The sequence below is a fragment of the Musca autumnalis genome, unplaced genomic scaffold (genome assembly GCF_047663935.1).
Source record: "Musca autumnalis isolate F117 unplaced genomic scaffold, ASM4766393v1 scaffold_1, whole genome shotgun sequence".
Taxonomy (NCBI): domain Eukaryota; kingdom Metazoa; phylum Arthropoda; class Insecta; order Diptera; family Muscidae; genus Musca; species Musca autumnalis.
In genome coordinates, this window is record NW_027411644.1 from 114,084,001 (window position 1) to 114,156,089 (window position 72,089).

The following is a 72,089-nucleotide window of genomic DNA, read 5'->3' on the forward strand; positions in this document are numbered from 1 at the left end:
CGCTTTTCCATTTCTCTCTTTTTCTTGCGGAAAAGACGTTTCTCTTCTCTCCTTTTCTCCCGATATCTCTCTCGTGCGCTACGCGTTGCTACACGCAGAAAAATTTATGTTAGAAATATGTTTGGATCCAAACAAATATATGTTTGGGACCGGTTGCAAACAAATATATGTTTAGATCCAAACATAATATGTTTGGGTCCAAACAAATATATGTTTGCAACATTTTGTAACATATCTCAATTTGATATGTTTGGGTAAAACATACTTTTTATGTTAGAACATTTTTTTCATGGGTGGAGAGAGGATGTTTGTCAACGAGAGTAATAACAGTGCTCTCGCGGCTGTGGAATGCTGCTTTATAATAAAGAGTTGTGTGTATTGTATAATTGAAGACGTAGAAGCGAAGAAGGGGGCTTTGGTGGCATGTATGCGTCAAACTCGTGTGTTTCTTGTTTTGTTGTTGTTAACCAACGAAGAAGAAAAGAAGAAATGATATGAATTATATTTGTTTCTTTCTTCAGTGTTTTAGTTGCCTTTGTAGAGTCAAGACGGTAAAGTGAGTGAATAAATCAGTGCTTTGTGTTTTCTTAAAGAAATTGTGGTTTTTAGTAAATTAAATGCCCAATACATTTTATAATTGAATCGGAAAGTTGAATGGAATTATTTTATTGGACAAGGAAGAAATCGCATTTAATATTGGTAATTACATACTTATGTATATTTGGAATATGGCATATCCATATTTATTTATTACATTACATAATCATTTGATTCTAGATGCCGATTCCCCGCTGATGATTTCAACTAAGAGGACAATTTGTTTTATTTCACAACTAAGGAGAAGCGTTCAACTTCGTTTCTATATATTTTTCCTTTTTAAAAGTGTGACTACAAATTATTTTAATCAGTTTTTCTTTTATTAAAGTGTGTTATGTATTTCTTTGGAATTTTGTATGTACCTATGTGTTTGTTGTTCTTTTGCCTTTTAATAAAAAAACCACAACATTTGTGTGTATACTATAGAGATAGCCAGTGAGCTCTTACTGAGAGCAAGTGAGCACACATTTTAAAGTGTTTTACATTGAATTTTACGCTCCCTTGCTCTCAGTAAGCGCCCACTGGTGCATGTGTTTGTTTTTTTTGTGTCTTTTGGGTTTGTATTTTTTTGCACCCAATCATATAAAATGTTTGCACCCAAACATAAAATTGTTTCCACCCAAACATATCTTTGTTTGCACCCAAACATATATATCTTTGCACCCAAACATAAATATCTTTGCACCCAAACATATATATGTTTGCACCCAAACATATATTTGTTTCCACACCCAAACATATATTATGTTTGGGACTGTTGCAAACATATATATGTTTGCTGCAAAATATGTTTGGGACATATGTTAGAGAGGCCGATTTTTTTTTGCGTGTACTGATTGTAAAGTAGCTCTATATGCCGCATTTTTATCTTCGGTAGCAGCACGACACTCCTGGTCATACCATGAATTCCTTTGTGGAGGTCTCTGGAATCCAAGTATGGATTTTGCGGCTGTTTGCATGGAGTGGGCAATATTTTGCCATTGTGTTGTTATGTTATCGGGACAAGGAGTGCTCGCGTTAAGCAATTGGGCTAGTTGAGTGGAATATGCTGTGGCTATCTGTTGTGTTTGCAGCCTATCGATGTCCTACTTCCGCGTTGTGTCTGTTCGTGCTTTATTTGCAACGTTTAGACGGGTACGTACCTTTGCTGCAACAAGATAATCAATGTTTGCGCCTCGGAACGATCGTACATCCAACACGCTGGATGAATGTCTTCCATCTATCACAACATGATCAATTTGATTACTTGTTCTTTGATCTGGGGACAGCCAGGTGCCCTTATGAATATCGAGATGCTTAAATCTGGTACTGCTAACTACCATGTTTTTGCAGCTGCAAAGTCTATCAGCCTCATACCATTGTCAGATGTTTCACTGTGGAGACTGAATTTCCCGACTGTTGGGCCAAAGATATTCTCCTTTCCAATTTTGGCATTAAAATCGCCTAGAATGATTTTAATGTCATGGGCAGGGCAACGGTCATATGTTTCTTCTAAGCGCTCGTAAAATATATCTTTGGTCTGTTCGTCCTTTTCTTCAGTGGGAGCATGAGCGCAAATAAAGCTGATGTTGAAGAATTTAGCTTTTATTCGAATTGCAGCAAGTCTTTCATTCACTGGGGTGAAGCTGGATACCAGATGTTTTAGTCTCCGACTAACTACGAATCCGCAACCAAACTCATGCTTTACGTCATGGCAGCTATAATACATTGCGTCACCTTTAGGTGTTGTTGTGACGCCTTTCCCAATCCATCGTATTTCCTGTATGGCAGTAATATCGGCCTTGTACTTTTCAAGTACGTCTGCCAATGCGAAGACTGCACCTTCTCTATAAAGAGTGCGAACATTCCAGGTGCAGATTCGCAGATCATGGTCCTTAAAACGTTTGCGGGGTTCGTCAACTTTAGAGGGGTTTGTTTTTCTTTTCTTTCGTTTTTTCACAGTAGGCTGTTTTTTTCTAGGGGAGGGTTACTAACCCGACGCCCAAACCCAAGTTTTTAACGTTCTTATGGGTGAACGCGCGGCACATGTTAGCTCACTACCTTTAACGGGTGTTAAAGGCAGTTCCCCAGGTGACACCACGGGGAGGTCAGTGTCCACTTGAGATGAAAGAGGGACCAAGATAAATCCTGGGCTTTGCCATGTTAAAACCGGTCAGGACCGTTCCTTGGTATCTTCCATCCCCTACGTGTGGTGACCACTACAACCTTCAAATGTCAAATTACAGTTAGTTCGATTAAAAATTGTAGCTAAAATTGCCAAATTACTGAAAATCGGCAGGTACCGTTATATGGGAGCTATATCCGAACATGGACCTATGTTTGTGTGTGACCACTCAGAACTTCAAATGTCAAATAACTGCTAGTTCGGTTTAATATTGTAGCTAAAATCATCAAACTACCGAAAACCGGGAGGTACCGTTATATGGTGGCTTTATCAATACATCGACCTTTCTTGAAAATTTTTGGTGGAGAGGTGTGGTGACCACTAAGAATTTGAAATGTCAAATGTTCAAATTACAGATAATTCGGTTAAAACTTGTAGGTAAAATTCTCAAAATACCGAAAATCGGGAGGTACCGTTATATATATATATATATATATATATATATATATATATATAATTTTTTCGAATATAAGTTTTTTGGTCACTAAGAACCCTAAATATCAAATTATAGCTAAGTCTGTCTAGAAATGTGACTTAAAACGTCAAAATACCAGAAATTGGGCGGTAACGTTATATGGGGGCTATTCCAAAACATGGACCTATGTCCACTAGTTTTGTTATATAAGTTTATTGACACCTAAGAACCCTAAATGTCAATTAGCTATAAATTGACATTTAGGGTCTAAAAATGTTGCTAAAAACGTCAAAATACCGTATATCGGGGGGTACCGTTATATGGGGGCTATTCCAAAACTTGGACCTATGTCCACAAGTTTTGTTATATAAGTTTACTAGCTGAACCCGGTGCGCTTCGCTACCCCGACCAAGATAAAATATAGTGGAATGCTATACTTATATTGAAATTATTCTTTAAAATACTTTAATGCATAAATATAGCGGATATGAAGGCTTTCCCTACACATTCAGTTCCGAGTATGGAGCTTATGTAAGATTCCTGCTAAATCCTTTCCTACTATAACTACACCGAAGTGGGTGACATTTGCAAACGTCATATCGTATCATAACGTTAAATTAGGAATAACGTTAAGATTGAGAACGTTTTTCCAATGGCATATATCAAGCTGTTGTGACACCTTAAATTACTATTAGGGTAACTTCCGCTTGCATTGACAATTTGTAATCCAATAATAATAATGAGGATACGGACATGTCTTAAGTAAATATAGGTTACTGTTTACCCTTCGCCCATCCCACCTAAGAAGTCTCTCAGATATATGATATTTAATAATTTTAGCATTGATTTTCTGCAACTAAAAGTACACGCATACTATAATGATGACTTCTACTGACTTCAAAGACACTTCCTTAAATAATGAATCAGAGATTCAATATTTTATTATTATTCCTTATCTCTACTCATGAGATATTTTTTAACAAAAGGTTGACCTGAAATCTGAACGTTTTTTTTCGAACATTTTTTAGTCCAAATTCTGCACACAATTTACAAATCTCGTCCGATTTCAATATAATGTATATAGTCCCAATTCCTTCACACTTAAAATCTTCATTGAAATTGGACATTCGTAGCGTGTTGGTGCATCAGGTGCCTCAAATTGGTAAAAATTTTATATGGGAGCTACATTCAAATCTGGACCGATTTCGATATATTTTGGCACATTTATTTGTAGGCAAAATTCCGTAACAAATTCCAAAATTTATTCCAATTGGGCATATATTGCATGTTTGGTGCGTCAAATAGATTAAAAGTCTTATATTCAATAAAATATAGCTTTTTTAAGAACGACTTTTTGCCGTAATGACGAAATGAAAGAAATAACTGCTTTTTTACACCGCTATTTGGTGTTTTCGATATTTGTAGAATATACAAAAAATGTATGACCCTATTTCACATATTTTTAATCTGCATAAAATGACAATTCGATGTCCCTCAGTCTGCCCGTATGTAGAAAAGTAGACGAAGCTCTCAAAATTTTTGATGGAGTTTTTAATGCAATTTATACAGATCCTAAGATTTGGGACGGGTCTGCCAGAGGAACGAAGTCTTTTAAAATCCGCCAGAAACCGAAGGCTTTCGATAATTGAATAAAATGTATTTAAATAATTTAACCAATTAGTTAAGTTAATTATAGTAACACGAAATTGTAATTGTATAATCGGGAACATCCGAATACAAATTGGCAGATGAAGAAGAAAAGGCGATTTTGTTATGGAAGATGATTTTGTCGGTCGTTGTTTTAAAATATACTCCATAGAACAATACCATATTTTCGGTATTTTGAAGGTTCGGAAATTAGATGTATACCACCATATTGTAGAAAATTGTTGGTATAGTCCCATAGTGTCCGTAAAACAATACCTACATATTTTCGATATTTTGTTGGTGTCAGGCACATCGTACAATAAAAGCGTGTGCAATTTTTATTTTGGTCTTCGGTCGAGGTACAAATATAGAACGACACCGCCCGAAAGCGGTATTTTTGGAGTTGAGTATCAATCACTGCGCTGTGGGTATTCTTGATGACCTATATACCATTAATTGCGGTAATTTCGAATTTTCAGACTCGTGGTACCGGAATATGAACACAACCGCATAAAAGATGTTTTGTCGTTACTTACGGTTACAAAATTAACATCGGAATGTATTTGCTTTCCCAAATAATAATAAAAAAAAAACAACAAAAAAATTTAAAATTGAATATAAAAATTTTAAGACAATCGCGAAGCAAAACAATTGTAAATGGTCGAATTTTTTATCCACGTACGAACGACTTTTGAGTTTTATATAATAGAAGTCGCGGCATTGAAATACTCGTATGATAGAACATGTAGCAACCCCATAATAAGCTTTTGTCGTTACTTACGGTCACAAAATTAACATCGAAATATATTCACTTTCGGAAATGTAGGCATTTTCTTACTAAACCATTAATAATAATTGCCTCTATCGAAACCACTAATAATCGTTGACAATTTGTATCTTTTTAATTTCCTTTAAATAATTTCAATGCAAATTAAATTGATTGTCGTAAATAAAACATTTTAAAACCTTCAAATATTGATAAAACTAAAACATAAAATGTCACAACTTGTGCATATTAGGAAAAGTCAGAAAATTTTGACGCTACATGAACGATTTTTTGGTACATAGATTGAGGAAAAATTCCCATTCTCAAATCTGTTCGAGATACTAATTTTGGATATTGCGCGCAAAAGTTCTGGCCGTTACAATTCAGATTATTAGAAAAATCTTATAAAAAAGCTAGTTATTATTTAGAGAAACATTTTTAATTTATGGCTTCCTACATACTATATGTTTACTGAGGTCCCATAACTTTAGTGAAAAAGTTGTAAATTTTCGCGGAAATTAGGAAATAATTCAAAACAATTGGTAGTTTTCAACTTGTTTTAAATTCAAGTTGTTTATGCATCCGAAAAATATATAAAAATATGTACGTAATCTAAACATCGCGAAGATTCAAATGAAAATGAAAACTATACAAATCCGTTTAGTGGTTTGCATATTATAGTAAAAATAAAAAAAATATATTGAGGAAATTTATAAAATTTTTGTAAGAGAAAATATTTATTAAAATTTATTTTGTGAGTTAGTTGAAGAAAATGCAGTAAAAATAGGTCGGAGTTATTCTTCTGTTTTAGAAAAATTTCACGCAAAAAATCAAATTTTTTATTATATTCACTTCTCGAATACACGCTAACATCTAACGGAAGATCAAGTTTAAATAGATTTTGGCTTCTTTTAAATGGGGTATAATCTTGAAATAAAACTTTATCGGGTAATGTTCATTTTGAAATGCGTGTGAATCGCGAAATCCTCAAAATAGCTTAATGCGCATGTGGTTTACCAATACACCGAATTCTTCTCTTTTAAGTTGTACACATTTGCCAGGATTTACTTTGGCCGCTAAAATATAGCATCGCCTGCAGCGTAGTGTCCAAAAAACGGTATAACGCTTATAATTTGCACAAAGTGCATACACTTTTTATGCGCATCCGATGTCACTATCATCCAATAAAAAAATACATCGATCTAAACCTATTTCGATCAAATCCATCAAGAACAGTGGATGTAGCATCACACACTATTTTTGTGATAAATCGGATACAGCTCCCATGCCACTTAATTTTTTAAACCGCTGTTTTCCCAAAAAACGCCTGTGATGTGTCATTGAAAAGGAAACGATCCACAGAAGACGCGACTAAATCCGCGATATTTTCAAAAACATTTTACGCACATATTTCGGTTTTTGCAGTTGCTGTTTTCGCCGTTCTAGTGGATGGATTTTCACGATTTATGATTTATATGATTCGGACCGTCAAAAAACTAAAATATCTTGGGGTCCCAGCACAATCAAATGTATATTGTAAATACTGTACCCCAAAAACAGGATCCTTTGGCAGTGGATTACTCTGATGCTGTCTGCGCTACATGGTCAATATACATATCAAATTATGCATAAGGGGGATGCAGTGGAAATTATGAAATGTGATACATTTTTTCATTTTTATTCTTCTACTTTTACTTTTGACAGATATCCGTTATTTAAACGGTTTAACCGTCAATCGAATAACAACCTAAAAAACTCGTTTGCTTCAACGTGTTTTTACCATTTACGTGTTTTTATTCATTCATAGCTTCTGCGAAAATTTACTATTTAGCCACATTTTTGAGCGTTGATTAAAAACACTTCGTTTGATGCAACTATGGTCATATTTCGTGGAACACTGCAATATTTCGCGAATTATAACAGTGCAAACCTTGGCTTCATCAGTGTTAAATTTTTTTGACTTTCATATACACTTTTCACTAAAATTTTGAAAAGGTGGAAATAAGCAAGTCGACAACAAAAGTCTCCAACAAAATGTGAGGAAACTATACCAAAACGTAGATTTATGTCCACAAGTTTTGTTATATAAGATTATTGACACTTAAGAACCCTAAATGTCAAACTATAGCTACATCGGTCTGAAAATGTAGCTAAAAACGTCAAAATACCGTATATCGGGGGTACCGTTATATGGGGGCTATACCAAAACGTGGACCGATATAGCCCATCATCGAACTTGACCTGCCTGCAAACAAAAAACTCCATTTTTGTGGTTGCTAGAGTGATTACCACAGACGGACGGACGGACATGCACAGATCGACTCAGAATTTTACCCTGATCAAGAATATGTATATATTCTTTATAGGGTCGCAAATGAGTATTTCAATGCGTTACAAACGGAAAAACAAACTTTATATACCCTCCATACTATGGTGGAGGGTATAAACAAATCATGAAATCCAGTGGATTTCGGAGCATTAGTATAAACCAGCTATAAGAATACTATATTCTACAACAAATTGATGTACATACAGTCAACCAAAAAAGTCTACATACACCCCATAAATCTCGAGTTTTAAAGGTAAGGAAGCATTTTTATGAAAATCCAAGTACATAGTTCTATTTTATATCCCTAATAAACAATATTACATACAACAAAAATATATTCCATAATACGAATAACGGTATATTCTATAAAAATTAAAAAAATACTAGGGAAAAAGTGTACATACACCCAATGAAATATTGAGATTACCGTAAAATTTATGGAATAAGCAATACAAATTTTACATTTTATTGCTTTATCGAATGTCTCTGGTTGTCTATGATATATTTTAGGCAAAATAGGAACATATTTGTGCTTTAATTGACGTTATTTAAGGTCAGACTTCGCGTATAGCTCTTTAAGGCGGACCCTTGCAGATATCTTTGAGTTTTTCAGTCTGGTAGTTTATGAAACCCCAGGAAATACAGTAGGACTAATTATTTTTAGATCCTAGAGAACTTTGAAGTTGTTCTTATGGATAATATATGCTCCTGAGCTTCGCTAAATATGCGAATTCCTGAGTTTTTTCATTATATTTATAGTTTTCACAGCATTCCAAGGGTCAAATTACAAGCAAGAACCTTGGAATTACCTTGTAATACATTTTTGGACCTTAACTCAATCAGAAATGTACAACATTATTCTACAAACCCGCTCTAAAGTTTCCAAAGTATCAAAATAAAAGCACCACTAAAGAATGCATGGAATTTGTATGAAATTTACAGTGTTAACTAGTATGCTCTCGTTTATGATCGTTAGGGTCACTTGAAGCCCTATAAATATCGGATGCTTTTACATTGCTTATTCAATGGATGCTCGAGGATTGTACCAGACCTTATTACAAGGTAATTCGATGGCTTCAGCATGTAATTTGCCCCTTGGAATGTTGCGAAAACTATAAAATTTATGAGAAACCTCAAGAATTCGTATATTTAGCGAAGCTCAGGAGCATATATTATCCACAAGAAAAACTTCATAGCGCTCTTGGATCCCAAAATTGCTAGTCCCACTGTATTTTCTGGGGTTTCATAAACTACTAGTCTGAAAAACTCAAAGAAATCTACAAGGGTCCGCCTTAACGAGCTATACGCGAAGTCTGACATTAAATAACGGCAATTAATCCACAAATATGTTCCTATTTTGTCTAAAATATATCATAGACAACCAGAGACATTCGATAAAGTAATAAACTGTAAAATTTGTATTGCTTATTCCATAAATTTTACGGTAATCTTAATATGTATTTCATTGGGTGTATGTACACTTTTTCCCTATTATTTTTTTAATTTTTATAGAATTTACCGTTATTTGTATTATGGAATATATTTCTGTTGTATGTATTATTGTTTATTAGGGATATGAGATAGAACTATGTACTTGGGTTTTCATAAAAATGCTTCCTTACTCTTAAAACCCGAGATTTATAGGGTGTATGTAGACTTTTTTGGTTGACTGTATGTACATAGATAAATTGTAATGACGTGATTCAAATATTACATTTATGTACATATGTATGTATATGATAAGTAAATATTTGTTCCAATACCACCTGCCACACGCCCCTTCAAACAATCACAAATAATAAAAACAATAGTTTATTTTTCCTTATCTCTCGCTCTCTCTCTCTTTAATTGACAATTCACTGAATAAACAATTTCATGTAATTAAGGTACAATTGTAATATTTTTTGATTTGACCATTGCAACCAACTGCTTGGCACCTGCACCATTAGCTTCTTCATAGTAAGGCAGTGTTTGCATACTTTTCAGCCAATCTGATAATTTGGGAAACTTGGATTGATCGATATCGGCAAAAGCTACCAAAGAAGTGACCGATGTTAAAATACTAAAGTCAGCTATTGTCAAATGGTCACCAGCCATGTATTTGTTATCCTTGAGGAATGATTCCAGAAAACCAAAACTCTCCACTATGGCATCGATTTGATGTTGAGGCACCTGTGTTTGATTTCTAAAGAACAGGGGACCGGTAATGTTACGCAAACCTCCTTGAAACAAGACACCAGCTTCGAAATACATGCGCTGATCAACAACAGCTCTTTTAAGCAAATCTTTTGGATACAGCGAATCATCTTTGCCATATTTGCCAACTAAGTACGCCATAATGGCATGTGAATCCCATATAAAGTGTCCATCCTCTTCCAGAGTTGGTACAGTATGTTGGGGATTCTTTTTCAAATATTCCTCCGACAAATGTTCTTTAGCCAACAAATTGACGACTTTATATTCGTAGGGCAAATTCAATGCTTTCAACGTAAGCAAACAAGCACGTACCGGTGGACTTGGATCTAAACCGTATAAAACAAGTTTTCCCATTGTTGTTTGCGATTATTTTATAGTTTTGCTTTCGAACTCCGTTGCCAGTAGTGATCGCTTTGGACGGTTGAAAACAACTAACTAATTGAAATGCTAATAGATTAAATTTCAACAACTTGATAACTGCTGTCTGTCTGTGTGAGATTAATTGTTGCTAATGTAGCGTTTATTTTTATTTAGCAAAATCTCAATCAAAGTGGAATTATGAAATAATATAATATGTTGGAGTGACATGGCTACGTACATATTTACTCAAAGAGTGACTCATCTCAAAAAATCAAGTTTCGAGAAAAACTCGTTTATGGTTGTCGATTGATATTTAACATTCCAACTTAAAAAAATTATTACACAAAAAATAAAATAACTACTTGGACCATATTTTATAAAGAGCTAGCCAGATATCAGGGTTAAATTCCGTGCAAGACCAATCAAGATTTGAAGAACTTTAGTACTTAAGAAACTCAAAAAACTTTATTGTTGATTTATTCCAAACACCTCGTTGAGTTTTAGAGATATATACATGGAAATTTGACACAAGATAAGAAAGTATCAGTCAGCTGTGCCGACAGAGATATATCCTCAGCCTCGGACCTAAAGAAGCACAGTGCTTCTGACGTCTATAAGGGTTTTTTGAGTTTTTGGGCCTATCTCTCAGGAAGTACGGATTTGCCCCCGAAAATACTTTACCGTCTTAGCTATGGCCGCAAATACAACATGTTGCCAAACATTTAAAAACGATCCCAGGTGAGTCTTTAACGCGCACTCTTTCCAAAATTTATGTGGGAGGTACTCGAAAGTGTCGTCCGATGTAGTCAATATTAGGCCATAATTCAAGGCTGTAGGAAATAATACGTTTGGACCAAATCGGTTTCTCCCTTCAACAGTTTGTTTAGTTGGTGCCGGCAGGCTTTTTTGAGATTTTGGGCCACTATCTCAGGAAGTATGGAAATGCCTCCGCAAAAAATGCGCCGACGTAACAGAGCCCCCAAGACGAACTTTTTGGAAAAAATTCAAAATGATCCGAGACGAACTGTTAAACTACACTTCACCCAAATTTTGTGTGGGAGGTACCCGATGGAGTGCACCGATATAATCCATATTCGAACCCAATCCATTTTAGAGAAAATTTTTGAACTTTTGTGGGGGAGGTACCGGAAGGAGTTCCCGTCATCGAACTTAAACTAAGTTTGGACAAAATATAACTAATGCAAAATTTTGGGACCCGATCGGTTGCTTCGTTCATGAGTTATCGCATGCACCAGACAGCCAGACAGACGGACATGGCTAAATCGACTTAGAATTAAGTACTACAACAAATACAAATCAACAACAACCACATTGGAATTTGATTTTGTTTGTAACGTTAGTGTCAAAGACAAATGTAAACAAAATAAAGAAATGTCTATAAATTATTGGAATTTAAAAAACTAATATTTTTTTCACATTTGATTGCATATTTTGGAAAACATGAATGAAAACTAGATAGATTTTCAATTTGAATGTTTCCATATCAGTCCAATAAATGCATAATTTCTCGCAGAGAGTAGAATTCTTGCAAAAATTTTTGGGGTCGCTGGTAATTCATTGAAAAAGTATAAGCTGCTTCAATCTTTTGTTTTTGAAATCAAAATAGCACACGTTTATTAGGGCTTTATTATTTTCAAGTTTAACAAAATACCACGCATATTAACAAATATTGTACCGCCTCTATAAGCGGTGTTTTAGTGTACGGCACGTGGTTTGGACTTGGAGGAGGTTACATGCCATTTATATAAAGAAGTCTTTATGGGAAATAGTTTTTTTTCTGATGAATATATTTTTCTTTAAAAATATATATCCCTAATATACATCGAACATAGAAATAAATATAAAAAATGTCGTATGGAATTTGACACTAACATTACAGCCCAGTTCAGTCAGCTGGTTATTGCTGTTACCTTTTCTAGTTCTACCATGTCTGAATGCTTTATATCTACATTTTGATTCAAATTTGTTCTATTCTAGTAGATTCCTGAGAACTTTTTTAGAACGACCCTATTATTCAATATTTTTTTGACATGTAAGCTATGTTCCTTTACTTTTTTAATGGCAAGAGTGGTAAAAGAGAAAAGTGTCAATATTGCTCAAAATTGCTCTCTCATGAACATTTTTACCAGAAAAGTAAAGGAACAATGGTAGATCTGGCAGCAATGTCAAAAAGAAACATACAAAAATCAATTTTCGTCTTTTATTTCACAGTTTTTAATGTAGTTTTGTCAGCGTTCGACTTTTTCTTCGCTTTTCGTCCATTTTCTTCTTCATTGTGAAATAATCGTCAAACAAAAGTCGAAAAATCAGTTCTGCCATTTTTTACCTGCAGAAATTTTGCTGGTAGCCTGTGGTAGAAGAGAAAGCCATTATCGTTCTCTCTCCTCTCTCACTCTCTTAAAAATTGCTTCCAGTTTTGCCACTTTTCGGGGATAAGGAACGCTTTGCAGGTTAAAAATGGTAACAAATGTTAAAAATGGTAACCTCAGGTAAGTAAAGGAACACAGATGTAATTTTCAATAATTGTTTTTGTAAATTTGTTAGTTGTTGTAATTCATGCATGTTGCATCTACCTTATATAAATGTGCCTTGGTATGGTCCCTGCAAGGAACAACTATCGCAGAACTATCGCAGAGTGTGCCGCCACTTCTTGAAAGTCAATTCGGCGAAGCTTCTAGAAAATCATTTCCGCGATAGTTCTTGGAATTAATAAAAAACTTAGCCCCAGTTTCTGTATGTCGAAAGAAGAATGTGTGCGAATGAAACACGCCCGAACTTTAGTTTTCGAAATAATTTTACCTTTGCTTTTGCTTCAAAACAAAAAACAAATTTGAAAAACACACAAGAATTTGGTCGTGTTTCTTTCGCACACATTCTTCTTTCGACATACAGAAACAGGCTGTAATTTTTTTATTTTCACTGTTCGATAACACAAAAGTTTGTAAAAATGTTTACAAACTTTTAGAAAATGCTGTTCGATAACAAACTTGTTCAGTAAAAAAGAGAAATGAGAAGTAGTTGCAAGAACTTGTAAGTCCCGATCCACACTAGAAAAAATTGCATGAAATTATGCGTCTCTAGATCGACCTCCATTGTAGAGTAAAATCATAAAATTGCTGTAGTGGGGAATTCGATTGAAGAACACCTAATTTCATGAAATTTTTATACCCTCAGCCTTTAGGCTAAGGAGGGTATATACACTTTGATACGATGAAAATGTGCCTCATCGAAATAATGGTTTTAGACCCCAAGTATGTTTGGACGAAATGTGTTTCAGACAATTCGGAGTCGATCTAGCCATGTCCGTCCGTCTGTCTGTCTGTCTGTCTGTCCTGCTGGCTGGAGCGCACGATAACTCTCGAACGGATAAACCGATTCGGTTCAAATTTTGGCTTTCGTAATATTTTGCCCAAACTTAGTTTAAGTTCGAAGATGAGCTACATCGGTCCATTGCTTCCGGTACCTCCCCCACAAAAGTTCGAAAATGTTCGGAAAGTTTGTGCGCACGATAACTCTTCAAGGGAGTGACCGAGTTGGTCCATACTTTGTATAGCTTAAACCTTCTACCAGAGTTATATGAGGTTTCAATATTGTCTCAAGAGGTCCACTCCTTCGGGTACCTCCCACACAAAATTTCGGAAAAGTTCAGTTTAGGGCCATCTCTCGAATCGCTTTGATTTTTGTTTTAGCAACTAGTATTCACTGCCCTCCATACGACTGTACAAGTTTCATCAGGGGCAAGTCCATACTTCCTGAGAAAATAGCCTGAAAGTTGCAAAAAACACCTATGACACCATGTGAGGTGGTTGGAGCGCAAGATAACTCTCGAACGGATCTGCCGATTCTGTCCAAAATTTGGCCTTAGTAATATTTTGTCCAAACATAAATTAAGTTCGAAGATAAGCCATATCGGTCCATTCCTTCAGGTACCTCCCCCACAAAAGTTGAAAAATGTTCGGAAAAATTGTTCGTACGGTAACTCTTGAAGGTAGTGTTCGAATTGGTCCATACTTTACACATCCTAATATATCTACCAGATATAGATCAGGTTCAAATATGAATTATATTTGTCTACTCCATCCGGTACCCCCCACACAAAATTTCGGATAAGTTCACTTTAAGACCTGATATCGAATCACTTTAATTTTTGTTGAAGCAACTTGCATTCGCTGCCTCAATTACGATGGTAAAAGTTTTTACAGGGGCAACTCCACACTTCTTCAGCAAACAGTCCGAAGACTGTAAAAACCCCCTATGGCACCATATGTTGTGGCTGGAGATCCACTTCCATAACGGTCAATGTCGATCCATTCCTTTTAGTATCTCTTCCGCAAAACTTTTGATCTTTAATCCTAATCAAAATTTTTGTCTGTTCAAACGCTCAACATTTTTAAAACCCCCTAAATACATACGTATTTTGGACAAAAAAATGGTTTCAATATACACAGGCTGAGGGTATATCTCTGTCGGCAAAGCCGACTGATACTTTTTTACTTGTTTTAATGAAATTCACGCTAGTGTGGACCGGGACTAAATACTTTTTACTTACATAGTTATCGAACAGACCTATTTTACTTTTGTCTTTCCAAAAAGTGTGGATATATTTAAGTAGCCGATGTGTGTGAGATATGTTTGCCCCATATTTTTTGACTCACATTTATTGCATTCTGGGAGATACATATGTAATTTCTGGCAATTTGTCTTTTAATTAAAAACTAGTAAACTGTAATTGTCTAAAATAGTCGTAATTATCTCGAATTTCATATTTAAGCTAAAATGACATCACTGCAAATATAAACATGTATGTGTGTGATTACTTTTTGTTTTCGTTAATTTGTTGGTTGGAATGTTGATTTAAATACTTATATAAAGCCCTAATGCGAAAACAGACTACACAGGTTGCTGAAATACAATATTTACACTCGGATCTCGATCACGTGATGGGCATTACACATATTTGATTTTCCCGGAAAATGGAGCAACCGTGTTTAAATATAGTTCTTCTCACATTTTAATTAAGTGATACATGTTTTTGTTAATATTTATGTATATATGAACACAATTAATAATAGCCTTTACGTGCCAGAGTCTTTCAGTTTTTCCACTTTTTACTCGAACAGTGTAGGAGCAACTCGGAACTCTTACCATTTTTTGCAATTTTTACTATTTTAAAAAATAAAGGAACCGAACAAATATTGTTTATATTTCCCACTGGGTATTGCGTATTCTAGAGTACTTAGTGCTCAATAAATAATTATTTTTTGCACGAACACTCGAAGTAATATAGCAAATATTAATTATATATGTATATGTATGTATTGTCATGTACACAGTAGGTACAATAGATTTATGAAGCTACTAGGGGACCCGGCGAACTTCGTCTCGCAGTTTGTTAGGTACAGAACTTTATGGCTTTAGTTCAAACCTATAATACTATTATTGCTATCACCTTGTTCAATGGCAAATATTTGTTTTGAACTGTTTAGGACGATCTTCGAAGCAGATACACATTAGACAATTGTACATTCGGCAATTGTCAGTTTGACGAAGAGAGAAGATACTGAGAGGCAAAGTGTTTCTATTTTCCTCGACTCTCTCTTCTATAAACTGACAATAGCCGCGAAGAAAATTATGTAACTCTAAATCGGGACTAATATATATTTTTTAAGCAAATAACACGTTTTGCGATGTAAATAAAAATATTTGGTAGCGCAGTTGAAGCAAAGTAATATCATAACGCCCTACTCGTTTCATAATCTATGGTTTTCTACAATTCTTGTTTCCACCACTGAACACGATATTTCACTAAAGCAATTGAATATGAATTTGAATTTAATGCTGAATATAGTGCTTATTTAAATTTGCGTTTTAATCAATTAACCCATTTTAACCTATTTACCCATTTCGATCCGATTGTTATCAGGTAACCACCTTCGTCTGTTTTTATACCCTCCACCATAGTATGGAGGGTATATTTAGTTTGTTTTTTGTTTGTAACTCATCGAACTAATCATTTGCACATATATTCTTGATCAGGATAAAATTCTAAGACGATCTAGCCATGACCGTCTGTCTGTCCGTCTATTGTAATCACTCTAGCGTTCGCAATAATTGAGCTAGAGCGCTATATTTTTACACTCGAGCGTCTTTTTTTCCATAGACAGGGCAAGTTCGAAGATGGGATATATCGGAACACTTTTTGGTATAGCCCCGTATATAACGCTATCTTCCGATTTTCGATATTTTGGGGATTTTAACTACATTTTTTGACCGAACTACCTGTAATTTCACGTTTGGGGTTCCCAGTGGTCACAAAACATCTCCACTAAAAACCGTCAACATAGGTCCATGTTTTGGTATAGCCTCCATATAACGGTACCCCCCGATTATCGGTGTTTTGAGGATATTAGCTAAATTTTTTAACCGAACTACCTGTAATTTGACAGTTGAGGTTCCTAGTAATCACAAAACATCTCCACCAAAAACTGTCAACATAGGTCCATGTTTTGGTAGAGCCCCTATATAAAAGTACCTCCCGATTTTCTGTATTTTGTAGATTTTAATTACATTTCTTGGCCGAACTATCTGTAATTTCAGGTTTGGGGTTCTTTGTGGTTCTCAAAGTATATCCACTAAAAACAGTCAAGGTCCATGTTTTGGTATAGCCCCCATATAGCGGTACCTCCCGATTTTTGGTATTTTGAGTATTTTAGCTAAAATTTTTGATCGAACTACCTGTAATTTGACCGTTGAGGTTTCTAGTAATCACAAAATATCTCCACCAAAAACTGTCAACATAGGTCCATGGTTAGGCATAACCCTCTATATAAGTGTACCTCCCGATTTTCACTTTGATATAGCCCCATATAAGGTTCCTTACAGATTGAATAAATTTTTTAGGTTTTTTACCTTATTTAGGTATCAGAGGTCACAAAATATCTTCGTCTAAAATTGTGGACAGGAAAGAATATAATTATTCCGCTTTAGTTCAGAATATTTTATGGTGAAGGGTATAAAAAGGTATACTTACTTCTCTATTTAATGTGATCTCCTGAATTTTACTTGCACTGCAAATTCGGTATTAGATGCAATGGCTCTGGTAACATGGACAGAGCTATTCTATTAGTTGCCGTTCTTTGTGTGTTTCGGATGCTTGAAGTCTTGTCACACTAACACGTGACTGTTGTCGATTACTTGGTCAACCTATATTTAATTTCGACGTAAATAACATAGTCAAATTAATATCACAAACTTATTAACGATTAATAAGTATTTACCTACTTATGTCGCCGATAAAGAATATTTGTCAGATAATTCGACCAAAAAACTCCAGTACCTCCGATTTCTTGTTTTTTCCAATTTTGAATATCATACTTTTTTCGAATGACATACATACAGTGTACCAACAGTACCAATGTACATATGTATGTTTGTATGTATTTGGCCGTTTGTAATTGCCTTTTTTGTATCATGACAGAATCTTAACAGTATCAAAATATATCTGGTACAGCTTAAATATTATACCGCATACATCGGAACTTTATCTTTCGAAGATGTTTTTACCTACGGTTTAAAAGTATACATATATGCCACAACTTCACTTCCAATGAAATAACCTCGGAGCTCTTGATGTTTCAATTAACCCACCAATTTTGTGGATTTGTACCTTTTTCCTCAAAACTGTGGAAACCATATTTGGCATTATCATCTTAGTCTTTTCAATGGGTATCTGACCGAACCCACCATTAATCTTTACAAACTCTAAACTAAGCCCTGTTAAAAATTTTTCGCTGTTAATTTCCTAAAAAGACGCTTGAAAATAAATGTAAATCGATTTGATTGTGAATAAAAAATTCTATACAAAAATTGACAAATGCGTACAATGGACCCTCACAGTAGGTTCAAATACAATTTTCGCCAAAAACTGTCCAAATAAGTGCCAAGATTTACTCCAAACGCGAAGCTCGATAGAAATTTGTGGAAAAATTGACTTTATTGAAAAAATATTTTTGCAAATTTTTCGGAAATTTTCGCGATTTTTTTAGGTTTTATCCTTTTCTGCCATGAGACCATTCCGAATTGGTGCGAATTGTCAAAATCTGTTCAGCCGTTCCTGAGTTATAAGCGTAGTAACTAACATCATCCTTTTTTATATACAGCCCTAGAAATTATTATATGGTACAGCCATGATTATCTTTAAACTTATAGTTAAGGACTATTATCCAGATGTTATTTATTTACGATAGTAGTGGTTAGTGTGCTTGTTCATACCTATGACTGCCGACCTTGTGTGTCTTATATACATATCCGTAATATTATTCAAATTAATTTTTCTTTGGAAATAATTATATGGTACAGGGAAAAATTTTAAAGTTATAATTTCACTACAAAGGACCTGAACAAAATTATTGACATAAAATGTATTTAGGATTAAGTACAATAAAGAAACATGAAATTTAGGAATAATTGGAATGGTTCTCATTGGGTTCTGTCCCGGGCTGCAGCCCTGGGAAACAATAAAATCGTGGAAACTGATTTATAGACAGAAATCATGTAATCTAAAAAAGCTATATCATGATTTTTTACTTTTCTTACAATTTTAAATCAGATCTGTCCAATAGAACCAACTACTTTCAATATAAATGATGAAACTCATCCCCCACAAGGTGTTTGTAAACTGCCTGACGACTACAATTTGGGTCTGGATCATATTAGTGACCAGCAAAAACTTATGTAATCAAACGGTGCACTCTTTTTGCAACTTTTAATTGTAGAAAATAAACAAATGATAAAATAAAAATTAAAAATGGCACATTATAGTAATGTTAAATACTAAAATAATAGAAGAATTCCCTGAAAACATCAATGCGCAAAACATTACAGTTGCTTACTCAGTTGTTCGATACGTACCCTATTGTAGGTTCTAGAAACGGGTATAAATCATCTAAATTTCTCGTGTTATGTCCCTTTAAATGATATTACACCGTAATATTGTGCATATGCATCTGTCTAACAGGTACATGTGTTTTATTATGCTTCGGCACAATAAACTTCAAATTTTTAAATTTTTTGAAATCGTCTGTTAGTTATCTATCATTTAAAGTTGAAAAATCTACATATTGTTTGATTACGTAACGTTTTGTAGGTCACTTATTTGGTCCTGACCCAAATTATAGCCGCCAGGCAGATTATAAACTACTAATTTGGATGTATTACACAATTGATATTGAACATATTTATTTCTGTTATTTAGTTTCAATTGAAATGTTTGTAAAAATGTACAAAAATCTTGGTTAAACCTTGCAGTATAACAAAATTTCGGCCTATATGCCAATATGCAATTGTCATCTGGTTTCCAGGGTCATATTAAGAGACGGAATGATATACATACAAGCCATTCTGATTGTACTTAAAGTTCATGCAACTGCGTTCACATAATCCAAAATTAATTTTATGTCAATATCTGTACTTAATTTTTGTATTAAAATAAGAACATAAATATTTTGCATTGTACCATATAAACATTTCTCAAGAAAAGTCTTTAAAAAAATATTGTTATTAAAATAACGGTATATGTATAAATGCCACAAGTTGAACAGTTATAGGTTATAATAAGCACCTAATACACTAAAAACATAAATTACAAAAATCCCGGTTATGTACATTTTTAAGAAAAATTTGGACATATTTATATTTGTACCATATAATTATTTCTAGGGCTGTATATAGATTCTACTCTAAGTGACGAATGCTTATTTTTAAATTTTAGTAAATTAAATTTGTCCCAATTTACATTAGGAGAGTTTACTTGCGGCAATTGTCAGTTTGTGGGTGAGAGAGGGTGTTGAGAGGCAAAGGGTTACCATATACCTCACCTCTCTCTCCATCAAACTGACAATTGCCGCAAGTAAACTCGCCTAATGTAAATTGGGACTTTCCCATACAATTTTTTTATATGGATGCAATTTGGCATTGAATCCAATGCCCTTTTGATAAAGAGACTGCACATATACGGTTTACTATGTGCTACTTAAAAAGTTCAGCTCATATTTACATACAGCGTACTCCAAAATATACTAAAAAATATGTACATAAAACAAAATTGTAAAAAATTTGAAATTTTCATTTTGAATAGTTTTATAAATATAATTTTTAATATAAAAGCAAATGGTGTTAGTTACAACGCTTATAACTAAAGAAGGGCTGAACTGTTTTTTACAATTCGCGTGAATTTGGAAAATGTATATACAGATACTTTATGTGACATTTTTTGTTTCTGTTTTGGCAATATTTGAAATTTATAAAAATATATTTTGTTTACATTTTATTTTCTTTGAAATTATTAGCGGTGTCATGTACAATCACTTTTTGGAGAATTATTTGGGAACCTAAATACATTTCGGTGTTCATGATATATTTTGTAACCGTGAGTATGGACAAAAATGCCTTTTATGTGGTTGTGATACATACATATCGTCACCATAAATGCCCGAGGACGTAACCCACAAAACCAAACAAAACATTAAATGAAAAGCTGTTTTATAGAATATCAATCTTATGAGAGCGAGTATTTGGAGTATTATCAATCATGTATGAATGGGAGTGAGTAATGAAACTAAAAGCGCGAAAACGCATGGTTTTGGGTTCCGTCATTACAACAAAATCTGCAATGTTATCCTTTTTCTGAAATTCCATTTATTGAGTAGGATCGTTATTTTTGAACGTAAAATCTTAAAATTTTGCCAGATCATGTATTTTAGCTTTATGTATCAGTTTCTATCAAAAAAACGAATTTCGATTTTTATGTGGTTACGTCTTCGGCCATTTATGGAGACGATATCCCAGCAAAATTAAATGGAAGTGGTTCCATGTGAAATCATGATTTTACTGGTTCTTTTGCATGAGTTCAAATGAAGTCGTGAAAGATCCGATATTTTACATCGAATTATCATGAGTTCGACTGGGGTCGTGAAAGATCCGATCCTTTTCATTGAATTTTCATGAGTGCAATTGAAGTCGTGAAAGATCCGATCTTTCTCATCGAATTTTCAATGCAAATGGAGGGGTGAAAGATCCAATCTTTGTCATAATATTGTCATGAGTTTAAATAAATTGATACCTACCCGTACAATAATTGATCAAATAATCATGTTTACTTGCAAAAGTAATTGTTAAAATGAAAATAAAAGTCAGAAGAAAGTGACCGATAGTGGCAAAATTTGCATATTTTTATTAAAAAAGACTATGTAATTTGTTATAAAGCAAAAAGAAAAATATATTTTGTGTTTGGAAATCTGTTTAATTTTGTGGAATTAAAAATAAGTATAAAAGTGACCCGGTCTATAAATCATGAGCTGTACCCGCCTACCGACACCGATGCATGATGTTTGTACAACAACCAACACCGATAATTAAAACGTATCGAGCTGCAACTATTGCTTTGGCTGGGCCATGTCAAGAGGATGAATAAAGCCACCGGCATATGAATACAAGCCATTTAACGACAAAACTCCAATGGAAATACCAAGTTGAATATGATGTCACAAAACATGGCATCCAAAATTGGAGAAGCATAGCAGAAGATCGGTGCGTGACATGAACAGTGCAAAATGCCATGATAATGAACTGGTGCACAATGCCATGACAATGAACTGGTACAAAATGCCATGACAATGAACTGGTGCAAAATGCCATGACAGCATGAAAATGAACTGGTGCACAATGCCATGACAATGAACTGGTGCAAAATGCCATGACAATGTACTGGTGCAAGATGCCATGACAATGAACTGGTACAAAATGCCATGATAATGTACTGGAATGAACTGGTGCAAAATGCCATGACAATGAATTCGTGGTGATTCAACCGAATTTTCATCGATGCCATGTCACTTGCGCCCATGATTCAACTCATGATTTGTCATCGAACATTTTGCTGGGATGTTTAAACATACTGTGACTGTCACTGAAAATGTGCAACCTGAAATAAAAAATGTAAACGCTGATAACATGAAAACGAGTTGAGATTTTTTAACAATTTCTAGCCAAATTGCCTACAAAGGGAAACTAAATACGATCATGCAAAATTACGTCAGGAACATTATCCTTTCTGTTGGAATCAAATGCCCATTTTTTTTGTTTTCCGGTAAAATTTTAGTATAACGGTACTGTAAACGGAATATTTGTGTATGCCATCTTTAGGACAACTTTTCAGCCTACAAAATATTGTTTTGAATTGTTAAAAAATTCATTTTGACTGTCAGTTTTGCTCAAATAATCGGTTGCTTGCCAGTGTGGCCATTAATTTTTGTCAGTCATCAGGCAACCACAAAATATTTTGTGGTTGCTGGACAGTTTGCCATTTATCGATATTTCCGAAAAATCGACAGTCAAAACTGATCGTGTGTACCCCGCTTTAAGTGATAGCAATCTCAATGAATATACATTTGAGCTGAAATCATCAAACCATGAGTGAGACGAAGTTCGCCGGGTCCACTATTAAGGCATACACATGTATGTTCATACATATGTATGTATGTTATTTAAAATCTGCTGTGTCACTTCGCGTGTTTGTACATTTGAATTCACAATACCCAGTAGGAAAAATATAAACATTATTATAATTGCAGCCACTATAATGGAGGAGGAGGACAAAATGACGAGTGTCAGGTTAAGTAAATAATTAAATTTCAAGGTCCTTGACATCCGATTTATTCCATATGAACAAATACAATATAAAATATATTTTTAAAAATTACAAAAGTTTAAATTTAAGATTAAATGAGTACTTGCAAAAATTTTTAAAATTTTGGCATTTTTTATAGTTTATTTTCATTGGGTTTGATCTTATTCAATAGATTGCAAAATATGAAAAAATACAAAATTTTAACTTTGACCTTGAATTCTTCTGCAATGATTATCTACGTGGATAGCCAAACACCGAAGAAAATTAAAAATTAAATTAAAACAAGTAAGCTAAGACTATCGTCGGACGGGGCCGACCATGTGGTACCCTACACCACTTTGTGGATTCTGCCACCTTATCACATCAAGCTTAAATCTATATATCGTCACCATAAATGCCCGAAGACGTAACCCACAAAACCAAAACTTTGCAGGAGAAGCAAAAAACTTTATAAAATTAAAAGCTGTTTATGGAATATTAATCTTATGAAGGCGAATATATGGGATATTATCGATCATATACGAAGGGGAATTAGTAGTGACCAAAACCGCTGAAGTGCTTAGTTTTGAGTTCCTCCATTACAACAAAATCTGCAATATTATCCCATTTTCCGAAATGCCATTTCTTGAATAGCATCGTTGTTTTTGAACGTAGAAGCTTGAAACCAGATCATGTATTTTAGCTTTATGTATCAGATTACGTCAAAAAACGAATTTCAATTTTCATGTCGGTTACGTCTTCGGGCATTTATGGTGACGATATATAAAAGGAAATGATGTTAGTTACTACGCTTATAACTCAAGAACCGCTGAACTGATTTTGACAATTCGCACCAATTCGGAATGGTCTCATGGCAGAAAAGGATAAAAGCTAAAAAATTGCGAAAAACTGCGAAAATTTTCAAAAATATTTTTTTTTTTTAATTTTTTGACACATTTCTCTGTAGCTTCGTGTTAGGAGTATACCGTGACACTTTTTTTTTGACAGTTTTTGGCAATAATTGTATATGTACCAACTGTCGGGTCCATTGTACTAACTACACTATTCTGTCAATTTCTGAAAGTTGTATAGACATTTTTTCACTCACAATCAAATCGATTTTCATTTATTTTTAAGCGTCTTTGTAGAAAATTAACAGCGAAAACATTGTTAAGAAAGTGTTGTAATACAAGTTACAATCAACAACGATGTGTACATAATCGAAGTAAGCATATGCACATCGAAGCAAGCCATTAGATATGTATACATATATAATTTAGTATTTGAAAAACATGTCATTCTGAAAAAACCATACTTCGAATAAAACCCATTTTTCCTTTGCTTAAAAAATATTTCCTTCATAAATCCGTGTGTGTTTTCAGTTACAAGAGGTTATGGGCGATACAAAGGAAACACATGGAATTCCTCAATTTAAAGGAGAGGGTTTTGACGACTGGCAGTTCCGGGTGAAAATACATCTGGACTCGTTGAATTTAATGGACGTTCTAACCGGCGATCCACCATCTGAAGCGTCTGCCAGAGCGGAATTTATGAAAAAGGATAAGAGAGCTAAGGAAAGGATTGTAAGTTTTGTACATTCTGACTGCTTAAATTATATTCGAGAAAAGGAAACAGCAAAGGATATGTGGAGCAGTTTACAGAATACATTTGCCAAGAAATCGGTTGTGAATCAGTTGCTCTTGAGGAAAAAATTAGCCAAGCTGCGAATGAATGATAGTGACAGCATTGTGGCTCATGTTCTAACATTTGAGAATTTAGTAAGGCAATTAAAACTGGCTGGGGCTACAATGGAGGACTTCGATGTTTTGGCCCAACTGTTTCTAACACTTCTAGAGAAATACGATCCGCTTGTAACGGCATTGCAAAATATGGAAGGCGGGAAACTGGATATGAATTTGGTCAAAGAACGTCTAATAGCAGAAGAGACCAAATTAATGGATCGGAGCGATGGAGTTGTGGACGATAAGACGGCTTTTTCAACTAGGAAATTTGTTAAAAAGAAGAAGTTCAAGGGAAAGTGTTTCAAGTGCCTTAAATTTGGTCATCTGGCTAAAGATTGTCGCCGTTCTGAAGCTTGCTCTGCAAAAACAAAAGCTGTATCATTCATGGTAAAAACAAAACAGGTCGAAAGTGCCAGAAATTCTGGTGAAATTGTTTTTAAATTAGATTCTGGAGCAAGTGACCACATGGTTAAGGATAAATCGTATTTCACTTCGATGAAGTTATTGCCGAACAGAGTAGAAATCAATGTTGCCAAAGATAACGAATCAATACTTACAAATCAAATTGGATATATAAATGCCACTACAAATAAAGGAGTTGATGTTTATATCAAAGATGTTTTATATACTCCAGAAATTAGAGACAATTTGATGTCAGTGCGTAAACTCGCGGAATCAGGATTGGCTGTGAAATTTGACGGAAATGTTGCATGGCAATTTGTATGAACTAAAATTAAGGAAAAAGAATCTATCAGCTTTGTCAGCTAATAAAAATGAAACTGAATTGTGGCACAAACGGCTAGGGCACATTGGTAATTCGGGACTTGAAACTCTGAAACGATTGGGTAAGATAAGAGGCAACATACGGCCCGAAAAACAAAGTTTCTGTGATGTCTGTGCGGAAGCGAAGCAATTAAGGGATCCTTTTATTGGCACTAGACCACGAGCAACAAGAATCCTTGAAAGGATACATTCAGATGTGTGTGGACCGATATCCCCTGGTTCGTGGGATGGATGCAAGTACTTTGTATCATTTATTGATGATTATACCCATTTTGCAGTTATATACTGTATTAAGACGAAATCTCAGGTCTTTAACAAATTTAAAGAATATGAAGCAATGGTGACTGCAATGTTTCCTGGGTCAAAGATATCCAGTTTAACTATTGATTAGGGCAGCGAATATCTGTCAAATAATCAAAAACAATGGTACAAGGAGAAAGGAATACAAGTGGAGACAACCGTCGCTTATACACCTCAACAAAACGGGGTTTCTGAACGATTTAAAAGAACTGTTGCTGACAAAGTGCGATCAATGTTAATTGAATCAAGTGCACCGATAACCTTATGGAACGAAGCTGCTTTATCTGCAGTGTATATAATAAACCGATGTCCAACAAAAGCAATTGAAAGTGGTTCAACACCTGCTGATTTATGGTTCGGTAAACAACAGGATCTTCAGAAATTACGAATTTTTGGATGCAAAGCTTTTGCGTGGGTACCAAAAGCGAAAAGACAGAAGCTTGACCCCAAAGGAAAGAAAATGGCCATGGCAGGATACGCCCCTAATGGCTATCGTTTGTGGTATTTAGAAACTAAGAAAATTGTGTTGGCTCGCGATATACAGTTTGATGAATCTTCCTACCCTTTTGAGGTCCAATGCGCTAATCAAGAAACAACTACAGTAGTAATATCAACCAGCCACCAGCAAGAGGGGGAAGAAGAGAGTAATGCTGTGCCTAATTTGAACGAAAATCAGAATAGTTGTTCTCAAACTGAAGGCTGTGGTTTTCAAACTGAAAGCAGTGATTCTCAAATTGAAAGCATTGATTCTCAAAATGAAAGCAGTAGAATCCGTGGTGGTGATAATATTGAACAAGATTTGCAAGATGAAAATATATTAACTAGCGATGATGATGAGGCTGAAGTGACACAACAAAGCGAGTTACGAAGAAGTAGCAGAGTCGCTAAAATGCCTTACAAGCTTTTAGATTATTTAACTGGTTTTAATGCTGAAACTGTCCGTAACAATGTTCCTTCCGAATTTGGAGATATATTTAATAGAGATGACAGTGAGAAATAGCAAAAGGCTGTAGATGATGAATTGCTGTCAATGAAGAAAAATCATGTTTGGAAAGTAGTCAAGATTTCACCGAATACAAAACTGTTGAAGTCGAAATGGGTATTTCGCTTGAAAGAAGACGAAAATGGGAATTTAAGTAAGTTCAAAGCCAGGCTCGTAGTAAAGGGATACCTTCAAGAGTATGGTGTCGATTACTTGGAACTTATGCGCCAGTAGCCAAGTTGTCAACCTTACGAATGGTTTTGGCGGTAGGTGTACATCATGGGTACTTGTTTTATCAAATGGATGTGAATACGGCTTTTCTGTATGGTGATTTGAACGAAGATATTTTTATGGAGCTTCCTGAAGGCGTAAAAAGGAATGATGGTATGTGTTGCAAATTATCAAAATCTTTATACGGCCTTAAGCAAGCACCAAAATGTTGGAACGATAAGTTTAATCAGTTCATAATTTCCCTTGAATTCATACGATCAAAACACGATTATTGTCTTTACGTCAAAGTAGACAAAACTGCTGATATTGTAATATACCTAGTCTTATACGTAGATGACTTACTTGTTGTTGGGAACAATTTAGATAGCATTAATGACTTAAAATTAAGTCTTGCAAAGAACTATGAGATGTCCGATTGTGGTCCCCTGAAATACTTTCTGGGAATGAAGCTAGTTCTTGAAAACCAAAACCTAATACTGTCTCAGGAGAGTAGCATTAAGAAATTACTTGAGAAGTTTGGGTTAGGTGAATGCAACCCAGTCAAAACGCCCATGGAGAAAGGTTTGCAACTTCAAGTGTGTGAAGAAAATCTAAAACTAAATCTGCCATATCGTGAGCTGTTGGGTAGTCTGATGTACATAATGTTATGTACAAGGCCTGACATCTGCTATCAAGTTGGCTATCTTGGCAGATTCCAACAAAATCCATCAGAAAATCATTGCCAGCACTTGAAGAGAGTTGCAAGATATCTCAAAGGAACAATGCCAATGAAATTACAATTCAAGAAAGAAGACTCTGAACCTATAGTTGGGTATGCGGATGCTGACTGGGCCTCCGATTTGTCTGATAGGAAGTCAGTTAGTGGATATATCTTTAAAGTTTATGGAAGCACAATCTCTTGGTGCAGCAAACCGTGGCAACATCTCCTTCCGAAGCGGAGTACGTTGCACTAAGTTTAGCTACTACGGAAGCAATCTGGATTAGAGGAATCATGCAAGACTTACATGAAGTAGATGATTCATATGGGGTTACAATTTTTGAAGATAACAGAGGATGCATAGGAATAGCTAATAACTTAGAAAGCAAACGCGTGAAGCACATTGACATTAAACACCACTTCGTTAGAGATAATGTCATGAAAGGAGTTATAAAAGTCGAATCAATTAAAACAGATTCACAACTTGCGGACATTTTTACAAAATCAAGTGATGCAACCCACTTCATTAAGATACGCAAGAATTTAGGATTGATTGATTGAGAGGGGGTGTTGTAATACAAGTTACAATCAACAACGATGTGTACATAATCGAAGTAAGCATATGCACATCGAAGCAAGCCATTAGATATGTATATATAATTTAGTATTTGAAAAACATGTCATTCTGAAAAAAACCATACTTCGAATAAAACCTATTTTTCCTTTGCTTAAAAAATATTTCCTTCATAAATCCGTGTGTGTTTTCAATTACAAGAAAAAGAGAGTTTAGTTTAGAGTTTTGGTAAAGATTGGTAGAGGTTTCGGTCAGATTCCGATTAGGAAGATGAAGATGATAACGCAGGAAATGGTTTCCACAAGTAAGAAAGTATCAGTCAGCTGTACCATCAGCATTTGACCAAAAACAAAAAAAGAAGCAAACACAAGTTTAAACAGCGAGTTTAAACCAAGTTTGGAAAAAATGGTTAAAAAATTTGAGTGTTATCCTTCATACTAACAGTTTAAGTATGTGCCGACAGGGTGTCCTGGACTCACTCCGGAAAAAATTGTACCGTTGTAATAGGAATATGTAGGTTCTGCAAAAAAATCAAATAGATCCTTAAAGCCCACTTTTCCCAAATTTTGTGTGGGAGGTACCCGAAGGACTGGACTCCCTGCGAGAGTTATCTTCAGGATTTGACATTTTAGATGCTATCGTCAGGGTTTCTTGGAGTTTTTAGACCATTATCTCAGAAAACATGGACTTGCCTCTGAAAAAATTGTACCTTGGTAAAGGGTACAATCTGCTGAAAAACAATTCAACCCCATCCGAGAGAAGCTCCAAAACTTAATTTATTCCGAATTGTTTGTGGTAGGTAGGTACACGAAGTAGTAGATTGATATGGTCCACATTCAAACCCGATCTATATCCAGAAAGAGTAATACGATTTGCAAAGTTTGGATCAAATCGATTGCGCCCTTTGGTAGTTATGGTTCACACCATTTTACAGAAAATTTTCGAACTTTTGTGGGGGAGGTACCCGAAGGAGTGGATTGATATGGGTCAACTTCGAACTTAAACTAAGTTTGGGCAAGGTATTACGAAGTTCAAAATTTGGTTCGGTTGATCCGTTCGAGAGTTATCGTGCACACCAAGACAGACGGCCAGGCGGACGGACAGTGCTAAATAGACTCCAAATTGTCTGAAAGAACTTCCTCCAAACACTCTTGGGGTCTAAAACTATTATTTCGATGAGGCACATTTAGCCTAAAGGCTGAGGGTATAAAAAGCAAGAAATAGGAGGTACGGGCGACATATTAATTTGTGATATAGCCATTGCATCTGTTGAATCAACGACAGCTGATTCAACATAACCATAGATCGCAGCTGATCACCAATATCATTAATTGATGGCAACATCATCATAATAACTAAGCTCCCATATAAACGAATGCCAACGTCATTGTTGTCATACAGTGAAAAATACAATAAAGTAAAAATGACAGTATGTCAGACATAAAAATAATTGTGGTGTTTTTATTTTATTAATATTAGCAAATTATATTTTCCAATATTAAACATGGTCCTTCGTAGCCAACGTTGATTCGGCGAAAAGTTTGAACGGTTTTCAAAACGAATATCAAGTGCAAAAAAATCTCGTGAATATAGGATCTACATGGATTGCCGGCATAGAAACATCTCGCCCTTGGGATTATGCTTTACGAGCCTATGACCGCAGGAAGTGATTTACAGATTCGTCAATATACTTCATGAGTGGATTGGAGTCATAATAATATCTCGTCCTTGGGATTGCTTTACGAGCTTATGGTGAAAAAAAATTTGTAAAACCGTATCAACACAAAAACATGAAAAACAACAACATACACAGTCTTACATAAATATACGTACGCCCCATAAATCTCGGGTTTTAGAAAAAGTAATGATATTTATGAAATTCCAAGTACACAGGTTTATTTCGTCTCACTAATAAACAATATTTAATACAACAAAAGTATATTCCATAATATAAATAACGGTAAATTTTACAAAAACCAAAAAATGATACTTACAAAAGTATACATACGCCCTTTGGTAGTTATGGTTCACACCATTTTACAGAAAATTTTCGAACTTTTGTGGGGGAGGTACCCGAAGGAGTGGATTGATATGGGTCAACTTCGAACTTAAACTAAGTTTGGGCAAGGTATTACGAAGTTCAAAATTTGGTTCGGTTGATCCGTTCGAGAGTTATCGTGCACACCAAGACAGACGGCCAGGCGGACGGACAGTGCTAAATAGACTCCAAATTGTCTGAAAGAACTTCCTCCAAACACTCTTGGGGTCTAAAACTATTATTTCGATGAGGCACATTTAGCCTAAAGGCTGAGGGTATAAAAAGCAAGAAATAGGAGGTACGGGCGACATATTAATTTGTGATATAGCCATTGCATCTGTTGAATCAACGACAGCTGATTCAACATAACCATAGATCGCAGCTGATCACCAATATCATTAATTGATGGCAACATCATCATAATAACTAAGCTCCCATATAAACGAATGCCAACGTCATTGTTGTCATACAGTGAAAAATACAATAAAGTAAAAATGACAGTATGTCAGACATAAAAATAATTGTGGTGTTTTTATTTTATTAATATTAGCAAATTATATTTTCCAATATTAAACATGGTCCTTCGTAGCCAACGTTGATTCGGCGAAAAGTTTGAACGGTTTTCAAAACGAATATCAAGTGCAAAAAAATCTCGTGAATATAGGATCTACATGGATTGCCGGCATAGAAACATCTCGCCCTTGGGATTATGCTTTACGAGCCTATGACCGCAGGAAGTGATTTACAGATTCGTCAATATACTTCATGAGTGGATTGGAGTCATAATAATATCTCGTCCTTGGGATTGCTTTACGAGCTTATGGTGAAAAAAAATTTGTAAAACCGTATCAACACAAAAACATGAAAAACAACAACATACACAGTCTTACATAAATATACGTACGCCCCATAAATCTCGGGTTTTAGAAAAAGTAATGATATTTATGAAATTCCAAGTACACAGGTTTATTTCGTCTCACTAATAAACAATATTTAATACAACAAAAGTATATTCCATAATATAAATAACGGTAAATTTTACAAAAACCAAAAAATGATACTTACAAAAGTATACATACGCCCCAAGGAAATATGAGTATTATCGTACAATTTATGGAATTAGCAGCAAAATTTATACATTTTATTGTTTTGGCGCATGTGTCTGGGTGTCCGAGATATATTTTAGAAAAAAAAAATAATTTTTGGGTGTTAAGTTCCGTTATTTAATGCCAAACTTCTTGTATAGCTCGTTAAAGCGGACCCTTGCTGATTTCTTTCCGTTTTAGGTATTTGAGTATACAAAAGCCACAATATTAGTGTCAGATTATAGATTTTGAGATCCTAGAAAGCTTTTTAGTTGACCTTGTGCATAACACACCTTCCTGGGTGTCGATAAATTCACATTTTTCCTGGGATATCTCAGGAAGTTAATAGATTCCTCGGAATTCTTGGCTCAAATTACATACAGAAGACCTTGAATTGTGTTTTAATATGGCGTTATATAATCCTTGGACACCAATTGAATCAGAAATCTACAATTATCCGATACTTTCCGACCCTATATTGACGGTAATGGTTATAATACGAAAACTGCGTTGTTCACAGTGTAAATTTCATGCTTTTTGGTAGTGATTACATTTTGATGCTTTTGGAGCAGATTTTTAACAGAATATTTCACATTTCTGATTCAATCGGTGTCCAAGGATTATATAACACCATATTAAAACACAATTCAAAGGTCTTCTGTATGTAATTTGAGCCAAGAATTCCGAGGAAACTATTAACTTCCTGAGATATCCTAGGAAAAATGTGAATTTATCGACACCCAGGAAGGTGTGTTATGCACAAGGTCAACTAAAAAGCTTTCTAGGATCTCAAAATCTATAATCTGACACTAATATTGTGGCTTTTGTATACTCAAATACCTAAAACGGAAAGAAATCAGAAAGCGTCCGCTTTTAACGAGCTATACAAGAAGTTTGGCATTAAATAACGGCACTCAACACCCAAAAATTATTTTTTTTCTCTAAAATATATCTCGGACACCCAGACACATTTGCCAAAACAATAAAATGTATAAATTTTGCTGATAATTCCAAAATTGTACGATAATACTCATATTTCCTTGGGGCGTATGTATACTTTTGTAAGTATCATTTTTTGGTTTTTGTAAAATTTACCGTTATTTATATTATGGAATATACTTTTGTTGTATTAAATATTGTTTATTAGTGAGACGAAATAAACCTGTGTACTTGGAATTTCATAAATATCATTACTTTTTCTAAAACCCGAGATTTATGGGGCGTACGTATACTTATGTAAGACTGTGTATTTGCATCGCCATGATGACTTGCACTTCTGCAACAGGGGGAGGATGTTGATTCAACGACAGCTGATTCAACATAACCATAGATCACAGCTGATCACCAATATCATTAATTGATGGCAACATCATCATAATAACTAAGCACCCATATAAACGAATGGCAACGTCATTGTTGTCATACATGTACATATATCAAAGACAGTTTTAAGGGTCTTCTCCGACCTTCTTCCATCCGTACTGTCGTGATATCACCACTACCCATTCGAGGCGGCGAACACAGTATAGGCGTTGACGCTTGGTCCACTCACCTTATGTTTATATATGTAAATAATATGTCAATTGACATAGAAAATTGAAAGGTCGAAAAAACTCCAAATAAAACTTCACAATTATGTAAATAATGTTCCTGGACTTGGGCTTTTGCTGCTTCCTACCTATTGGTGCTTCGGAGGGATTCGGAAGCATAATCTTCCTAACCCAAAGTTAAACACCCCTCCTCGACTTCTTAAAAAGTCCTCTCCAGACATGTCGGTGGCGAATTTTTATGACCAGTTCGTCGTTCTTCTTGAAGCAGTATAGAATCCTCCAATTCCCAATCTGAAGACCGATGGTCTATTTTGCAACCGACCCCAGTTTTCGTCCTACCTAGCTCCATTGAAGTAGGAGGTACCCATACTGGGGACTACCATTCCACATGGTATCTAGAGTTGGGTAATCTAGTTCCTAGTTCCTTGTACTAGTTCCAAAACGTATGAGTAACATCATGAAATATAACGTGTGATATTAAGTATACGCAGTTTGTTCAAAGAAAAAATGTGGACCATTGGAACTGCGAAGTGAACTAGATAGTTCCATATAGTTCCTTTGGCACAACTCTAATGGTATCTCATCCAGAGGTACAACTGACAGATTGCCGCCTTACCAAAGAGACTCAATGTCCTTAACTGTCTGAACAAGGAAGTATATTATATATTCCTTATGTTAAAACTCGATAACGAAGAAACACTAAAGATTAATCACATCAGATAGCTGGTGACCTGTGGTAGATGCAGTTCATTTATGTCATTCAATTCCTTTGCAACTAATATATATTATTCTGTACAACTATAACAAATACTATGTACAGCCAATATTCAAGTTGTAATAACGTCTGAAAAAACCTGTAACTAAGAATAAAGTATTTTTTTTTTATTTTCATAATATTTTTTCTTTATTAAACTCGAACATCCTTTTTTGTTTCATTTAATGTTAATGTAAATGAATTTTCTTATTTCTACATGAAGTTAGGTGTTTTATTTGCTTTCGATTAAATCCATAATAAGAACATAACTTGTTTACAATTTAAAAACTATTGGGCAGACTTTCCACATTATTTCTAAGGGTTTTACGGCATTTTAGATTTGTAAATAATATAAGGTTTGAAAGGACTTCTATAAACAAGAAATATTTATAAGGAGTATTAAGAAATTATTTTTTATACGTTTTTTTTTTTCAGAAAATAGGTAAATATAAATAAATCTTAGAATGAAATGTACAACTACGCCGACTTTTCACTTTTTTTGTTACAAATAAGTTACAAATAGAGAAATTAAATTCAAATTTAAAAAGAATTGTAACTTTACAATACATCAATCTCATAAAACAGAAATAAGTGTTTCTCAAGATTATAACTTATTTTCTGATATTTTTCGACCTTGAGGTCTAAAAAATGTAATAACATTCAATGTCAAGCGTTGTAAACTTATCCAATTTAGAGAAGAGAAAGAAGCTGCGTTTCAATTTTTCATTACAAATACGTTGAACATATACGAAAATACATTTTCATGTGAACACACTGAAAACAAAATGATTGAAATGTTTTACCAAGTTTTGTATTTGTTTTAGAGAGAAAATATAATTTAAAAATCTTAGAAATAAATGAAATAATATACATTTAAAACATATTCTTATTCTAACGTAAAATATTTTCATATAATTTTTTACATAATAATAAAGGGTATAAAGATATGAGCGCACTAAAAGTACAAAAAATAAAATAATAACAAAATAAAAAACACACTTAATTTTACAAAATTTTAAAAAATAAAAACAGAAATATTATTTATAAAGACTAAAGGGAAATAATTTTAAACCGCTAATATTTCACCTGTTCCAGAACCTGCAAGATTCTACTGTTTTGAAATTTTTTACAAAAAATTCCTTTATAAATTTGACAGAAATTTCATAAATAGTAGATTCTTGCTGGTTATGGAGCAGAACAATTGGAAACTAGAACTTCAACATTTTACATATAGGAAAAATAAGAGAAAAATGTATTACATTGTAAAAATCACAGAGAATCAATTTTATTTGCCAATGAGGGGTATACTGTTTAAATATCATTACTATCTAGACTTTCTGGTACAGGGTAAAAAATAGGTGAGTTCGTATACTCAGCACTTTATACAAGTCCAATATTACAATTGCTCTGTTCCAGAACCTGCAAGAAGCTACTATTTTTTACTACAATAACATTTTTTCCTTTATGTTATCGGAAAAAATAGTAAAAATTAGTGGATTCTTGCAGTTCTGGAACAGACCAAATATGTTAAACTACTAAAGTATTTCGCTTTGTACTGTAGAGAAAGCGAACAACATCCAGTAAAAATTTGTACAAATTCTGAGTAAACGAAAACACATAATATAGAGAATATTTTCTTATAAAAAGTATACATCTCAAATGTTGCCAAAAACAATACTTGCTAGCAATGATATATGTAATCTCTACATGTTTCAACCAAAATTCTGACTTTTTAGTCATTATCATAAAAAACTTCGCTGGGAAACGAAAACCCGAATTGGTCTTTCCCAATATTAGAAGAACACGCCAATAAAATATAACAGGGATAATAAACATATTACTGTTAACAGTGAACATCGTATTTCATAAAAAAATTAAAACAAGATAAATTTTTATCACTGTTTGTGGTTAAGGGATATTTTGGAAAGTCACAATATGTTGTGTTGTTATTATAGATTCATGACAATGAGAAAAAACTTTTTAGATTGTGGAATCAAAATAATATAGTTTTGAACTAAGGCTCAAATTTATTTAGAGTCTTGATTTTCACTCAGATGTTTGCAACCATTTACAAGACCTTTAGATTTGTTAAATTTCTTTATAAGAATTAATATATAATGCCACTTTTCTAAACAGAATTCCTGTAAATTATTTCTTTGTGTCTGGGCATGCTGAGTTCTGTGTAGTTGAAGCAAATAAAAATGTATGTTTATTTATTTTCATTCGAGCATAACTAATAAAATATTCCCTTCGCTCTGCTTTCCTGTGTAAATAGATATAATTTAGTTAGAATATACTTTTTGAATGTGTATGTATTAGTGTAAAAAACCATGTTTATATAAACTTAAGCCATATATATAAAAGTGTTGATGTCATCATCATCACGTCGCATGTATTTGTGTTCGATAAGCCATTCCAATTGCTCTTTGATCATTTTCTTTGAAGGTAAAAACATATTTTTTAAAATATCAATTAATTCGGCCTGTAACGAAAAAAAAAAATATTTTATCATAAAGGAAAATTTTTTGTCATGTGATAAATTTAAATTATTATTTTTTTTTTCATTTACTTTTGTGTAATTTAAATAATTGTATAAATTGTAAACACGTTAATTTTATACATGGGTGTATGCTCATCTGCCTATCGATGTGTTTTTATACCCTCAGCATTTATGCTAACGCGGTATGTACACTGGTTTTAGACCCCAAGTATGTTTGGACGAAATGTGTTTCAGACAATTTGTAGTCGATTTAGCAATTTCCGTCCGTCTGTCTGGCTGGTGCGCACGATAACTCTCGAACGGATGAACCGATTTGGTTCAAAATTTGGCTTCCGCAATATATTGTCCAAACTTAGTTTAAGTTCGAAGATGGGTTATATCGGTCCACTGCTTCCGGTACCTCCCCCACAAAAGTTCGGAAATGTTCGGAAAATTTGTGCGCACGATAACTCTTGAAGGAAGAAACCGATTTGATCCATACTTTGCACATCGTGAAATTTCTACCAGACTTAGATGAGGTTCCAATATGGACTCAATCGGTACATTCCTTCGGGTACCTCCCACACAAAATTTCAATGTTCACGAATCGCTTTGATTTTTGTTGTTGCAACTTGCATTCACTGCCCCCCATATACATCCTGAGAATATAGTGTGAAAGGTACAAACAAGCCCTATGACACCGTGTGTAGTGGTTGGAGCGCATATAACTCTCGAACGGATCTGCCGATTCGGTCCACAATTTGTATTTGTAATATTTTGTGCAAACTTAGTTTATGTTCGAAGATAGGCCATATCGGTCGACTCCTTCAGGTACCTCCCCCTCCCCCCCTCAAAAGTTGAAAAATGTTCGGAAAAATTGTGCACACGATAACTCTTGATGGGAGTGACCGAGTTGGTCCATACTTTACACATCCTAAAATATCTACCAGATATAGATCAGGTTCGAATATGGACTATATTTATCCACTCCTTCGGGTACCTAGTGTGATAAAAAGCCCTATCTGTCGATATCCCCGCAAATTTTTGATCTTTAATCCTATCCATACTTTTGTCGGTCATACGGCCAAAATTTTCAAAGCCCCCCTAAATACATATGTACGTTTTTTTTATTATTTCAATCCACACAGGCTGAGGGTATATCTCTGTCGGCAAAGCCGACTGATACTTTTTTACTTGTTTATTTGTCTTTTAAATTTTTATAGCCTGACAATTAAATTTTAATTTAATTTATTTAGTTTTATTTTTCTTTAACCCCCTGTTTTTGTAACTCATTTTTAATCGTTCGTCTATATTCGTAATAATTTAGGCATCCATAGCTCAGCCCCCACATAACATACAGACTTAATTTTTCGTACATTAGTTCCATATATAGTTATGAATTCATCATTTAAAAATCAGCGCTCTACATTTGCGCTAAGGCGAGTAAATAGATCTACAAAATTTGACAGTTCGTGCGAGAAGAATAAAAATGTTTACAAAAACTGAGGGTAAAACTCAGAAAAAGATACCAATTAAAATTCAGAAAACCTAAAAATGTCGACTTGAATCGCGATTTAGTTAAAAAGCGCTCCGGCGATATTTTTGTTTTTTGATTTTTCTTATCTATGAACATTGTAGTTTCAGAATCCGCAAAAACTTCGCAGGTGTAAGTAAGCACTTTCCATTTAAAGTTGCTTCAAGAGCGCCATGCGATATTATTCGGTAAGTTAGCGACCAATAAAATGTAGTCGTAAAGTTCTACCAATAGCAACAGTGTTGTCAAATTATATTTGAAGTTTTCATTCATAATTTTGCGTTTTAATGTTACCGATTTTTGTCGGTAACCCAAAAAATGAGTTAGAGGATCGCACCACTGATTTTCCAAAATTAGGGCGAAACCTATAGCTCTGCGTGTTGCGTGTGCTTCAAAAATACAAAAACAAAATACATGTATTTGTTGTTGTTTTCAATTTGAAATACATGTATTTTGTTTTTGTATTTTTGAACGCACACGCAACACGCAGAGCTATAGGTTTCGCCCTTACATTTAAAAATCATATTCAGAATTCTTCGTTTGAAAATCAGAATACTTAATTTTAATTTAGGGCTGTTCAAAGGGCGCCCTTCTGCTGTCGGTGTGTCAATTCGCTTACTCTCATAATTAAAAAAGAGAGCTTTTGTTTTTGAAATCACAATTTTCAATACACATTTTTTCTATAGCAAAGACAACCCAGCATACTAAAAAAACTTGAGATAATATTACAAAAAAGTTTTAAATTGCATGTGTAATAACTAGAAAATTATCTAAACGGTATCACATGGAAAATATTTAATATGTACGCTTATTGTATGCTTCTCCTGTAGAAGCAGAACATTTTTATAAATATTTTATAAAATGACACAAAATGGTATGTTAGGTAAGTCTTATGCCAGACTATGTCCCAATTTACATTAGGCGAGTTTACTTGCGGCAATTGTCAGTTTGAGGGAGAGAGAGGTGAGGCATATGGTAACCCTTTGCCTCTCAGCCCCCTCTCTCACCTACAAACTGACAATTGCCGCAAGTAAACTCGCCTAATGTAAATTGGGACTATGAAAATGAGTTTATTGGTAAGAGGTGTGAAGGGGGTGAAACTCTGTGCACAAGGTTCTGTAATCTGAAATTATTCTTTGTGTTTAAATTCGAAACTCTCAAACCAATGCAAAGCAATGAAAATTGTCTCCTGCGTCTATACAAGCAATTCAGTTGCGGTACGTCTTGTTTTCAATTCAATAAAAATAATACAATGAAAAATATAAAACGAATTGCCTGAAAATGACCAGTAAGAGCATTTTTTTCCACATCCATTCCCCTTACGTGTCTCTCATACAAACAGAAACTTGCCGCAAGTAAAATTGCCTATTGTAGATTGGGACAATATATACATACATACATTAGACTGACCGAATTTGTTTTTGGATCTCCTAACCGCTACTTTTTTCCATTTGATCCAAAAAACTTATGTATGAAATTTTATAGCTATCGCTTAAGGTTAACCCGTGCCAACCTAGCGATCTTTGTTTCCATAGTAATTTGTATGGGACCAAAGTTGTATTATCACGAAGATACGCTAAAAGACGCATTAATGGGCCAATCGATGACAATTTTACCAGTTCATTGGCTAAAAAAAAAACCAATCCTACAAAAATTTTGAAAATCGAATCGATTCCGTTTTCTTTATGTTTGATACTTTTCATCAAAAGTTTTATGATTGTAGACAACTTTTTACTCGATAAACTAAAAGATCGTTATAATATTGAACTCACCTGTAGTGTTGCATTATTCATGCGTTTACGCATTTTCATAATTTTTATAATGGCCTCCTGTACACGTAAAATACGCAGCTGAACAATAGATTGATTGTCTTCTTGTATTGAACGTTCAGTACTCAGTTGTAAACGGCCAATTAAATTCAACTAGCGAAAAAGAATATAAAAGAAATTCCCAAAGTTATTCACTACAAAATGTTTATTACATTTTTGGTGACTTACCTTGCCCCTGCGTTGTGATTTACCATTCTTGACAACGGCAAATTCTTGATTAACATAGAACAAGGTATTCTCTGTAAAATCTTTAGGCGAAGGACAATTCGGTTCCATTAATAAAATTTGTTTCTTCAATTTGGGAAATGCAACCAGTGACCACAAAGTACGCCTCAGTTCCGGATCTTTGAAAAAGAGGAAAAATATATAATCATTTCGTATTACGATTATTTTATAAATTTCTTCTATATGACCGCACCTGGCAATTCAGTGGCTAATCTTAAATTTTCATATGAAATTTTATCATGTTGTCTTTGATTCCATGCAAAGAGTACGGCCATTTGAAATGTCGTAACATCCAGATCATAACGACCAAAATTATTAACAAATGTTATTGTGCCATTACTCATATGATGATACCATTGCAATTTACGGCCGGAATGTTTTTTCTTATAGAATTCTTCTACATCTGGTATATAGTCTTCCAGTTCAAGGGGTAAACTGACTGACACACGCTCCGAACAACGAGCCCAAGCACCAGCATTTAAAATCTTTATATTAATGGCATCGTGACGACCAGTGGAATTGCGAAATTGTGTATTTAAGTCTTCACTAACCTGTGATCCATAGGAAAAAGAAATTAGAAATAGTTTAAAGAGTTCATAAATACCTAAACAATTGAGTTTAAAACTTACTTTAATGTCTTGGAACATACGGGCTAAACGATTCACATAGTCTGCGGGCATACCAACTTCACGCAACCATTCGACAATATCTTCTTCTTTTTCACTGTCAGCACTAGTACCCAATATTAGTCTAAAAATAGGGAAAGTTCAATATTTAACTATTCCAAGTCATACGTTACCTTAAAACTATAACAGTACTATTTGTCACGAAAATTCTAACCACTGCACTATAGGTAATTTGGTCTGTTTTTGAGGCAAAAATTAATAGCGACGGACTTATTGGCTTTTTATAATGCTTTATATGCAAAAGTAAGCTAAAACAAAGAATTACACAGTAACATTCGGATATAGCGAACATCGGTTATAAGCAACTACGTTTTGTGTTCCCAAAGACCCCAAGGTCATTTAAATATTCTGATTTTTTATTGACAGCTCAAAGCATAAATAGAACAGATGCAATGATGACCCATGAATCGATGTTGGTTGCATACAATTTTGTTTACATCTAGTTATCAGTATATCTGTGCTACTACCAATTCGTAGAATAAAATTGAGTTAAAGAGGAGGAAAAAGTATTCCGATCTAAAGCAATGTTCAGTCTTGTATTATTTTACCATCCACTATAATGCACCGAATGTTTTCCAGTATGTTTAGACTATCAAGGAGATTATGAATGTAGACTCCCCGTGAGTTTGGTCTCTGCCGTTTCAACTTAAAGAAGAAAGTGAGAAAACTCACTGAATATTCTTTGACTTCATAGGGACTACACGATTATCACAAAAAGCCTTCTGGCAAAAAGACCGCAGCCTATATTCAATAGCGCAATTATAAAAATGTCATTATGTATAAGAATACTAAACTCACCTTCTTGTTAAATGAACCTTATGATAACGCATAAATACATCCTTATTATTAACATATTTCAATACCAATAAAACATCCCTGAGACGTGCATCTATCTGTTCGCTAGTCAAACGTTTGCTTAACGGTGTCCGACGCAACAACATGTCACAGTAATTTGCCAACAATTCGGGACATTTACTTTCGGGTGCTGTATATTTTACCCCACGATTTTGTATACCAGTGGGCAATTCCAATTTAAAGACACTCGTATCGTTGACCACCGTCTTAAATGCCTTATCGCGTGCCGTAAGGAAACGTGGATCATCATTGAAGGCGTTCTTAACCAGTGCACTAAATTTCTTAAACAATTCCAACAAGCGTTCCACATATTTTTCCGAATCTTGAGTAATGATTTCTGACGCCGATAGCATATCAGCAAGACCTGCCGAAACAATATGATTCTCTAAATCACGTAACATAGGATCAACACCATTTGGAACTCTATCAAGTAAGCGAAACATTAAATTCAAACGATCTGTTTCGTATTCTTTTATGAGTGGTGCACATTCTGCAATAATGGTGTTCATGTGATCTCCCACCAGCACTTTAACACAAGTCTGTGCCAAAACTGCATAACTACTAGGTTCCAGATACCGTTTGGCTCGAGCCTCCTCCTCTCGCAATTTTGCATCTGCATATTTCATAAAAGCCAAGACACCATTAGCTTGTTGTTGTTCTGTGGCTTTTAAACGATAGAAGGCAGTTGTAGCTTTTAAATAAGCAGCTTCAAAATTTTCTCTATAGATTTGTAATTTATCTTCAGGATTCGAACATAGATTGACGTAGCTTTCCCTTACGCCAATCACCAACTGGGCATCATAGGCATCACCATTACGTTCGGCGTGTACAATTTTCATGGCCGACTCTTGCAACCGATCTTTAATGTCTTTGAATATGTGCTCATTCCAAGAATCTAGCATCAGCTTACGCACAATGCTGTCTTCGGTGGGATTCTTTTTGGAGCTCGATGACGATGATGAAGACGCTGTTGCAGAGGAAGTGCCGGCAGCAGCAGCTGCTGCTGATGTCGATGCTGCAGACGTTGAGGAACTTGAGGCGGAAGTCGATGCCGAACAACCGGACGACGAAGATGTTTTGGATTGAAACCAATGTTCCAATTGGCGAAATGGTAGAGGCAGGTAGCTGGATTGAGTAAAGAATTTACGCCATTCTATAATGTAGGTGGTGAGAAGAGCATGTTCACCCCTCTGTGATTGGACCTTAAGCTGTGCATGGGCTATAAATTCCACAACATCGTTACGTAGGCAATCGTATATTTTAGCAGCACCTTTCTCATCCCATAAACAGACCAAATGAACGCCATAGAATAAATCCTGCCATTCGACTTGTGAAACTGTTTCTTGTTTTAGTAGTTTGAGAACAATTATTCGCATATCTGGCCATACTTCCTCGAAGGAACGCGTCCCTTTACCCTAGACGCCGTATAACAAACAACGATCCGCACAGACGCACGAACACAAGTAAACGACCGCATTATGAAAAGAACAAGAAAAAAGTTAGCACATAAAACAAAAGTAGATTGCATACATCATTACCTTTAACATTTTAGTTTTGAAGTTTTATTTCTAATCAACCGCAACGCTGAGCATTTATTTTGTTGTTGTATATCTCTGTGGAGCTAATTAAATTTAAGAACAAGAACAATTTCCAACAAATTCTTAAGCTTTGTTTCTTCTTCCTAGATCTGCCTTCTTCCCGACGCGATGATGGTCATTAACACTGAAAGCTTTGGCAAAATAAAAAACAATTTTTTGTAATCTTATTCAACTGCAAAAGCCAAGATTTAAATTAATTCATTCTAGCTTCTCGTTACTTGTTGTTTTTATTTATTTGAACAAGCAATTATCATTATTGGTGTTTTGCAAAATAAAATTGCAAAACTCACTCACACATACTTTAAATATAGATCAGAGACGGCCTTTAATAGCAAAATTAACGGCGTTGATAGTAAACAGCTGCGAAAAGAGATAAATTCAAGGAATCAGCAATAAAAAGGGATGACTATGGGATTCAGGACATTAATCTAGAGTTTACACAAGATAAATTATAGTACGTTTATATATAACCGGATTTAACAAACCCACTGGGTTTCAAATGTCAATTCCTTTACGTGTACGTCAAGTAAATCCTCAATAAGAAGGTTAACCCTCCAAAAGGCTATAATATAAACATGGCCTTACACTAGTTTTGTGCCGGGCTAACACACTTCGAGAGGATTTATTTGACGTTTGCGTTATGCAATTGGCATTTGAAATACAAACCCACTGGGTTAATCCAGTTAATAATAAGTTTACATTTACGAAATCCACTTGATTTCAACTGCCAATTCCATCCCAGCAAAAAAGTTTGGAAGTAGTGCAATGCAGAGTTATGATTTCAATACATCTTTCGACGCAGTCCACACGGAGATATGAAAATGCACACCGCTCGATACATTTTGGAAGCACTCGCTTAAAGATCCCTAGCCAAGCAAGCCAATTTTTTAATCCCTTCTGTCGCAGTCTTTTTTTCTGAACACAAGAAAGAGTGTCTAAAGTTATAAGAATTTGTTTAAAAAACAAGTAAAAAAGTATCAGTCGGCTTGGCCGACAGAGATATACCCTCAGCCTTTGTATATTGAAACAATTTTTTTCCCAAAAAAACGCATGTATTTAGGGAATTTTGGGCGTTTGAACTGACAAAAATGTTGATTAGGATTAGAGATCAAAAGTTTTGCGGAGGAGATACTAAAAAGAATGGATCTCCAGCCACTACATATGGTACCATAGGGGTTTTTTTACAACTTCAGGGATGTTTGCTCAAGAAGTATGGACTTGCCCCTGAAACAACTTTTACCATCGCAATTGAGGCAGCGAATGCAAGTTGCTTCAACAAAAATCAAAGTGATTCGAAAGCAGGTCTTAAAGTGAACTTATCCGAAATTTTGTGTGGGAGGTACCGGATGGAGTGGACAAATATAGTCCATATTTGAACCTGATCTATATCTGGTAGATATATTAAGATGTGTAAAGTATGGTCCAATTCGGCCACTCTCTTCAAGAGTTATCGTACGCACAATTTTACCGAACATTTTTGAACTTTTGAGGGGGAGGTACCTGAAGGAGTGGACCGATATGGCTTATCTTCGAACTTAAACTATGTTTGGACAAAATATTACTAAGACCAAACTTTGGACCGAATCGGCAGACCTGTTCGAGAGTTATTTTGCCCTCCAACCTCCTCACACGGTGTCATAGGGGTTTTTTGCAATTTTCAGGCTATTTTCTCAGGAAGTATGGACTTGCCCCTGATGAAACTTATACCGTCGTATGGAGGGCAGTGAATACAAGTTGCTAAAGCAAAAATCAAAGCGATTCGAGAGATGGTCCTAAACTGAACTTTTCCAAATTTTTGTGTGGGAGGTACCCGACGGAGTGGACCAATTGAGTCCATATTAAATTCTGATCTAAGTCTGGTACACGCTCCACGATGGGCAAAGTATGGACCATATCGGTTACTCCCTTCAAGAGTTATCGTGCGCACAAATTTTCCGAACATTTTCCAACTTTTGTGGGGGAGGTACCGGAAGGAGTGGACCGATATAGCTCATCTTCGAACTTAAACTAAGTTTGGGCAAAATATTACGAAAGCCAAAATTTGAACCGAATCGATTCATCCGTTCGAGAGTTATCGTGCGCTCCAGCCAGCCAGACAGACAGACGGACGGACATTGCTCAATCGACTCCAAATTGTCTGAAACACATTTCGTCCAAACATACTTGGGGTCTAAAACCATTATTTCGATGAGGCACATTTTGCCCGTATGAAAGTGTATATACCCTTCATAGCCTAAAGGCTGAGGGTATAAAAATAAAGAAATGCAAACTAAAGTTATGAACATTGCTGTACTTCACGAGACGCAAACTATTTTTGAAGTGGAGTTGGAGTTTTTTGGAAATCTGAACTGAAGTAGGAGGAAAAATGAAAAACCATTTGGATGATGAAGCAATATCAATTTCGATGTCATAAGAAGCAGAGTAGAGGAAGTAAACTTAGTTACGATCAAATTTAATGGAGAGTTTTTATAATTTGTGTTAATATAATAAAGTTAATATTCTTGTTTTACACGAATAAGGAATGTATTTAATTTATTTTGGGATATTTGCAACGGCTTGAATTTTATAACAACTTTAAGCTGAAAACAGATACAACGTTTGATTAAAGTTTTGCGTTGGGCGTCGAGAAAAAAACAACAACAACAGGGCGACGACGATACCAAAGTCCAGCGTTTATCTGTTTGCCGGCATATATTTCAAATGAATTTGAATTTTTCGGCATCATGCCCAACAGTGTAAAAACTGCAAAACGACACGAAACTTTACCCAAACGTTGTATCTGTTTACAGCTTTAGACTGCATTTAAATTCAATCCAAAACACTACATCAAAGGCTGTGATTTGGATCGAAAATGGAGTGCATCCTAGCTGTGTGCCGTGGAAGCAAAATGGAGTGCATCCTAGCTGCGCGCTCTCTTGTAAAATTCATAGGTGAATTCATAGGAAAAGATGTACTCCATCGGCAATTGTTCTACTGATTTAACTGCATCCGCGGATGCAAACTTTTTGCTGGGATTGCTTAAACGTCAAATAAAATCCAATTAATTTCAGATGAGATTTCATTTGACGTATACGCAAAGGAATTGACAGCTGAAATCGAGTGGATTTCGTAAACACATGACAGGACAGTTGACTACATGTATTGATTGTCAAAAACCCAAAACTTGCCTGTGTGACGTAGGCGTCCAGACGACTGCAAAACCAGTTGTAAAATTATGAATGAAAATCGTCGATTTCTTTTTGTTTTCCGTTGTCATATTTTGTTTTTGTTTTGTTGCTTCCCAATCCTGTTGTCTTTTTAGTTATTTGAAATAGATTTGTTTTCATTTGTTCAAAAATGTCCATGTTTACTGTCTACGAAAATTATCAGACAGTGCCGAGGCAACTAGCCAAATGTTTGTATGTATTAGTAATGCACAACTTCCAAAATTTTTTGCTGGGCTCAGCTAAAAGTTTGCTTCCGCGGATGCAGTTGAATCACTGCAAGTGTACAGTACATTTGCCGTTGGAGTACATCTTTTCCTATGAATTCACTTATGAATTTTACAAGAGAGCGCGCAGCTAGGATGCACTCCATTTTGCTTCCACAGCACACAGCCAGGATGCACTCCATTTTCGATCCAAATCACAGCTTTTGATATAGTGTTCTGGATTGACTTTAAAGGCACTCTTCGGATTGTGTTGTTAATCAATCTAAATATGCAGTAAAAATGCAAGCTATTGCGAGATATCCCAGAATAAGTAAAACAAAAACACAAAGAACTTTATTATATAAACATAAATTAAAAATGTTTCCATTAAATTCAATCACAATTGAATGTCCTTCCTTTCTCTCCATTTAATCCAAGCGCAACTGTAGTGGGATTCTGTAACACATTTTTGCTGTTACCGACAAAAATCGGTCAAATTAAATCGCAAAATTATGACTAAAAACATAAAGAAAAATTGGTATCGCTGTTTGTATCGGTAGAGGCTACCGACTACTTTTTATTCATCGTTAACTTACCGAAAAATTTCGTTAATTATCGAAATTATAAGCATTTTAATTTTACCGACAATTATCGATAACAGCCAAAATGAGTTACAGAATCCCACTACTGATTTTGCTTCGTCATCCTAAAGCTGAAAACAGATACAACGTTTGATTAAAGTTTTGCGTTGGGCGTCGAGAAAAAACAACAACAACAGGCCGACGACGACACCAAAGTTCAGCGTTTATCTGTTTGTCGGCATATATTTCAAATGAATTTGAATTTTTCGGCATCATGCCCAACAGTGTAAAAACGGCCAAAACGACACAAAACTTTACCCAAACGTTGTATGCATGGTATAAGTAAAGAGGTAGATTTAAATGAAAAAAATCTATAGAACCCTTGTTTTTCTTGAATTCCTAAAACTTCAAAATAAATGCAACAAGTGGGTTTGTTTACATTGCATTTTTAGAGCATTTAAAAAAAAACGCGAAAAATGAATGAAGAGTTAAGTTTTCTCCACATAATCGAGTTGTGAATATGATAAACTGATTGTTTCAATGCAAATCTCACCAATTTCTTCCATACAAATAGTCTGAAAACAATTTTAAAAATCATTGAATTCGATTGTTTTTAAAATTGTTTGACATATTATCCAAACACCACACATACATACACAGTTTGTTTATATTGTTTTGAAGTTTTAGGCATACTCGAATGAAAAAATTTAAATTGACATAAAGCTTTGGCTAACCTTTCTTATTAAACCATGGTTGTATGTGTTTCTAGCTTTAAGGTTTTTATATTGCTTTCCTATTACTAGTTCAGATTTCGACTCCAACTCCCGCCATTTAAAAATTTCCGTCTCGTGAATTACCGTAAAAATGTTCGCAACTTAGGTTTTTATTTCTATATTTTATAACATGGTACAATAATTCTTAGGTAGGCCACAGCTAACAGCTGATTACAATTTTTTTTGTTATGGCTTAATCTGTCAAAACCGTGTTGACATGCAGAGTTGATATTTATTATTGATCAAAAAATTCAACTCTGTTTTGTTTTCATTTCAACATTTCGTTCTTCTTCTTCTTTGTATACTCATCCGATATCATTCATCAAAACAATTTTGACGTTTTAAGCCATAGCGACAGGGCTGTATTTTTTTGGCGATTCTCATACCTGGCCTACCTATGAATTATTGTTCCATGTTTTATAACAAATTCTCCGAAATGTATAGTCCCGGTCCACACTAGAGTGATTTCATTGAAAAAATTTCATGAAATTATGCGTCTCTAGGTCGACCTCCATGGTAGAGTAAAATCATAAAATTGCTGTAGTGAGGAATTCGATTTAAGAACACCTAATTTCATGAAATTTTTTAATGAAATTCACGCTAGTGTGGACCGGGACATACACTACACTTTTGTTTGTCTTTTGAAGAAATGTGTAGGGATCAACCAACTGGTTTTTTTCTGTAGTGATCTCTACAGCAACTGCTTAAGGGTTGTTTACACCATCTATCAATGTCGTATGAGATGCCAAATTTTCTGCCTGCGAATGTTGTACACATATGCTCTGTTCCTTTACGTGCCTGAGGTTACCATTTCTAACCATTTTTAACCTGTAAAGTGTTCCCTTACTTTTAATAGCATACAATTTATTGGTCTGTTCCTTTACTTTAAAAAATGGTAACAGTGGCAAAAAATGGTAAAAGTGGTGAACTGGTCTCATATAAATTGTATGCTTGTTGAAGTAAAGGAACGCTTTGCAGGTTAAAAATGGTAAGAAATGGTAACCTCAGGCACGTAAAGGAACAGAGCTTATATGATAGCAGTTTACCACTTTTACCATTTTCTGCCACTGTTACCATTTTTAAAAGTAAAGGAACAGACCAATAGTGTAACCACTATGAAAATTTTCATCTATCAAAATGATTTGGCAACTCATATGTAAATTTTTCATTTAGGGAGCGCTCTATTTGATACGGCATTCTCGTATGTAAACATAAATTTATCAGCTGTTTTCTGACATTCTCAAACAAAAAATGAAAAACAAAATCTTTTAAAAAAGAAAATGGAAAGGTATGTATATTTAAATATTCAGTAAAGTAATAAATGGCGTTTATAATGTTATTTTCAGAACGATTGGTCGAAAGAAGCAGTCTTTGAAATGATTGTTTGGTGGCAAAAACATGAATGCCTCTATAACTCCAAACACCAATTCTACCAATTCAGTTTCCTTCAACCAAAATTAAAATTTGCGCAAAATTGCAACTCAACAATAAATGTAAATAATGACAAAAACAGCTGTTTTTATATTTTTAGGTTATGTCATACGAAAATAACACTTGCAGGTATGAACGCACAAATTGAAAGTTGTATGGATGACGTCAATTTTGACAAACATAGAGAATGTCGAATGGGTGAAAGAAATGGCAGCTCATATGACATTGATAGATGGTGTAAACAGCCCTTTATGTATCGTATGTATGTATGTATCGAACGGAGTGCATTTTTCGTAACCCTGTTGGACTACATCGAAAGATGTTGTGAAATCATAACTCCAATTGTAGAACTTCCAAATTTTTTTGCTGGGGTTATATAAAGGCTTCTTTCCAGTACTTTTTTAATGGTAAAAGTGTCAAAAGAGAAAACCGTCGAAAATGAGTTCCACATACACATTTTTCCAAAATGTACAGGAACGGAAAAATGGCAGAAACGTCATAAAAACTGGAACAAATGTCAAAGTCGACGAGTCAGCCAATCCGTAGCCGGCAAACATGTTGCACATTTTTGCTCGCCCAAATTTGTCGTGTAAAAAGCTATTCATCGCCATTTTTGTTCAAAGAGAACATTTTGCAACTTTTTTGGTGTAGGGGAACGCATTTTGGGCAAAAATGTGCAAAATGTGCTAAATGTGTAAAAACTTTTTAGTTCTGGAACGAAGCTAAAGATGCCTTGCGTTGTACAAGTTTCATAAGGCTTATGCCAGACTATGAAAATTTGCATTACCATGAAAATGTATTTATAGGTCCCGGACCACATTAAGTCCCGGTCCACACTAGAGTGATTTTCATTGAAAAAATTGCATGAAATTATGCGTCTCTAGATCGACTTCCATAGTAGAGTAAAATCATAAAATTGCTGTAGTAGGGAAATCGATTTAAGAACTCCTAATTTCATGAAATTTTTTAATGAAATTCACGTGTGAACCGGGACTAAGAGTAATTTCACTGAAATTTTGATATGAAAGTAAAAGAAAATGTAAAATAAAACGGTATGTTTGTTTCGAATATTGCAACAAAGCAAAATTGCAGAACACAAGAAACCGTGTACACTAGTTTCTTGAAATTATGCATTTTTCCCAAAAAATGCAAAGTTTCATGTCAAAATTTCATTGAAATTACTCTAGTGTGGCCCGGTACTAGGTAAGAGGTGTGAAGGGGGTGAAACTCTGTACACAAGGTTCTGTAATCTGAAATTATTCTTTGTGTTTAAATTAGTAGGGCCATGTTTATATTATAGCTTTTTGCAGGGTTAACCTTCTTTACGAGGATTTATTTGAAATATAAGCAATGGAATTGACATTTAAAACCCAGTGGGTTTGTTAAATCCAGTTATATATAAACGTACTACAGCTCTCAAACCAATGCAAAGCAATGAAAATATCAAATTTTTCATATGATTTCATATTTGTGTGTGGACGTCAATGAAAATTTAAAAGAGAATAACAAATAATTTTCTAATGAAAATGTTCATAGTCTGGCATAAGACTAATGCTTGGTTTACATTTACGAAATCCACTCGATTTCAACAGACAATTCCTTTGCTTAAACGTCAAATAAAATCCAATTAATTTCAGATGAGATTTCATTTGACGTATACGTAAAGGAATTGACAGTTAAAATCCACTCGATTTCGTAAATATAAAAGTACTATAAGTCTAAGTATGTGTGTTTTTTTATTTTGAAAACAAAAACCAAACAGATCATGAAAATCAATTTATTGTAAAGAAAATCATTTGTGTCTACGAAAGGAAAAGGCTTTAATATATTTTAATAGCTGTTTTGTGTTTTAAATGGAATTTCGGTCATACCGTGTTTCGGTGATGTAGGATTGTATATTATTTGAGTACGTTACTTTGAATATTAGGTATGGGCGTATTGAATAATACTATGTTTACATTTACGAAATCCACTCGATTTCATCTGTCAACTCCTTTGCGTATACGTCAAATGAAAACTCATCTGAAATCGATTGGATTTCATTTGACGTTTGAGCAATGGAATTGACAGTTGAAATCGAGTGGATTTCGTAAATGTAAACATAGTTTAAACCTACTAAACACAGCTTTGAGCGTATTACTCACATTGAATTGAGTGCTCGTCATAAATGCTTCTTCTTATTGAAGTTACTCATCTTGGACTGATACGTGTATTTTGTATGGTTTTTTATTTCTGTGTGAAAGATATTTTTTCTTTGATTGTTCTTCCGTGTTTGAAATCAATTCAATATCCCATCAAATTTTGTTCAAACATTCTATGCAAATACCATCATATCTATCCCACAACACCAATAGTAACAGCAGCAATATGGGAGAAATGAGGGAAATGCCAACACCAGCTCTTGTTTTGCCCGTAATATTGAGACCTATTTTGGCACAGGTGAGTTGGACGGTATTGATTCAAGTTAAAGAAAGTTGTTGTAGTCATAAAGATTAACAACAAACAGTAGGCTTTCAAATTCAATTGATCTAATTTGCATAATGTGTGTTTTTTTGGTTTCGTTGCAGTTGGAACGACGTGATGTGGGAGCAGCACAATCTCTGCGTTCATCAATTCTAAAAACAGAACAAAATAATCCAGGATTTTGTTATGATTTTATTATGGCCATAGTCCGAAGGGCTGAACTGAATGTTAATCTAAATGAATGTGTGCTGAGATTACAGGGAAATTTGCCGGAAACAGACTGTAAGGAAATGTCAATAATATTCAATGTGTTCCTTTTCAAATAATTTGTTTTGTTTTGCAGTAAATGAATATCGTTTAACCCGTACAGAAGAACCATTCCAGGAATTAAATCGTAAATCAGTGGCACTTAAAGTGATATTGAGTCGCATACCGGATGAAATCCAGGACAGAAAAACGTTTTTAGAAACCATAAAGTGAGTGATAAATATTTTTTCTTCACAGCCGTACAGTCAAAGGTTTTATCCATAAGATATTACCTACATATAATAGCGAAATTTATGGGTGTTACCATCAAGGTATTTGGAAATAATATACTCACTATCGAATCTGAAAACTGTGGTACTTAAATCACAATGACATCTTTTGCAGAAAGTTAACACTTGTTTCAACTTGACTCAATACCCATCCATGTCGGCCATACAAAATATTTTAAATTGTAACTGGCCAATATTTTTTTTTTCGAAACTTTAATAATGATATAATTGTTCCACAAACATCCCACAAGGTATAATTTATTGCCGAGTCCGAACGTAGTGTCTTAAGACGCCAATTGTAGAGAAGTTTTACATGGCTGAAATACTCAGAAAATGTCGCCTACATTACTGTGGAGTATTTTGCCACCGTTGAAAATATGTTGCTTGGCCGGGAAAAGGGAACCCACGACATTCAGCGTGCAAGGCGGGTGTACATACCATTGCACCATGGTGGCACCCAACTTTAAACCCCCAAAATCTGTGCAGTAAAAACTTTGGACGTGCTTTGAAAAAATATTCCAGAAATCCTTTCTTGAATTTTTTATTTAGACACAATTTGCAACAGATCCCCGGCCGCAGCTTTTAGCCTGAGAACTGCAGCAGGGTGCCTCTATATGTCTTCAATTGATCATCTGCATAAGGAAACGAAGATTCTTCCAGTCCGGCAAAACAATGCCATGCTCTTCTGTGGCTCACCTACTGTCATGATGGTCCAACTGTCCTACTCAACTAACTCCAGTAGCTTTGTGGTTATAATCCATCGAAACAGTCGCATTCCTAGACCTGGAGATATATGTAGGCTGAGTAAGCTGAAAACGACCATACAAACATGTCATACGCTGTTACAACAACAACAAGGCTAAAACAACAACGCTTTTAAACGCGGCATCATTATTATTTTCCTAGAAGTAGCTACCACTGATAATTTTCCACAATTGAGATATGGGATTAAAATAGTCCTTTTTAGTATAGATAAAACCCATCCGTTACTACATTCCGGAACACTGAATAATACTTTTGTGCATAGAAATACAGATTTCGAATAATAAACCTCCTTTAGAAATCGAATATTGTACAAAATATGATATAAACTAATTCATTCCCCTCCTTTTCCAGAGAAATTGCCAGCGCCATTAAAAAACTCTTGGATGTTGTTAATGAAATAGGAAATTTTATACCCGGTGTGACTGGCAAACAAGCGGTTGAGCAGCGAAAAAAGGAATTTGTGAAATATTCGAAAAAGTTCAGTACAACACTTAAAGAATATTTCAAAGAAGGACAGTAAGTATTGAACAGTTTGTTTTCAGTTTTGATATTAAAATTTAATGGAATCTTATCACGTGCCGGTCAATTGGGGAAATACTAGAGATAAGCACACACTATTTGGTGTGTGTGTGCGCTTATCTTTATGTAGATACATATTTGAAATTCTGTTGTGAATCACAAAACATATTTGATTGATATTTAATTATTAACATTAAGAGGTGTTTTGTGGCTAATCTTCTAAGGTTGTGATATTCGGGAGACTAGCAAAAAGGGGAATCAATCATAAAACCTTCTTACTAAAAGTAGTTTTCCTTAACATGACACTTAACAAAAATTACCAAAATACCTTTAATTGATTTATCTATTTTTATATTCATTTCCAGACCCAATGCAGTATTCATAAGTGCCCTGTATTTAATACGACAAACAAATCAAATTATGCTAACGGTAAAAAGTAAATGCGAGTAGAACAATTTGTGCTAAAATTAGTGGCATTTTTTATATAATTATTATTTTTTTAATTATTATAAATTAACTATTTTATTATTGAATGAAAAAGCTATAATTGTATTATGAAAGCGAACTTATTTTCCAAACTAACACTTACACACTCCTTCTTTAAACAAAAAACAAAACGAAAATCTGAACTAATAGCAGAAAATAAAAAAGTGACTTAGTTTAATTTGAAATAAAAAATCCAGAAGCAGCTGCTGCAACAGCCAAAACAAAATTAGAATCAGTGAATTGTTATTTCATTTAAAGTTTTACAACAAAGAGAACAACAAACAATGTTATTTTTGCAAAAAAATATATATTTATTATTAATATCAAAACAAACAACAGTTTATTATTACAACAAATCTTATAAACCTCTGTGTTTATTCAAATTGTTTATGTAGTTTTAGAAATAAAAAAAAAAACACCTTAAATAACCATTTTATAAAAATGTAAATATCTATTAGTTTCTCCTTTTGTTTCTAATACATTTTCTGTTGTTGTTTCATCCTACTGATTGATTTTTTTCTTTGTTATCAATATTTGTTTTTGTAAAATCGAAAAAAAATAAAAATTCCAAATTGAATAGAAATTTCCCGTTTAAATCTACATCAGGATTGACTAAGAAGAAGACAAGAGCAACAAAAAACGAAAGGAAAAGAGTGAATTCAAAACTGTATTAAAGAATGAAACAAACTAAATATAAACTCATTATTATTATACATACATACATGTAGAAATCTATACATACATTTATAATATAATATGTATTTCATTATTTTGTTTTTATGTTAAACAATAACTAAAAGAAAAATTACATAACAAAATTGATAAAGACAAATAAACATCTATTTATAACCAAACAACGAGTCAAATTTTTCTTTATATAGAACTGTGCAAAAACAATTTTTGAGCAGTGGGAAATTCCTTTTGGCGAAAGACCATGGTAAGAATATTAGGTAAGGTTTGTAGAGTATAATTGTTGTGGTGAAGGTAGAAATTTCCGGTATGAAGTAAATATTGTCCTGGTTAGAGCATAATGTAGGCTTCTGGGATGATAAGAGAAAGGAAGATTAGATGCAGTTGCTAGGCCATTATATGTAGGTCTTTGCCGAAATTTTATAGCATAACTAGTGCATTTTTATTAAGGGCTTTCTGTCCTCAGAAGGTAAAACATTCTTGTAAACAAATAAACTCAAGAACAATTTTAGTACCATTTAGTACTTTTCGTAGCCTTATAGTTGATCCAAATTTAGTACTTTTCGTACACCTGGGTATACAACAATGACTCTAAAAACAAATTTTAGAATTCCAGATCTGTTCCTACAACCAATACCAAATTTAGATCGATTTGTTGTTGTTGTTGTTGTTGTAACAGTGTTTTTGTTATGTTTATTTGTTCGTTCCTCTGTTCAATCTGGCTCTGGGTCTATCTCCAGTTCCAGAAAAATGGCTGCTTCGATGGGATGTAGCCACAGATCCACTGGAGTTAGATTGTTGTTGTTGTTGTTGTAACAGTGTTTTTGTTATGTTTATATGTTCGTTCCTCTGTTCAATCTGGCTCTGGGTCTATCTCCAGTTCCAGTTTTTTTAACTGGAGTTAGATGGGTAGGTTTGGCGAGGCAGTTAAAAAGGTGTTTTGTGTCGTGCGGGCCCGTGCCGCATACTGGGCATATGTCTTGCACGGCGCGATCGATTTCCGCCCAATACGAATTTAGGCGACTGCAATATCCCGAGCGTAGTTGAGCCAAAACTACTCTGGTTTGTCGTGGCAGCTGACGCTCCTCAGCTGCGATAGATGGGGGATGTACTCCGAGTACTTTATTCACACTATATTTGCTTATGGCCTTAGCAACTGTAGCCGTGTGAATGCTATTTAAACCTGCTTGATATGCCTGTTGATCTAGGGGTTCTCTCCTATATTGTTGGACCTCCCTGTCTAGAGCATGAATATCCTTCCTGATATGCCTGAATGTGTCGGGCCTAGCCAGCAGATGGTGATTGGGATGGCTCTCACGGTAACACCCAAGCAAGTACTGCAACGAAAGCATCTCATTGTGTTGCTTTACTGGAAGAATCTTTGCCTCCTCATGTAGATGGTCCACTGAAGACTTGACGAGGCACCCTGTTGCTGTTCTCAGTGCGGCATTCTGACAGGTTTGAATCTTTTTCCAATTCTTGTCAAACAATATCGGGGACCAAACTGGTGCCGCATAGCTTACCACAGAACGACTTATTGCGTTATGCGGTGAACATAGTGGCTGTAGATTTTGTGGAGGAAATCTGCATATTCCTCGCGTGGAAAAAGGTGGTAAGATCGGTTAAATAGGAGTTCAGCCTCCCACAGATGTCATCAGGGAAGGTACCTGACGCCAGGATCGTGCAATCATCTGCATACATTACGATCTCGATACCGTCTGGAGGAAGCGGAAATAAGGAGCGGTTGAGGGTAAACAGTTCCGGAATATCACCCCACCTTGGGGAACTCCCTGTTTCACTCTACAGGGCTTGGACTTCTTGTTCCTGAATTCCACGTACGACTGGCGTCCACACATATAGTTGACTATCCAACGTATCAAGCTTGGCCGGAGGGTTGTCTGCTCAATGTCCTCAAACAGCGTGGAGTGCCTGACTGTATCAAAGGCTTTTGATAAGTCAAGCGCCACCATCACTGTTCTATCACACGGCTGTCTCCGGTTGAGTCCTTGACAAATATTTGTGGAGATGGCGTGTAGCGCTGTTGTCGTGCTGTGCTGCTTGCGGAATCCATGCAGATGATCAGCAACTTGATAGCTATTCCTGATACTGCAGAGGACTAAGGCCTCAAGGGCCTTTGCTACGGGCGACAAAAGCGAAATCGGCCTGTACGATTCACTTTTGCTGGCATCCTTGCCTGGCTTCCGTAGCGGGACCACCCTGCCCATTTTCCAGACTTCGGGAACAATGAGGGTGGCTAGCGACAAGTTGGGAACTTTAGTGAGATACTCCATTCCCGGCTCATCCAGTTGCTTCAGCATTACCATGGATATTCCATCAGGGCCCAACGCTTTGGATGATTTAGCGTTCCTGATTACATTGGCAACATCATCCATTCTAAAGTGTGGTGTTCATCCTCGCCAGGAAGCGATCTGATGCGACGTAATACTCTCCTCTTCGCCCTGTCATTCTCGGGGTGCTCGACAAACTGTCGATTGAAATAACTTGCGCACCTCTTCGGGTCAGTCAACGTAACGTCGCCAAATGTGACTGAGGTCCTACCTTCCATCCTTCCAGGGTTCGAGAGTGACTTAACCGTTGCCTACAATTCTCTTATACCGGCCCCAAAGTTGCAACTCTTCAGATGATTTAACCACTTGTTCCGCTTATGTTCGCCGACCAGGCTGTTAACTTCCAGTGTCAGCTCCCTGACTCTGGGGTCATTAAGGTTGGCTCGACGAAGCTCATCACGCTCATTTGCTAATCCCGTCGCCTTTGCTGGGAAGTTTGGTCTTTCTTCGGGTGTTCGACCAGCAGGGATATGGCGAGCGGCTTTAGCAGTGAGGATGTCTCGGAACGTCCTTTCCGCTACCCGAACATCAGAATGATTGGGCAGTTCTTTGAAGCGGTGATTGGTGAACTCTCTGAAGCTCGGCCAATCAGCTTTCCTATGATTGACGAACGTGCGGCGTTCAGAGGTGATAAAATCGGGTGGTCTGCTAATGGAGACAATTATGGGGAGATGGTCTGATCCAAGGGAAATGACGGGTTGCCAGGTGACAGCATTCTTCACTTTAACAGTAATATTATAGTACGGTTACATTTTAGTTTTTTACCGGGTTAACCCACTTCATGAGGATATATTTGACATTGGCGCCATGAAATTGAAACCCAAACCCACTGGGTTAATCCGATTAAGTGCAACCGGGGTATTAATTCCAAATTTCATCTTGTTTGTTGTCTTCAATAAGTTATGGTGCTCTTTGTCCCTAATACATTTTGGTTTCAATGTTGCATACTAAGTCCCGGTCCACATTAGAGTAATTTTACTGAAATTTTTACATTAAATTTTGCGTTTTTACTTAATGCGCACGCTTTGACATGGCCCCTATACAACAGTTAATGTTTTGAAACATTTTAATTTAGGCCTTTTTGTTCTCAGGGGTAAAAACCTTCTTGTAAAACAATAGTTGTACGTTTTCAAATGAACTTACTAAGTACATAATTCAGAATAAAAAAAGATATGTACGCTTGTTTGACTTTTTGATTTTAGTGCATTATTAAGAAACCGCCTTCGCGTTTAGCTATACTTGTTCCCCCAATGCCAATGGTATTACATGTATAAACATTTCATACATTTTAAAGGCGGATTTTCATAAACATTTTGATCCAATCTTAACAATTATCGTCATAACAAATTTTATTTATCGGTTCACTTAGGTTCTGTTTCACTATGTTTCACCTCCATACCTAATTTCCGAATTTGTATCCCTTTCAAAAACTCCTTATCCAAACACCAATGCAGACCCTAATACAAAAATTTGAAATTCCAGCTATATCCCTTTATGCAACACCAAAACGGTACCAAATTTATTTCAAATTTCATCTTAATTTCAAATTTCAGGGTTCCAGCACTTTTCTTTCACATAAATCCAAATTGTATCAAATTAACTACCAGTTAGTACTTTTCGTCCAACAGTATTCTTAGTTCTGAATTTCTGAGTTCCAGCTCTATCCGTTCACTCAAATCCAAATTGTACCAAACATAGTACAATTTAGTACTTTTCGTACCCAAAAGTACGAATTTCCAAAACTTCCTCAATATTACACTACAACAGTAATCTTATTTTCACATTTCAGGATCCCAGCTCTATCCGTTCGCTCAAATCCAAATTGTACCAAATTTAGTACATTCCATACCCATAAGTACGAACTTCCAAAACTTCCTCAATCCTAAAAGTCCAACAGTATTCTTAGTTTCGAATTTCTGGATTCCAAATTGTACCAAACTTAGTACCATTTAGTAATTTTCGTACTCATAAGGACGAATTTCCAAAACTTCCTCAATATTACACTACAACAGTAATCTTACTTCCACATTTCAGGATTCTAGCTCTATCCATTCGCTCAAATCCAAACTGTACCAAAATTAGTACCATTTAGTACTTTTCGTAAACATAAGTACGAAATACCAAAACTACCTCCATATCTCACTCCTACATCGCCGGAGCGCTTTTTAAATAAATCGCGATTTAAGTTGACATTTTTAGGGGTTGTTTAGGTTTTCACGATTTTGCTAAGAAAACGCAAGTCCTATCAAAATGGGACTAAAAAAAATGTTGTAGCTATGAAAATTCTCTACAAGATTGACAATTATGGTATTATCGTCGGTTTTACCGTTTTTGAGATATAGAAGTTCAAATTGGGACAATTCAAATTCAATTCAATTCTGTATCGCCCCCTTATAAAACAATGTCATGAATGCAAATTCCCAACTTAAACTTATATATCTAAAAAAATGGTACAACTCAGGATAAGTTACTTAGGCCTGTCTTGTAGAGAATTTTCACAGCTTTAAGATTTTCTCAGGTCCCACATCGATAAGACATACCGGTTTCAAGCAAAATCGCGAAACCCTAACTAAAAAACCTAATAATGTAAACTGAGCTTCTTTATCTCAAAAATGGTACAGGCTGGAAACAAATGATAAAGGTCAATCCTCTAGAGAATTTTCACAGCTACAACATTTTCTTTAGCTCCATTTCGATTGGACTTGTGGTTTCCAAGCAAAATTGTGAAAACCTAAAAAACACCTAAAAATGTGAATTTTGACCACGATTTATTTAAAAATCCCTACAGCGATTTTTTTTTTTGTTTTTGGATTTTTCTCATCTATGAACATTGCTGTTTTAGAATTCACAAAAACTTCCCCTGCGTAAGCGGTTTTCATCAAAAGTTAGTTAAGGCGCACCCTTCATGACATGACAATTTGAACTTCAATATCTGAAAAATGGTAAAACCTACGAAAATATCATAAATGTCGATCTTGTAGAGAATTTTCATAGCTACAACATTTTCTTTAGTCCCCTTTTTATGGGACTTGCGGTTTCTAAGCAAAATCGTGAAAACCTAAACAACCCCTAAATATGTCAACTTAAATCGCGATTTATTTAAAAAGCGCTCCGGCGATTTTTTTTTGTTTTTTGATTTTTCTTATCTATGAACATTGTAGTTTCAGAATCCGTATAAAATTCCACGGTGTAAGCACCTTCATATCTGCCGTGTAGTCGGCATCCTTTTGTTTGCAACAATTCGTTTCGACGACAGTCGGATCTACACACCTGGCGGAACATTCGCCAGGGATTGTCATCCCAGCGACAGCTGTATTAACCGGAAGTATTTTGATTTGAATCGGCGTATGACTAGCCACTCGCCTATTCTTCCAGATGCAGTGCACAATGCCCATAATCTCCATTTCAACAGAAGAAATCTCATTCCAAACCCTGCCATTCAATTGCAATGTTTTAAGGAGTCGGGTGATCGACTTATTTCATGCATTCGTACCGGATTGACCCGGAACCACAAAACATCCGTGTTCATGTTTGTGCACATGTTTGTATTTGTATCGTTCTCTGTGTTAGGAACAGCATATCCCGGAATGCCTGCTTCGGATTCTATTGGTCAGTGCCGGGTCGGAGGAAAATCTAGGGCCAATATATTCATGCTTAGCTTGTCACGCATCCACCACACTCAAACTTCGGTGGGATGCAATAGATGTCGGAAGGGTTTTTTGTCAGGGGTGTTCTGGAATCGTCCATGCGAGGGACTATGCTGCTGCATGCTGCGTAAACCCAGCATCATCAGAATACGCGGCTCCCCCGCAGTCCCCCCACCAGCAGCCGCACACGCAGCACTCAATCCCTTAGAATGCATCCTTTTTGCAATTTAATTGCAACGGTCACCGATGTAAGATCGTGGAAATAGTGGATTTCATGAGTCAAAGGAATATCATGGTCGCGGCGGTGCAAGAAACCAAGCTCAACAACAACTGCAGCTTAAAGCGTTGTGATGGTTACAACGTACTGAAGCATTAGAAGTGGAGATGGGGTATTAGTATTCCTATTGTACCATTCTGTTCAATACAGGAGCCTGGCTCTAATGACCCGTACATGGAATGTATGGGGTTAGCAGTCAGATGTGGAACTGCCGAGGTAGAGTTGCTGAACGTATACATCACGCCGATAAATAGCTTTACTTCAGGTTAGAGGCCCAGCATTAGACCGCTTCTGGAAGGTCATAACCGTCTGGTCTGGGGGACTTTAATGTTTGTTATGAGTTATGGCATTCGGTCCTCGGAAACGACCAGAGGGGTATAGTGCTGGTTGAGCAGATTGATAGCTCTACCTTTTGCACGGTCAATGAGGGCACCCTACCGCCGGATATAACCATCGTGTCACCTGGTCTGGTAAATGACGCCACCTGACAACCCGTCGTTTCTCTTGATTTAGACCAGTGTTAATCATCACTGGGCTCGCGAGCCGTGTCTGTTTGAACACACACAATCTCAATTGTGGTGAGTTTGAACGTTGCTCTCACCACCGATCATCTTCTTTGTTTTAGCAATGAATTAACGCACACGATGTTTATGATGAGTTTGAACGTTGCTCTCACCACCGATCATCTTCTTTGTTTTAGCAATGAATTAACGCACACGATGTTTATCTAGAGAGGGATAGATAATCTCGTGTGTGTGGCTAACCCAAACGCAGCGGTTGAATTTGTTGTTGCTGGTGAACACTGATTTAGACCAGTGTTCACCAACAACTACAAAAGCAACCGCTCCGTTCTAGATAAACATCGTGTGCATTAATTCATTGCTAAAACAAAGAAGATGATCGGTGGTGAGAGCAACGTTCAAACTCACCACAATTGAGATTGTGTGTGTTCACACAGACACGGCTCGCGAGCCCGGTGGTTATTAACACTGATTTAGACCAGCGTCTGGCGAGAGAGCGCCCACGTGCACTCATTGAACGTTGTTCTCTCCACACACACAATTCAACCAATTGAAAAGCATGCACTCACACAATGGCACCCCCTAAAGTATGCAATAGAAAAGTATGGTGCCTGACGCTGATTTAGACTATCTCCCCATAATTGTCTACATTAGCAGAGTGTTCGGTTTCATCATCTATGAACTCTAATTGGCTGAGTTTAAGAGAGTTCACTAATCATCGCTTCAGAGACCTGTCCAACTCTTCTGCTGTTCGGGTAGCAGAAAGGATGTTCCAAGACATCATCACTGCTGCAGCCGCCCATCATATACCCGAAGTGGGACAAAATTTCCCAGCAGAGGCTACGGGATAAGCAAATGAGCGTGATGAGCTACGTCGTGCCAACCGCAGTGACCCGAGTCAATGAGCTGGATGTTAACAGATTGGTCGGTGAGCATAAGCGGAACAAGTGGTTAAATCATCTAAAGAGTTTCAACATTAGAGCGGGAATAAGTGAATTGTGGGCAACGGTTAATTCACTCTAGAACCCTAGAAAGAAGGAAGACAGGACCTCCGTCTCCTTTGGCCAGCGCAAGTTACAGGGCGAAGAAAAGAGTAATACGTCGCATTAGATTTCTTCCTGCCGAGCATGAACCATCACAATTAACAATGGATGATGTTGCAAATGTCATCAGGAACGCTAAATCATCCGAAACATTGGGCCCTGATGGAATCTCCACGTTAATTCTCAAACAGCTAAATAAACCGGGAATCGAGTATCTCACTAAAGTTCTCAACGTGTCGCTAGCCACCGAAGTTTGGAAAACGGACAGGGCTACTGAAGCCAGGCAAGGATGCCAGCAAAGGCGAATGCTACAGACCGATTTCGCTTTTGTCGCCCGTAGCAAAGACCCTTGGCGCTCGATTTATCAAAAGCCTTTGATACTGTCAAGCACTCCTCGCTATTTGAGGACATTGAGTAGTCTACTCTCCGGCAAATTTTGAAACGTTGGATAATTAATTATATGTGTGGAGGCCAGTTGTATGGGGAATTCAGGAACAAGAAGTCCAAGCCCCGTAGAGTGAAACAGGGTGGGAACTCTCTGGAACGTTTTGATCTCTACCTCTTTTTTCTCCACCTCCGGACAACATTGAGATCGTAACGTATGCGGATAATTGCACGATCTTGGAGCCAAGTATCTTCCTTGATGTCATTTGTGAAAGACTGAACTCCTATTTGACTGATCTTAAAACTTTTTTCCACACGACGAATATGCAAATATCCGCCATTAAATTTAAGGCCACTCTATTCACCCCATGATGAGCATTTGCATCACAGCCCATTATCAAACTGCAACTGCCCGATATCTCGTCCACTAGTTTACGTACCAAATGATTAGGTGGGTCTGGTACTTCATACGGCATGTAGACCGAGGCTAGCACAAAGGCCCTTCTTGAGCTTACTTCCAAACTGGAAGGAGTTCATCAGCTTCAAACTGTCGGGTTAGAGGCCTCTATTGTGCTTACGGATCAGCTTCAACACCTCTGCCACATCCGAATTTGAAGGTGGCACCCAAGGTGCGACTGCAACTCTGCCAGGAATTTCGGCAGTGGAATTCGCTTGAAGCCCTCGCAAAGTTCGTCAGAGACATTCACTGTTTGGATAAGGAAATTTTTCGACTCCTTATCCTGGTAGGTCTTCCTACTCTCCAACTCGTCAGAAGTTATGACCTTTCTCAGACGATGCTTGCTAACAGAAGGTCATCTTGTGCGGCCATCCTCGCAGGCATGGGCTGCCTTAACAGGCCTTCCTAGTTAAATGAGCTCAACTGTCCTCGAGTCTGAAATATTTTTCCCGAGGAGTTGTTAGTATTCGTTGCCGTCGAGTTTGCATATAACTGTTGGACAGATTTCTGCAAATTCGGAGCAACGGAACATTTACCGATTCTGTCTCCGCCAGCGGTTTGAGGACAATGCCGACCAAGAAGAGGGAAGATAAAAATGTGAATGTATTAAAACATTGGCAATTTATGACAGTGTGTTAGTAAGTTTGTACAAAACAAAAACAAATCAAAACATTTGCTCTCTCATGCACGCTCTTTCTTTGTATTCGGGTCGTGTGTGTGATTTGTCGAAAAACTTCGTAACCTCAACAATATCAGTGAACGGCATGGCCTTCGGGGCATTCACAGGTGGAGCTGTTACACTAGCTGGGGCCTTGTGTGGTTGCTTCGTCTGTGCCCCTTGGTGGAGTCCTACAGTGTCTTGGGGTCAATGGAATAAAGACTGACGGCACTGCCGTGGACACCTTCGATGTTCGGAAAGGATCCGGTTTTTTTAACTTGATTAACTCCGGTGTAGTCAACGCAGTCTTGGGACGGGTGACTGCCCCCGTGGCAGAAACCGCTCGACTGGTAGCGACGGTGTCTCGACATGGGGGTACTTCCTTTCAAAGTGCTTCACGAAGCGAAGCTTCAACCTTATCTCGCGGAATTCAGCCTATGAGATTTCCGCCGGGGATTTATCCACAAAATTGGAATAACTCTTTTATAGATGTGCTTCTCCTTTTTCTCTCGGGCCTTACTTCTCTTGGTGGCTGCGGATGAGAGAGAATGATCTATCTCTTTATCCACATCCTCGTCCTCCAAGGTGTCCTGCGTGGGAAGAATACGACATCTTTAGCCACAGAGCTACTGGAGTTACTTAAGTACGTTTGGCAAGGCAGTTGAAAAGGTCCAGTGACTTGTGCGGGCCTGTACCGCAGCTGGACAGATGTTTTGGGTTAAAGTGTCATTAATTCTTTCCTTGTATGAATTTAGACGCCATGAGAAAAAACTATTCTGCTAACTGACGTTCTTCAGCTGCGGAGATGGGGTATATACTCCGAGGATCGTATTTACACGATACTTGTTTTTGGCATTTGCGAATGCTGATATCGGAATTTTCTCTTGTAAAGTTGGATCTCTAGCTCTAGATCACAAAGTTCCTGGGTGGGAGAGAGCTATTCACAATACGATTATTAGAATAACAATACGATTATTAGAATAACTCTTCCCTTCGCTTTGTCATTCCCGAAGCGCTCAATAAATTGTCGTTCAACGTAAGCGAGGTCCTATCTTCCTTCTTTCCAGGGTACGGGAGTGACTTATGCGTGGTCCAAACGTAAGCGAGGTCCCATCTTCCTTCTTTCTAGAGTACGGCAGTGACTTATGCTTACAATTTACTTATTCCGTCTGCAATGCAATTACACGACGACGACTCACTGGAGTCTTGATGTGACAAACCGACCACATCCAAATTGGTGTTGGGTTATCTTCCGTCCCGGCGTGGACCAAAAGTATCCGGAGCTGGCAGTCCGGGATATGCTGCTCTCAACACGGAAAACCAATTAAAACGCATATATACAATATACACTGAGGTCGCAACAGCTGGCCTGTACGTTGATGTAGAGTGGTTCCGGGTCAACCCGGTGTCAAAGAACTCGTCCACGTGGTATTTATGTCTTGGGTAAATGATTAAGCTGTTCATCCTTTTCCGTGAGGAACTGACTATGATTTTTGAAAGACTAAGTACAAAATTTTAGCCAATTTGGTATGATAATGTGGCTAAAACCCTTAAAAATACCGAAAATCGGGAGATACTCTTCTATGGGGGCTATATCAACACGTCGACCTATACTGACAAATTTCTGGGTGAACATTTTGTAGCCCCAAAGAAGACTAAATTCCAAATTTCAGCCATTTCTTTTAGATAATATAGCTAAAACCTTCAAAATGCTGAAAATCGGGAGTTACCGTTCTTTGGGGGCTATATCAAAAAGTGGACCTCTACTGACAAATTTCCGTGGGGGAAATTTTGTAGCACCTCCGAAAATAAATTTCTGGGGGTTTATAGCTCCAAAGAAAACTAAATCAAAATTTCAGCCATTTTGGTAAGGTAATGTGGTTAAACTCTTCAAATACCGAAAACCGTTCTATGAGGGCTATATCAACACTTGGACGTATACTGACAAATTTCAGTGGGGGAAATTTTGTTGCCCCCAAAGAAAACTAAATACCAAATTTCAGTTTTCTAAAACCTTCAAAATAACCGAAAATCGGAAGGTACCTTAACCTCACAAGTGAAAACTAAACATTGTGCATTGTTAAACAACAACAAATGCCTCAACCTAACAAAGACACACTATGTGTCGCGTTTTTTGTGAAAACTTTAAATTATGTATAACAAGTAAAAAAGTATCAGTCGGCCAGTTGCCTATGTGAATAGAAACTTTCATCTACGGACAGATCGAATGTATTTAGGGTCTATTCAGAATTTTGTGGTCCTTTTTCGACATTTGAGCTTGCCGACAAAAATGTGGATTAGGAATAAAGTTCAAAAGTGTTGCGGAGGAGGTACTTCAAGAATGCACCGACTTCGTCCATTATGGAATTTGATCTTATTTTGGGAGTCATATCTTTTCGATAGATATCGCGACCACTAGTCATTTCAGTGGGTCATCGTATCACTTTTGGACCGTTCAAGAGATATCGTGCATACCATTTAAGTGACATTTTTCAGATATTGGAATTTACTTGGGGTCTAAACCTTTATTTCGATGAGGCACATTTTGCCCGTATGAAAGTTCGTTACCATAAATGCTGAGGGTATAAAAATTAGATTTTAAAGATTTTAAGCATTTTCTAAGAAATAACTTTTTTCTACAGCGCATAATCTTTCCGTTATGGGGCATTCTTCTAAAATTCTAGGAAACTTTATTTATACAGTTAGTCAACTAAATTATTGCAAAACCAAAATTATTACAAAATTTTTAATAAAACAACGTTTTATTGATAGAAATGAATAACATTATTAATATATTTGTTAACAGTTTAATTCTTACACATGTTTATTAGTAAAATAAAACAGGAAAATAGCTAAATTTTACTAAAAATTTTCTTAATTTTTTTATTTTTAAAGTAAGCCCAGCTTAATCACAGATTTGTTTATTAGTAAAATAAAACAAGAAAATATCTAAATTTTACTACAAATTTTCTTAAATTTGGACTCATGGACTCATCAGTTCTCTTAGTTCCTTGCATTGAAGCAAAGAACTCTTCTCCAATTTTATGACGACTCGAACTCAAGAATAAATGTGACCGACGAATTCATTTAAATGCGAATTCAACAGAAATATTCAAAAACTCTCGTAGCCGCATATGCGAACCAAATTAACTACTCCCACTGTTATGCGTCTCCACAATGTACCCATAAATTTTCGATGGGGTTATTATCTAGACTTCGAGGTGGGGTATCGATGACTTTGGTGCAGTTGTAAAACAACCAATTCCTACATAAAAAAATTATGTTTATATTGCATTTTGTTTCACTTTCACTTTCAAACCCAGATTTCTTGACGTTGTTGGATAAACCGTTTTTTAAACATCCAAATAAACATCCGTTGTCATTGATTATTCCAAAAATCATATGTTACCAACGCTTCTGCTTGATATACATACAACCCCATACCCAGTGAGATGTTTTCGCCATATATTTTGGAGTCCATCGTGATAGTATGATATAATTTTCGTCTTATCAGAAAACATAACTTCATCCCAATACTCCAGTGAACGTCAAATGTTCTCCGTAGCAAATCTGAATCGCTTCTTTATATTTTGCTGGGAGAGTAATGACTTTTTCCTAGGCACTCGTGATGAATACTTGTTGTCATGTAGCACTTTTCTGACATTTTCATGCGACACACTTACTCAAAAATCGTTTTCAATTTGAAGAGCCAATTTTCTGAGGCTGGTTTGGGTCTATCGTTGATTTCTTTAATTATTCTTCTTTCAATTAGTGGGGTCACTGTTTTTGGTCTGACAGGCGCGGCATATGATGTTCTACACATTCCTCAGCTTAAGGGAGGTGATTTCGGCGATTACTCGGGTGGATTTACCTTTTTAAAACACTGCGCAACATTTTCAAGGTAATTGTGTGCAAACAACTTCTAATACCAATTTCATGAAAGTACAGATCCAGTCGACAAAAACCATATTTGGGTTTTGTGTTGTTACATCGGGTTTAAATTTTATGGCCTCCTCTAAACATGGCTAAATATTGACTTTTTATAGCAAATCGAGGCAATTCGAATCTTGTTTAAACGTCTGAAGCAAACTTGTAGATAAGAGCATGACGAAAATATTTAGGAAAATAATCAACTCGAAAAACTGCATTTATTGCCACAAAATCCATGATATATCTGAAATCTCCATTATTTTGTATATATCGCACCATATCTCCAAAACTGTTACATTATTCGTTGACTTATCTTTGGAAAAATTACTTGTTTCGACTCCCAATAGTTTAGCTGCTACTGACCAGAGTTCCAGAAATTATTTTATCGATTATTACACTGTACAACACTAAAAAAAATTACAAGATAATTGGACCAGATTATGAAAGAGGACCAAAAAAAAGAAGACACGTGTATCGGCGTTTTGAAAGTTTACGTCGGGAAGTAACCTAAATAGGCGTGGCAATTTCCGCCCATTTCTACAGGTTTTGAAATATTCGACTTCATATTTCGTGGAATCCTTGCATTTTATGTATAAAGTGTCTTTGGCAATATTACTAACAACAATACGGGGTATCTTTTCATGAAAAAAATTAACTATCATGCGAGTCACCAAAGGGGTCTTTTTGGTCCATTTTTTCAGAAACGTTTAAAAATTCCTTTAAAATGTGTTCGTATCAAATCAGAATATTCTACAAATTATTATATTATATTATTTTTCATAAAATTTTACTATAGGTCCCCGAATACACCAAAACTCTAAATCGTACCTAAACGCCAGGAATCTGCCAAAAGTAAAATCACGTTTTAGGGTTAATATTGTACTTTAGCTGAGTTTATTAAGTTTTGTCCCACAAAACTTCCTTCTAGATAGAAGACGTCATAGACAAAAATATTCTCCATCAAATTTCAATATAAGTAGCCGAATAAATGAAATATGTATTTGCAATATATATCAAGAAAACATATACATCAAGTTTGCCAACCAAACACCCAAATATTTTTGGAAATAAATTTGTTTTGTTCTTTTTTCGAGTTGATGCATAAAAGTAACATGAAATTTAGTTCTAGATGAAAGATGTTAAAAGAAGAAATATTCTACGCAAAATTTCATTGCAAGTCCCAGAACAAACTAGATATCTAAGTAAAACACTTCGTTAAGAAAATTACGTTACAACATTAGATATTATAGGTAGAAATTATTTGTTAATCTTTTAGACTCTAAATTAAAATGTATTCCATAATGAGTAAAAATCTCCTAAAATACTTCACTTTTTAGGGATTGTGTCAAAAGAAGAAATATTCCAAATCAAATTCCATTATGAGTCTCATACCAAAAGTAATTTATAACTATAATATTTAACATCTCCAGAAGCTGTCGCTTTCAATTTTATCAGAGCAGGAGTAGCTGTCATCATTATAGTATTTAGGGCGATGCCAAAACCATGGATGTTAGGGCTCGTATGTCAGATATATATTCACTGGACAATAGCCGTAGACTATCCCAGCATTTTCACATACAATATCAGGAACCTATGACTTATCCTGATGATGTTATTTTAGTTTATGGTATTAAAATACGTAATTTTCCTAAGTCCGATCTGGGTTATCAATATTTTCCCTATATATATTCACCATAGATATTTCAAAAACAGTTTGGATCGAGCACACATAATCTTCTGCAAAAATTTATTATGAAAAAACATCAATAAAATATATTTTGTGACCGCAGATAACGAAAATGTGAATAAAAACGGTAGAATATGGTCCTAAATCGTATATAAAAAGCGAAAGCTTCGGGAGATGTTAAATATTATAGCTACAAATTTCTTTTGTTCAGAGACTCATAATGGAATTTGATTTGGAATATTTCTTCTTTTGACACAATCCCCAAAAAGTGAAGTATTTTAGGAGATTTTTACTCAGTATGGAATACATTTTAATTTAGAGTCTAAAAGTTTTACAAATAATTTCTGCCTATAATATCTAATGTTGTAACGTCATTTTCTTAACGAAGTGTTTTACTTAGATATCTAGTTTGTTATGGGACTTGCAATGAAATTTTGGGTAGAATATTTCTTCTTTTAACATCTTTCATCTAGAACTAAATTTCATGTTACTTTCATGCATCAACTCGAAAAAAGAACAAAACAAATTTATTCAAAAAACATTTGGGTGTTTTGTTGGCAAACTTGATGTATATGTTTTCTTGATATATATTGCAAATACATATTTCATTTATTCGGCGACTTATATTGAAATTTGATGGAGAATATTTTTGTCTATGACGTCTTCTATCTAGAATGAAGTTTTGTGGGACAAAACTTAATAAACTCAGCTAAAGTACAATATTAACCCTAAAACGTGATTTTACTTTTGGCAGATTCTTGGCGTTTAGGTACGATTTAGAATTTTGGTGTATTCAGGGACCTATAGTAAAATTTTATGAAAAATAATTTTGTAGAATATTCTGATTTGATACGAACACATTTTAAAGGAATTTTTAAACGTTTCTGAAAAAATGGACCAAAAAGACCCCTTTGGTGACTCGCATGATGGCTAATTTTTTTCATGAAAAGATACCCCGTATTGTTGTCAGTAATATTACCAAAGACCATTTATACATAAAATGCAAGGATTCCACGAAATCTGAAGTCGAATATTTCAAAAACTGTAGAAATGGGCGGAAATTGCCACGCCTATTTAGGTTACTTCCCGACGTAAACATTCAAAACGCCGATACACGTGTCTTCTTTTTTTCGGTCCTCTTTCATAATCTGTGCGGGGTTTCTTGTAATTTTAAAAAAAGTTCGATTTTGTTGTACAGAATTATTTTATCGATTTTCTCCCACTAGATGCACCCAGCAAAATGTTCGATGCCAAAGATGACATTCAATCATGGGTGCAAGTGATCTAGCATGTCATCTTTTTAGCATCTTCATCGATGAATTTTATATGAGCGTGGACCCCAAAAGATGACGTTCTTTTCTGGATGCTAAGCATGTCATTTTAACCAATGCGTTGACATGTCATTTCCACCAATGCTTTGGCATGTCATTTCCACCAATGATTTGACATGTCATTTTCACCAATGCTTTGACACGTCATTTTCACCCATGCTTTGACATGTCATTTTAACCAATGCTTTGGCATGTCATTTTCACCAACCCCTTGGCATGAAATTTTCATGTCTTGTTTGGAAAATGGAAATGCTGTATTGAAATATGGTTTTCATGAAAAACAAAACTCTTTATTAATTCAAACGAATTCATGAAATAACTACAATTAATTTATCAGTTTAGTTTTTCAAAAGTTTACATCCAAAATTGCAATGTAATAACACTTCCTCCGTTCTCCGCAACTGATATTCTTTCAAAAGGTTTTTTTTCAATTATCTTCCCATCACCAGTTCAGATTTCGACATGGACTCCAAATGCACTCCTTTTAGTATTTTTATTTCGTAAATTACTTTTATTTTATAATTTTGTTATTTTATAACAACATTTTGGTAATTTATACTCTTTTGTTTAGTGACGGAAATATGTAGGGATCTACAACCCGGCTTGCTTTAGGGATCTCTAAGAACAAAATGTAACGAACGGGGAGGAGAGACTTTTTATGGAAAATACCATTTATGCTTAATTAATTTATTTTTAATTGTTTCTTTCCAAAGGTAGTTTCTTCTTTATTTTCAGATTCTTGTTCCTTTTCTTTTCGGACTTTTTTTTCAAATTCCAAGAAGCGAGATTTGATTAATTTCATTCTATGTCAGATTTAGAACAGACAGGGGAACTTTTAAAATAGCAATGTGTGCAGTATTTTTAGCTCGATGGTTGGGACTTCATATAATACCAATTGTTTAGAAGTTTAAGTTGTTTGATATGCAGGAAATGTAAGACAACATCACGACGACAGTTCTAACAACTTTGGTCTGTTCCAGAAACTGCAAGAATCTACTTATTTTTACTACGATAACAATTTTTCCTTTATGTTATCGGAAAAAATAGTAAAA

At 35.5% G+C, this 72,089-nt stretch overlaps 3 protein-coding genes across 4 annotated transcripts; 1 reads left to right on the forward strand and 2 right to left on the reverse strand.

The window, feature by feature from the left end:
- Positions 1-9,714: 9,714 nt before the first annotated feature.
- Positions 9,715-10,561, reverse strand: LOC141390765 (glutathione S-transferase 1-like). Its single transcript, XM_073963726.1, has one exon. The coding sequence runs from the start codon at positions 10,466-10,468 to the stop codon at positions 9,800-9,802; it is 669 nt and encodes a 222-aa protein (XP_073819827.1). The 5' UTR covers positions 10,469-10,561; the 3' UTR covers positions 9,715-9,799.
- Positions 10,562-34,015: 23,454 nt separating this feature from the next.
- LOC141404873 (cullin-5-like) lies at positions 34,016-43,429 on the reverse strand. Of its 2 annotated transcripts, none has more exons than XM_073988687.1 (8): positions 43,402-43,429; positions 43,042-43,232; positions 41,447-42,918; positions 40,592-40,712; positions 40,156-40,513; positions 39,906-40,081; positions 39,681-39,830; positions 34,016-36,377 (listed from the first exon to the last, which is right to left on the reverse strand). In XM_073988687.1, the coding sequence occupies exons 2-8, from the start codon at positions 43,048-43,050 to the stop codon at positions 36,240-36,242; spliced, it is 2,424 nt and encodes an 807-aa protein (XP_073844788.1). In that variant the 5' UTR covers positions 43,051-43,232; positions 43,402-43,429; the 3' UTR covers positions 34,016-36,239. The 2 variants fall into 2 exon arrangements, with proteins under 2 accessions (XP_073844788.1, XP_073844796.1); XM_073988695.1 differs by having other exon boundaries at positions 43,320-43,415.
- An 8,056-nt stretch (positions 43,430-51,485) lies between these two features.
- On the forward strand, positions 51,486-54,918 carry LOC141390764 (programmed cell death protein 10-like). Its single transcript, XM_073963725.1, has 5 exons — positions 51,486-51,734; positions 51,863-52,040; positions 52,102-52,234; positions 53,411-53,575; positions 53,944-54,918. The coding sequence occupies exons 1-5, from the start codon at positions 51,612-51,614 to the stop codon at positions 54,026-54,028; spliced, it is 684 nt and encodes a 227-aa protein (XP_073819826.1). The 5' UTR covers positions 51,486-51,611; the 3' UTR covers positions 54,029-54,918.
- The last annotated feature ends 17,171 nt before the right edge of the window (positions 54,919-72,089 follow it).

Coding starts and splice junctions, on each gene's coding strand:
- LOC141390764 (XM_073963725.1), top strand. CDS start 51,612: ATGCAAATACCATCATATCTATCCCACAACACCAATAGTAACAGCAGC. Junction 52,041..52,101: donor AAATTTGCCGGAAACAGACT/GTAAGGAAATGT, acceptor TTTGTTTTGCAG/TAAATGAATATCGTTTAACC. Junction 52,235..53,410: donor ACGTTTTTAGAAACCATAAA/GTGAGTGATAAA, acceptor CTCCTTTTCCAG/AGAAATTGCCAGCGCCATTA.
- LOC141390765 (XM_073963726.1), bottom strand. CDS start 10,468: ATGGGAAAACTTGTTTTATACGGTTTAGATCCAAGTCCACCGGTACGT.
- LOC141404873 (XM_073988687.1), bottom strand. Junction 40,713..41,446: donor AAGGTTCATTTAACAAGAAG/GTGAGTTTAGTA, acceptor CCCTATTTTTAG/ACTAATATTGGGTACTAGTG. Junction 40,082..40,155: donor ATTAGCCACTGAATTGCCAG/GTGCGGTCATAT, acceptor TCTTTTTCAAAG/ATCCGGAACTGAGGCGTACT.